This window comes from Lutzomyia longipalpis, chromosome 1, assembly GCF_024334085.1.
Source record: "Lutzomyia longipalpis isolate SR_M1_2022 chromosome 1, ASM2433408v1".
Classification (NCBI taxonomy): Eukaryota; Metazoa; Arthropoda; class Insecta; order Diptera; family Psychodidae; genus Lutzomyia; species Lutzomyia longipalpis.
Window position 1 is genome coordinate 1500836 of NC_074707.1, and position 72089 is coordinate 1572924.

General features: G+C 35.3%; 5 protein-coding genes across 5 annotated transcripts in view; 2 read left to right on the top strand and 3 right to left on the bottom strand.

Annotated features, from left to right (window-relative positions):
- Positions 1 to 316: 316 nt before the first annotated feature.
- LOC129786501 (somatomedin-B and thrombospondin type-1 domain-containing protein) lies at positions 317 to 24647 on the bottom strand. Its single transcript, XM_055821584.1, has 5 exons — positions 24347 to 24647; positions 18297 to 18846; positions 4318 to 4512; positions 4099 to 4219; positions 317 to 1111 (listed from the first exon to the last, which is right to left on the bottom strand). The coding sequence occupies exons 2-5, from the start codon at positions 18538 to 18540 to the stop codon at positions 781 to 783; spliced, it is 891 nt and encodes a 296-aa protein (XP_055677559.1). The 5' UTR covers positions 18541 to 18846; positions 24347 to 24647; the 3' UTR covers positions 317 to 780.
- Positions 10715 to 12373, top strand: LOC129786495 (vitellogenin-1-like). The gene is made up of 2 exons (XM_055821576.1): positions 10715 to 11404; positions 11565 to 12373. Exons 1-2 carry the CDS (start codon positions 10865 to 10867, stop codon positions 12246 to 12248), a joined length of 1224 nt encoding a protein of 407 aa, XP_055677551.1. The 5' UTR covers positions 10715 to 10864; the 3' UTR covers positions 12249 to 12373.
- Positions 13233 to 15463, top strand: LOC129786481 (phospholipase A1-like). The gene is made up of 2 exons (XM_055821556.1): positions 13233 to 14563; positions 14629 to 15463. Exons 1-2 carry the CDS (start codon positions 14036 to 14038, stop codon positions 15274 to 15276), a joined length of 1176 nt encoding a protein of 391 aa, XP_055677531.1. The 5' UTR covers positions 13233 to 14035; the 3' UTR covers positions 15277 to 15463.
- A 40725-nt stretch (positions 24648 to 65372) lies between the features above and the next one.
- LOC129786482 (galactokinase-like) lies at positions 65373 to 70930 on the bottom strand. The gene is made up of 4 exons (XM_055821558.1): positions 70641 to 70930; positions 67577 to 68013; positions 67305 to 67489; positions 65373 to 67184 (listed from the first exon to the last, which is right to left on the bottom strand). The coding sequence occupies exons 1-4, from the start codon at positions 70800 to 70802 to the stop codon at positions 66799 to 66801; spliced, it is 1170 nt and encodes a 389-aa protein (XP_055677533.1). The 5' UTR covers positions 70803 to 70930; the 3' UTR covers positions 65373 to 66798.
- Positions 70931 to 71050: 120 nt separating this feature from the next.
- LOC129786504 (exosome complex component RRP4) overlaps positions 71051 to 72089 on the bottom strand; it is a 3754-nt gene continuing 2715 nt past the window's right edge. The window contains exons 3-4 of the mRNA XM_055821586.1: positions 71878 to 72089; positions 71051 to 71717 (exon numbers count right to left, since the gene is read on the bottom strand). The exon at positions 71878 to 72089 is cut by the window's right edge and continues 18 nt beyond it. Coding sequence (XP_055677561.1) covers positions 71185 to 71717; positions 71878 to 72089 — 745 coding nt within the window. The 3' untranslated portion in view covers positions 71051 to 71184. The remainder of the gene's footprint in view (positions 71718 to 71877) is intronic.

Genomic DNA, 72089 nt, shown 5'->3' on the forward strand with positions numbered 1-72089 from the left:
GAATATTGACTTGAAGGCAGATCAATCAAAATGAAAGTCAATTTGAACGCTATTGGAGTAACAGCAGAACAAAGGGCACTGAACACAGAAGAGAGAACCGGAAAAGGAAGAAAATGCTCATTAAATTCCTATTTTTCCCTCAAGCTTAAAACATATTTATATTGAATTTCATAAAATGGGAAATGTCGGCAGTTGTCACATATTTTTTTGTTTCCTTTGAAAAGTACAAAGTGGCGTTAAAATTAAATATAAAATAGAGTCATATAAGAATGTATGGTGTTTGACACTTTTTTCTCTTCTTTTCGGATTTCCCTTCTTCATGCTTTTTTATGTACAAATTTTGCGTGAAATATCATTTTGTTGGGTGATAAAAAATTCACCCGATTCGCTTTTGGGATTGAGTATTACATCTTACTTGCTCTCTCTCTCTTTTTACCTAAAATAACTTAAATTATCAGTTATGACACGTATATATTCTTCTACATATATACCTCTAGCTCCTCATGTAAAAATAGGGACATGGATTTTATTGCCATCAACAGGTTCTCTCTCTCTTTTCTTTTAGGGGACAGGGGGCTATATCTTTGCGATTATTCTAAGACTATCTGTATAAGTTTTATTCTATTTAATATTATGTGATTTTTTTAGCAGACAAAAAATCATTATTAGAAGTAAAATGAGTTTGAAAGGAAAACTAATGTAAAGTAGCATGAGAAAAAAAGTTTTTTGCACATTAAAAGAAAATTATATAGAATGGCTGGTACCTAACATTAGGGTCAATTATACGAAAATAAATTGGGATTCTGTGCACTTCTTCGGTTGGTCCAGGGTCAATCGGAGCCATTTGCCGTGGCACGAGGGTGCCGCCAGGGCACTCCATCGTGAATTACGACCCGGAAGACCTTCACCTCGACATCGGAATTTACCCTGCGGCGGTAACTGCTGATCCTCATCTAGCACCGAATTGCTGGACTCTGTCACCGTGGTATCCCTCTGAAGTGCCTCCAGATCACATCGCACCACAATTCGATCCCCCTCGAGGAGTTTATCATACGGTGGTAGCTTGTGACAGGCCTTTGAAGCTTTCAGCACTTCGAATTCAACGCAATACCTAGAGCGGAGGGAGAGGGGGAGAAAGGATGGAAATTCACGGGTGTTTTATTAATTATTGAGATCATTTATCCCAGCCACCCTTCCACAGTGCCCTAATTACACACCACTCCTGCACACGCTAATTGAATTCAATCCCCATCGCTCCTTTACCTCCTCTGGCACCTTAATGGGTCGCCAAAATTAACATTCATATTTTTCACGGAAAGTTTAGCTATATATGAATTTGTTCCAAGCGCCCAGTAAATCGATTTTATTGTTTCATTGATTGAAAATTTAGATGGCAACTGTAAAACTCAGGTGCAAGCTCAGGTGTTTTGGACACCTCAATTAAAATTTATTAGAAATTTCCTTCCGTGAAAAAAATCCTACATATTTCCATAAAAGCTAATTTTGTTCACTTTTTAAATTTATTTTAAAGGTTTTCAAAAACTCTGCCACATATGAAGTTGGAAATACTTAGCACAGATTTTATAAAAGAAAAAAATATAAGCTTTTAACTTCTTCATCCAACGATTTTCCCGGAAGAAGCTTTTAAGGCTCCCAAAGAAAAGTCTCATTGAATTAGAAAAATTCATGAAAATAAATTAAAGTCAATTTTCATAATTAAAAAAGAAATTAAAGGAAATGTCTAAAAGAAAGTAAATTGTATCATTTCCTCTGAAAATTTTCCAATGTAATAATTTAATTCCCTTTGAATGGAGCTTAAATTTTCCGTAAATGATGTGGGTCGATGGAATTGTGTCGTAATTACTTAATTTTTCCCAATTCAATTTCAGCACAAGTTCAATTCAATTATAAAATTTTCACGTTCCCCGACAATTTTCCCACTTCCTCAAAAGGACGAACAAAGTAATATACCCGCAGTTTTATACTTCTTCAAAACCATGGGAGATAAAAATTAATTTTGCTGCTCATTCGTTTTGCTCTCACTGTGAAAGTGATACTTCCCACACTTTTGCAATAAAATTTGATACAACGAACGTGTGGGGGTGTCTTCCCTCGCGCAGTGTCTTCACGGAAAAAAATAAATAGCCAAGGTAGACACAAAAAATATTTCTCCCAGCTATTTGGCGTTAGAATATAATAATGTCCAGGGTAGAAATGAATTATGTCTCTCCCAGGCATTTGAAATTTCTAGCTCAGAAATTTTAGAGAAAAATCAAAACATTCAAAAATTAGGTTATGGGATGGTGTTGTTGACTTTCACTAAAGAAGTGCAATTTTCCTGTGGGCTCATTTACAGTACCATCTCATGATTTTTCGGAAAATCTCAGTTTTCCCAGTGATTTATTAAAATGACCATGTTTATGTGTGTATTGTGCATGTTCTGTTCATTGGTGACTCCTTCTGTGGATTCATTCCCATTGTTTCTCAGATTCGCGACGATCTCAATGACCTTCCCGCGGAATTTCCTAACATTTTCCTGGACATTTTCATCCCGGTTGGTCTTCTAGGAGTCACTGGAGGTTTTCCTGAGTGCTAAATTTAGTGAAATTGTGCATAATGAGAGCTTCTCGGACAGAGAATTTAATCATCAGAGAACTGAACTTTATTCCCTGATTTTTCAAGATTCTAGCTCCTACCATTCCCAAGGATCTGTCTAGGTAGTCTTACAGCTATTCCCTATAATCACATCAACCGATTCAATTCTCTATGGGAAGAAAAATGATAAAATTTGGCAGGTAGTTAAAATTATTTTCTTCCTGACTGGCTGGCTCTAGTAAAAAATTATGCGTGGTAGAGACATATAAGAATTTCTGGCTTGGATATTTGTCAATTTCTGTACCGTACAACTTTTTTTTTTCCGTGTTCACGGGGCAGTCATCCATAGAAAATGGATGGGTATTGAAAGTACAAGACAAGAGGAAATTAAGGGGGCTCCATTACACAATTTTTGGCATTTAAGATGTGAATCTTACAACGTATTGATTTTAGTGGTTCATGGGTGAATTTTTATGGGAGTAAAGGAGGGCTCCAATGTACGGCAATGAATGGATGACAATAAAAATGCGAAATGTGCTGTTTTTCCTCCACAAGACAAAATGCCGCACACGTCCATTAACATCTCACCAAATCATGTACATTCGCTTTTAGTGGTATTTATTTGAGTAGAAGGCATTATAGGAATGTGCTGGGCTGAGGGGTGGGGGGAGGGTTGAGTAAAAGTGATTCTTTGGGGTGTGAGGAGCTTGTGTGTTTGCCCATTATCCCTCTGAGTATACACAAGTTCGCAAAACTTTTCATCCCTTGATACTAAGCTCTTGGGGAAAGTTGAATGGATGAGCTTAACGTCATGGAGGGAGCACATTAATTCAAGTATCCTCAATACACATTTGAAGTACTTTTCAATACAGCTGCTTCAAATAAACTAAATTAATGTAAATTTACATATTTTAACAAAAATATAATATTTAAATGGGTCGCACAAGAATTTCCAAAAAAAAGCTCCTAAAATTCTCATATTTCGGCGAGTTAAATGGAAAAATGGCTCAAAAGGATGTTGTAGATGTAGAATGGGAAATATTTATTTAAAAGTTCCATTCAGAATCATATTTCATGGGAAAATAAATTATTTTATAGAAATTGGAACACTCTACAAACCCCACGCGAACTATAAAAGCTCCCTCCATGATTTAATTCATCTCCAAATGGAGAGACAGAAGAGAGACATTCACTGGGCGCGCCTATGAGACACCACGACGCTTGTGTATTGTACAATAATAAATCAAAACCGGCATCTCATGAAAAATGGCTCAATTAATTAAATTGACAAAATTGCTGTTTGCTTTCATTCCGCCGTTCTCCCCAGAGGGGTGGAAGAAAAAGTTTCTCATCTAAAAGCAACATCCGGAATGGTGAGGGGGGTGGGGTGGTTCTGGATGAAAGAACATCAAGATGAGAAGAAGAGAACTTGGCGCAGAGGATGGAATTCTGTGTGGTGTTAATTAATGGTGTAGATGGTGAAAACACGTGAAATATACTCACTCATTTCCGCGGTTGTGCTTGAACGAGTCCCGATAGCGAAGTCTCAAGTTCCGCCGAATGTCGCTGGTGTCATTCTCATGGCGGCTCTTGGACAGAGATGCCGGCAGGAGGAGGGCCATTTCTGTAATTCACAAGACAACACACATATACCCAAAGGCATCCCCAAGATGAATAATTTGCTCAATTAGTGCGAGACGTGGGAGAATCATGGCAAATCACCTCGCATTACTCTTCGGTCCTGATGGTGTTGACACTTGAATCCCTGGCATCCACGCTTCTGCACCAACGACGGGCAGTGTTTGCCACCATTCTGTGCCGGCCGTACCACAGTTCGGTTGCGAGACATCATCCCCGTGCCACACGTGGCATCGCACTCACTCCAGGGACCCCATTCGCTGACCAAGCAATCCAGAACTAGAAGAAAATTCAGACCAAGAAATTAATCGACAAATATTTCACTCTCCATCTCAAGGGGAATTTTCGCAAATATTTTATGGTCTTGTGTTTGCACGGTGGAACTCTTCGGGGATCTCTTTTCATCAACATGCGGAATCCACCAGTGCTGCTGGGTGTGGGTTTTTCCCAAGAAAATGATGAAAATTTTTCACATCTGCCTCTGGTCTTTTAACTTATTAAAGGTATCCTTTTAATCCTGGGATGTATTTTGTATGGGGCAATTGCAAAAGGAAAAAAAATCAACTTGGGATTAAGATAAAAGACGAAAAGTCCATGACTGTGCAAAATGCATGACCTCGGTAAAATGTCTTCCAAGATAAAATGTGCATCAATTACAAAGAAGAATGTTTAAGAATTAATCATTTTGATTGTACATTCTCTCGTGAGAATTATAGCCTTTAGCTCCGGCAAATATGTAGCAATGTCAAATGCAAATGTTGGAGAAATTATATCTAAAATTCCATATATAGGTGGCCAAAATGTGGGTGGCTTAATTTATGTATACTTATTTATAAATTTTAACCAAATTTACTGTAATTGTTAGAAAATTAGTAACATGGTAATACTAAATTGTTCAAAAATAGGTGATAAATATTTTTTTAAAGTTTTTTTTTAAATCATAACAAAAACATAAATTTTTCATAAAAAATGATTTTTTCTACAAGAAAATAAAATAAATGAATGCATTTCAATGCTTCATCAAAAATGCTAAAAGTTTGAGTGAAGGCGGGAAACTTATGCATCTTTCATTGTATATTTAGCATAAACTTGCATGGTAAAATGCATATACAGTGGCGAGAAAAATAATTCCTCCTTGAATCCCAACTATCCTCTCCATTGAAGCTCATAAATATTAGAATTGAGGGTAAAACGGGAGAAAAATTTTTAAATGAACACTGAAATATTTTTCTTTCAATTTATTTAAACAATTTCCCTCCCATGTGGATTTTCAATTATTTGGATATAGTTTGTATATACACGTTTGGAATTTCTATTCACCTTACTGCAATCAATCTGTGTCATCTCGTAGAGAATGACAAGGCATGTTAAATCAACATTTTCCATCAACCAACATACATACAACAAGTCGATGGGAAACACAAAGAATGCAGTTTTATGTTAAATTTTCTCGTGCCAAAATGCACAGAATATAATTTAAAGCGGGTTACACTAAATTGAACAATATATTTTGGATGGTGATTGAAAGAGTAATTTGTAAAACATATATAAAGTCCTCCCATTGGCGATACCCAGGCTTGTGTGAAAATATCCCTTTTCCCATGTGGACACTGTGTCTGAAACCATTAAATCACGCAGATGCTACAATTAATTACACATCAGCACCATCAACCATAAACGACATGTAATTTATCAGCACAGAAAATGTTCCAACTAACAGGGAGAATTTATGCATATGAAAATCACCTTTAATCCCAGAGATACGATTTGAATTACAAATTTATCCGTTGTTTCCCTTTTTCTTCATACCCTCCCATCCTCCGTCGCGTACGCCTCATCCGCCACCCACAATCTCACTCCGCGTGAGCCACAAGCTCTAAAAACCACCACCCACAATTTTTCCACACCCTTTCCTCATCATTTACCACATGACTCTATTAATTGAATTATTTTTGCGGAGGGTTTGCTGAGCTAGGATGTTTTTTGTCACCCTGTCAGCAAAGGTTACAATAAGATCCACCACCCCAAAGAACCCCCCGAAATGTTTCTTTCTGTATTCTTTAAGAATAAATTTACGGAAGTGATGTCTGGGTAGTGTGCCAAAGTCTCCTCTATACCTAGAGCAATTCATTGCTTATTTATAAATGCAAATTTATTCCCCAGGATGAGGTTGAATACGGCCTCAGCTAATACATCGTCGAGCCCTAGTAATAATAATTTATTTCACCCTTTTACAGACTAGTGTTTTTCGAGCCCTTATATATGCGATCAACTGTATCTAAAATGTATTTTATGAATTAAAGGAATAAATGGGATTGTCTATGGGAATTGATTAAACAATTCCTATTTGATATTTAGAGCATTTTGCTGTGGGTATGAGTAGTATTTCCTCGTATTTCCTGCCATAAATTGTATACCAACATGAGACCTCATTATGGTGGTAAGTGTAGTTGGGAAAAGAGATGAAAATCGACTTTTACAACACACAAAGCTGTGACCATAAAGTTCAACCATCAGGTATTTTAATTAATAATGTTCAGGATATGATTTTTCATATTTGTGCACAGATTTATGCATAAACATGTGGAATTTTATATTTTATATTTATATTTTAATGTTAATTCCGGGAAAAAAAACTAATTAAAAGCCAATGAGGTTGTAAATGCGATATTTCAAAAATTAAACAAAAAAATGCATATTAATCCTCATAAAAAGGCAATATTGATACGTGAGCAAAAAATTAGCAAAGCATGGCTTTTAGTTGACTTCATTCAGAGGATATTTAGTTGGTATTTCATCAATTTTTACTATACGATTTAACCAAGATATGCCCTGAATTTTTTAAAATTTTCACAATATCTAATTTAAAAGATAAGTTAATTTTCAACTAAAATTCTTGATTTTTTTGCACAAGAATTTCTAAAGCTTCTTCTTCTTAACTAAATACATTCGATTTTTGAAGGAAAAAAATCTCAATGTACATACTAAAAATAGTTCAATTTGAAAACAATTTTCTCCTTCTAAATTGAATTTATAAGGAATCTTTTGATAATAAAACTCCACAGTTGGATAAATAATTAAAATAAGTTTGAACACAAGACTTTTTCATTTTCTCATTCTTTTTCTTCTCAAAAGGAATAGGAATTACATTACACGTGTCAATTCAAATTATGTATATCTAACCTACTTTTAAGGCTTCCGCTTTGAAGTTAAATGTGAAAATTCGTTTTTGGTTGAAAATTGTATGTATTTTTTATTTAGGTATTTAGTGTTGGTTAAAAGTCTTCATGTGACGTTAATATGAACTGTGGTTGAGCTTTGATGTAAGATGTTTGGAGGTATCAATATGCATAAATTTTCCAAGCTAAAGCTTCTTTTCAACATCAATATTTCCCCTGTAAATATATTCTTTCTATCGCTATACAATTTTGCATGTCAACGCTCTTTAAGCTATAATCTGGTGAGTCTGTTGATGTGCTATTTGGTTTGCTTTTCAAGGAAGATTTGAGACGGAGTGAGGGAGAAAAGAGTTTCATGGATTAAGCTTTAGTGAGAGACAAAGATTGTAGTTGATGGGCTATAACGTCATATTAATTTAGATGGGGAGTGATGCAGAATATAAGTGATCTGCCCAAAGGATCTCATTAAATCATCTCTCTATATGGCACCAGAGGATGTGGCGTGATTAATTTAATACATGAACCATGTACAATTTGACTTGACATTTTCCACCCGAAAAGGTGTCTCTAAAAGCGTGTATAATTTAGATGAATGCTGACATTAATTGAAATCCTTATTATGTATGCTACACACAAAATCTCCCCCCAAGAATATCTTCATAGCGCACACAAAAGCCACATCAGCACTCTCTGTCCGCTGGCAAGATGAAGAGGAATTGTATATACACAAAGAGACTCAACGAGATTTTGTCCACCACTGGCAGAATAATAATTTGCAATCCAACGAAACAGGAAAGAAGCATCAAACCTCTTTTTTCTCTCATATCCTCAAGGCATGAAAAAAAAACTCAATATTCCTACGTGTTTTCCTAAAAGATCAAAAAACATCTTGGAACCGTGATTTGGGCATTATGTGTTGCCTTCTGTCGGTGTATCTCTAATTTGTAATTTCACGTTGCTTCTGCGAGGACGGAAGACAAATGACTTGGGGATTCTCTGACTCTGGGTGTGCTAAATTAATCCAACGAAAATCTCTGCCAATTCACCTAAATTACAAACACCTCGATTTCTCACATTATTGTGGTGAGACTTGCCCAGAAAATTGGATTTTAACGAGGATCAAATGGAAAAATAATTCGTTTGAGGTCCTTTTCTTCCTACATGGCATTACATACAATGTTTGTTTGCACCAAATAAACATACATGCTGAACAAAAATTGAGAATTTAATCAATTTATTAATTTGCAGAGACAAGAAGATCCAAAGTAATTAAATTAAACAAAGAAGTTTAAGAAAGATTAAAATTTCCTAGGAGCAACATTGAAAAGAATCAAGAGAATCATTGCAGAAATATCCATCATAGTGTTAAAATATAGCCAACAGTAGTACAGCAGAATATTTTTAAGATAAATTCTCAACTGATATTGCTTCTTGAAATTGTCTGACAGTGAAACGTGATGATGAGATAGTGTTCGGAATTATTTATAGATAACTCTCCCTCTTTTATAAAATAGCATACGGATCATCTGACAAAGCTTTGCAATATTTATAAGATATATATCTCAAGAAGATTCTGCACTAATTTATATTCATCCTCAGTAAAGACGCGAGTAAACTCACTGAGAAATTCTTTTCTTTGCCTTTTTTTTCAAGGGATAAAACATAACATTCTCTTTCGCCTCATAAATTCCTCGGTGAAACGATCGACAAGACACAGGTATCGCATTACATCGTTAGTGTTTCTTCGACTCTCCTGCTGTACTATATATATAAATTCTACCTGGATATGGACAAGGTAGTTGGCTAAATATTTGTTTGTTATAAATATTTCACTAAACTCGATCCCGTGCATCGTCTTTCTCCGGCGGAGTGAGCTTCTTGAAATGGAAGAAATGCCGACAATCCTCCTATTGTTGGTAAATTAATTCCCCGAAGACATTCCACAAGAGCATCCACTAAAGCAAGGAGAACTCTCGGCATATTTTTCCTTGATGGACAGTGAAATGAGGAGATTCAGACAAATAACAAAAGCCCCATCCAATGGAATGATTATATCATTTTATGTACATTCTATATTTTGTCAGAAAAGTGATATGAGGTCTTCAGAGGATGAACCACTTACAGGATTTAAAGAGAAAAAAATGAAGTAAATGAAAAAGGAAAGAAACGTGAAAGGATGAAAAGTGTCAAGAGCTGTCTCTTGAATTTTTTATAATAATTCGTGGCGAAGAAGAAAAGAAAAGAAAAAAAACCGGGTTGCACTTTAAAGAACTGACTCTTCATCTATTTCAAGATTTTATGTGAATATAATACACCTGTAATGAAGACAAGGAGAGAAAGGATATACGAATGAATTTATTTAAAGACAACCATAACAATGATCTTTGTTTCACAGTGCTGTAGTTCATTTTATTGAAATTCTGTCATAAATTACTCGAGAAGAGACGAAGAAATTTATTTTGGTTTTAATGGTCGTAAAATAATTTTCACAGACTGCACATCTATTTGGGAGTGTTTTAAGGAAAAAGGAAAAGCAAAGGACAATGCTATTGTGACAAGGAATGCAATCTCTGGTGAATGAAAATTCCCCTTCTCACAAATTCTATGCAGGAAAACAGAAAATCAACATCCTTCGGGCAACGACACAGCTGAATTGTTAATTGTGAAGTTCCCAATATTGCTCATCAAGTGAAACTTTTCCCACCGCATTTCGGTATAAGAGCAATGAGACCACAGGGCGTAAGTCTTGTCCAGTTATGCAAAGAAAAACATCAATATGTCTCCATGCTGGAAAATCAATATTGAGATGAAATTTATTTGCTCTTCTCCATTGCAATGGTGGAGTCTGTTTCCTCTGTCGTTACTTCACTTGCTCTCTGCACAAATCGAGCCCCCAAAAAGTCGGATGTTAACACATGTCGTATCTCTCTGATGGAGTTACTGTGTTTTAAATATTTACACACGCCACAACCATTTTCTACACTTACAGCACGTTTTATTTGTTAAATAGCTCGCGATCTATTCTAAATGGGAGTGATCACTGAGCGAGTTTCTTTGCCACAGAATCCCAAGATCAAGTTCACATTGCGAGAAGTGATCGACAAAATGCGATCATGTGGTATGATCGATGATCAGCACTTTGAAAATTGATAGCAAAAGTGATTTGTTTTGCTACAAATTAATTCACTAAAGCGATCAACACGTGAAGGTGTTGTTGAACTCTGTGCGATAAGAGATCAATGATGTTGCTTCACCATTAAACTTCTACATATTTTCATCCCACAACATGTAGAGATTAGTTTTTCAGCATATATCGGATCTAGCTGACGATTCTACAAATATTTTTTTTATTTTTGAGATTCTGACCCTTAACGTATATAAGTGGCAATCAAATAATATATTATGAGTTAGTTGTGGAGAGTAAGTGTTAGAGAATAGATGTTCAATTGTCTATGTCTTCGGGGACGTTTTACAAAATGGTGATGAATTACGTCTTTCTCTTCGTTATCCTTGCTTTATGTCAGCATAGCGTTCTGTGTGAAGCTAATGCAGGGCTAGCGGACAAGATACATTTAAGAGGTGCAAATCATATCAATAACAATCAACTTACCAATACGTCTGAGGACACCTTAAACGACATCCCAAGACACAAAGATACTTTTCAAGAAAACAAAAAAACCTTCCCTCATACCATCATGAAAAGTGTTGACCCGTTCTGCTATGTTGCAACGAATCAGGAAGTAATTGAACAGATTAATGAAGAGCACATGTTCAATATAATTTTGAAATTAAGTTTTGTTTTCTACGACAATGGCCAAGCCGTACCATTCAATTTTACTGAAATACGTAGACTAGTGGAGTATCCAGGATTTAATAAGCAGAATAAGCTTGTTCTTTTTATAACTGGTGGGTTCTGCACGGAAAACGAGGAAAATGTTGCTGCCAGGAAACTTGCAAATGCTTATGCCTGCCGTGGAAATCATAATTTCATTGTAAGTCATGACATTAATTTAATTCCATAAAATATATAGCTAAAATGGTTAAATTCCAACGAACTCAACTTTTTGAGTTGAGAGTTTTCCATCGCAGATGAATAAATAAATAATCTAAATCTAATCTAATCTAACTTAATTATATCTTCATTGTTTGTAGCATCTAGATTTGGAAAGTTTCCTCGGTTTCCTTTATATGTTGTCCGACCTTAACATCAAAGAAGTTGGACAAATAATTGCTCCCTACGTGGCTCAGTTGTTGGATTATATTGACATCAACCAAATGCATATTATTGGTCACGGTATTGGTGCTCACGTTGCTGGATCCATTGGACAATACTTTATAAGAGAGACGAAGATGCTTCTGCCTCGCATTACTGGTCTTGACCCAGCTCGTCCATGTCTCAACAGATGTGAAGTTCCGTTTAAAATTCAACGAGGTGATGCTAAATTTATTGACATCATCCACACTAATCCCGGTGGTTATGGGATGGCGGATCCAATCGGAGATGCTGATTTCTACGTCAATGAGATGTCTGCCACTATGCCAGGATGTTCAGACTATGTTTGTTCTCACCAGAGAGCCTACAAGTATTATGCTGAAACTGTCTATCCTCAAAACGAAAAAAGCTTATTGGCAGTCCATTGCAAGTATTTTAAAATTGAAACTGAAATATGTGATTTCGATGAAATCCCTACTCCTATGGGATATGCTTGCCCAATGAATGCAAAAGGTAACTTTTACCTACCAGTGAATGAGAATGAACCCTATGGTCACTATGCAAAAAACCTTAATATATGTATCCCAATGCAACACATGGATCGAGTTTCTAAATTAAACTGAATTTGTTAACTTGATCGTCCAGTTATTAATTTAAAGAAAATTTGTAAATAAAAAAAATAAAGAAAATTCAACCATAAACTTGGTAAGAATACCAGAAAATAAATAAAAGAGTAATTGAAAAAGAATGAAGCAATTTCCTTACACAACCACATAAACTTTTGACTTTTCAGTCATCAATTCTTAATATCTGCATCTATTCTGTTCTACGTCCTCAAAGAAATAAACTCAGTTACTTAGCAGACCGCTTATGTATTGCAGTGCTGGGAGAGCCTGACCCAAGAGAGAAGACGAGAGACCCACATTCCTGTATTTTTTTTTCCCAGAAATAGAAGAATGTCGGCACAGTAGGGTAAAGTTGATGATTAAACTTTTGTATATTTTAGGGGAGACCGGGGCTAATAAAGTCACTTAAGGGTTTGGAAAAAGTCTAAAATATCATATTTCCTAGCTAGATAGAACAAAATGATCTGAGAAAGAGTTATAGAGCAGTAAATTTCCTATAGAAATGAGCTACACATTTCGCTTTATCTATTTGGGAAATATGATATTTTGAGTTTTTTCTAAACCCTTAAATAACTTTTTTAATCCCGGTCTCCCCTAATTATTAGTGATTTAGTATTTGTAGTCGTTCGTAAAAAGATTTTCACAAAAAAAGTTTTTTTCTATACAGTATATAAGTTTCATCTGGATATTTAAAGAATTAAACTGGTGCAAGCTGATTGTGTTTGTTTCAATGTAGGAAGGTACATATTTTGTAAAGGTAAACTAGACCAGAAAAAAATTAAATATGGACAAAACTGATAAAATTGAAAAAAGCGATAATCTATGAAATGTTTAAAAATTAAACATATATTAAAATCACCTACACAACGTATCAAAATATAAGGAAAAAATCGATCTCGAAATTTTCGATTTTTTTTTATTTTAGAGCCTCTTGTTTTATACATTAGTAGGATTTTAATGACGGAACTTATTTGCCCTTTTTTTTATTATTTTATTTGATTATTTTTATTCGAATTTATTAACTCTTCCCCGTCTTAATGATGGAGTCTGTTTTTTCTGTCATTCACTTGCTGCCATAACTATTTTCTACACTTACAGCTCGATCTATTCTAACTCGGAATGATCACCGAGCGAATTTCTATGCCACAGAATCCCAAATGCGATCATGTGGTATGATCGATGATCAGCACTTTGAAAATTGATAGCAAAAGTGATTTGTTTTGCTACAAATTAATTCACTAAAGCGATCAACAGGCGAAGGTGTTGTTGAACTCTATGCGATAAGAGATCAATGATGTTGCTTCACCATAAAACTCCTACCTCAGGCTCATATTCACAGTGCTGTTTTCATATTTTACTGGCTATTCTTTTCTTTATAAAATTAAGGGGCTAATCGTTTGAAGAATTTTTCTTTCAAGTTTAAAATTCAAATTCGTTTAATTAAATTTTGAAAAGATTTTTTTTTCTTACTGACATAGAATTCTAGAATCTAGAATTCTAGCATATTTAAAACTTAAAAATTATATTTACTTTTAAAGACATTGAAAAAAAGGAATTAAATCTAATCTAAAAGATTTCAAAAATTACGACTTATCTCTGAATAGATCACCAAGTCATTCAAATCTTGCTGACGATTCGTGAGATTAGTCTTGAGACAGTGACCTTTGCGTATATAAGCGGGGATCAAGTGATGCCATTTGGGTTAGTTGTGAAGTGCAAGTGATAGAGAATAGGTGCCAATAAGTGATTAATCGTAAAGTACCATCGGACACGTGTTAAAAAAAATGGTGATGAAGTACTTCCTTCTCGCCGCTGTCCTTGCTGTGTACCAGCAAGGCTGCATGTGCGAAAGTAATCCTGCCATTTGGGATGCAGCTCAGATGGGAATGAACGCAATTAACGTTGGTACCCACACAATGACCAATATGGCTGGAGATGCCTTCAACTATATCCCAAGCCCCAAGGATATTGCTCGCATGAGCAAGGAGACTTTCCTTGGAATGCCACCTCGTTTCATCATGGAAGGTGTCAACATGTTCTGCTCCATGGCCATGCAGTTCGATGTGAATCTCGGACGCAATGAGAGATACATGCCCAACATCCAGAACATGAGCTTTGTCTTCTACGACAATGGTCGTCGTATTCCTTTCCACTTTACTGAATTGGATAAGCTGACCCAGTATCCTGGATTCAATAAGGATAACAAGCTTGTTCTCTTCATCACTGGTTGGCTCACCAAGGAAAATACTGAGAATGCCGCTGCTAGGGAACTTGCCAAGGCTTATGCTTGCCGTGGAAATCATACTTTCATTGTAAGTTACATAGTTTTTATGCTTTAGATTCAGAAGCACTGACTTGTTTTTATTCTTCTTTGTAGCATCTGGATACAGAAGATTACCTCGATAACCTTTACACCTGGTCTGCCCTTAACACCGAAGAAATTGGACAACTTGTTGCTCCCTATGTGGCTAAGTTGGTGGATTATGTTAACTTCAACGAAACACATATTATTGGTCACAGTCTTGGTGCTCACGTTGCTGGATCCATCGGTCGTCACTTCATCAATGAGAAGAAGAAGCTCCTGCCCCGCATTACTGGTCTTGACCCAGCTCGTCCATGCTTCAACGAAGGTGAAGTCATGACTAACCTTCAGCGCGGTGATGCTGAATTTGTCGACATCATCCACACCAATAATGGTGGTTTGGGCAAGAGGGAACCAATTGGAGATGCTGACTTCTACCCCAATGGCATGTCTGTCCTTATGCCAGGATGTCTTGGAATTATCTGCTCCCACTTGAGGGCCTACGAGTACTACACTGAAACTGTCTACCCAGAAAATAGAAATGGTTTCCAAGCTGTCCGTTGCAACTCCCTCCGTGGTGTCACCACAAGGAAATGCAAGGGTGACCCCATCCCAATGGGATATGCCTGCCCACTTAATGCAAAGGGTAACTTCTTCCTCGAAGTCAATGCCCACGGACTCTATGGACAGTATTCCAAGAGTAACACAAAGTGCAACAAATAAACATGCCAGCAAAAAACGGGGTTGAAATTTTAAATTGGACTGAAATTGTTAATTAGAACAGCCAGCTCCTAATTAGGGGAAACTTTGTAAATGAAAAAAAAATCCATTCAGAAAATTTATTCATCAACTTGGCAAAGAATACCGCAAAATAGTTTGAAAAATAAATAAAGAGTAATTGAAAAAAAAATCAAGCAATTTCCTACACACAACTCCATGAAAAAAATAAAACTTTCCTCTATAAAGCGATGTGAAAATGAAAATCATTACACTTCCACTCTCGTTATATGATATGTATAGAACGGAGGCAACACAATAGAATGACACCTATGTACATAAACGCATAGTGTGGAGCAGACGTCAGAGAAAGGATATGGCTTTTCCACATTCCTCGTCAAATTGAAAGGACATCAATTAATATCTGGCGGGTACAATAGTCAAGAGTGAAATGTTTGTGTATATAAAAGTCACAGTGATGGGGAGATTTTTCGTGTGGTGTAACATTTTCTCTTCACTCTGGTGAATTACTTTTCGGCTGATGTTTGTGTCACCACCCACTCAAGAGACGTGCTCCCCCCTTTGTGATTCGAGTACTATAATATGGTAGGAAAATGGAAATTGTCGTAGAATACGAGATAGAAAATTCTCTCTGCGTCATTTAAATTAAGGAATAACATTCAGGACAAGAAAATGTGTATTCTCTACAAAATTACACCAAATTCTCTCACGTACAACGATTGAGAACTTTGCTTTCATTATCCTTTGTCAACTATCTCTTGTTCATGGCTTTGCTTAGACGTACATACATATATAAAATTCACTCAACTAACTTTGAAAGAAACGAAATGAATTTCTTACGTGCTTTCTCTATGCTTGCATATCAACTAATGAAACTAAATTCCTGCATGTTGGTTCGTGTATAAATATTCTTCCCATTTCTTTAGGAAATATTCTCGCACAGAAAAAAAATAATTAAAAAGAAAGCACTTTTATGGAGCATTTCCGAATGAATGTGTAAAGTACATGAGCTTCATGAGACAATGTAATCATTGGAGCATAACATTTATGTTTCTCATAGAATGCATTGTCGCACAAAAATATCATGGGTGCGATTCACAAGACAGACAAACACACAAAAAATCTCTATTGAAAACCACCCACAAAACGACGCAGCTGCATTGATTCAACCAGAGAATTTCCACTCTTGGATTTTCTTCTTTCTGGGACAAATCCAACATACAAACTTCTCTCTGAATTTTATGTCCACACAACGGGATAATGTATACGATTTAATGGAGAGGGTTGTATGAAGAAATCTCAGATTAAGGAATTATCCTTTTATGTGACCCACCCATAATGTTCACAAAACCCCTTTGCAATGCCATTGTCCAGGACATTTTAAATGGCGCCATAGTCAATTTATTGCATAAACTCCTTAAAGGAGCCGACAAGAAAACTTTCGGGCCTCCAAACAAATTTGCAAAAATCTTTTGCATGCAGAGGCGTATTGTAGAGGAAGCCAAGGAGAAAAAAAAGTATCCCATTTCTCAAACCCTTTGCGCCTCCATCCAGCACGCTGGCAAACACAAAACGTGCCAATAATACTGAAGAAATTGCCATTTATCGAAATTCATTGCGAGTACAACTTTTCTAATTCTCTTTTTCCGTCTCAACGCCACAACCGTTTCCAATCCAATAATTTCACCCTTCCCGTACAACCCCCGCGGGGAAGGGCATTTGTTTGCTATGTACAATACGAACCGGAGAGGCCAGACCGGAAGTGACTTGGGGGAAAGTGCTTGCCCTCCAATTTTGTACGCATAAATTTCCCGATTTTCGCTTCCACCAAAAAGTCTTTTCAACCACGCAAAAATTTCTTTTCCAACGGCAATGAGAACACAAATTATTTACGTTGGACAATATACATAACTCGACTTACTTTTACTCAAGTTCGAATAAGGTATACTATATAGTTTTGCTTTTGGCAACTTGGAGAAGCCAAAATGATTCATGAAGTAAAGTTTTGAAACTTTCAAGGAAGAATTTTAAAATGTAATTCCTTTTTGATTTAAATAAAATTAGAAAACTTTATGCACAATTTTTCCCCCATACTTGAAAATATATTATGTAAAAAGTTGCAATGGGGGTTTCTTCTTCTTTTTTAAATTACATTATCATTTCATATTCAATATCGAATTGATATTTGGAAATTCTATATGTTTTCTTTAAAGTTGAAAATCACTCAAGTTCAAAAGTACTTTGAACTTGTATGGTACTTACGCGGCTACCGCCAAAATGAGCATTTTGAGCTTCCATTGCGGATCAACGGCAAAGTTTCAATTGAAGCTAAACAATTTCACTCAATCTAACAGCAAGTTCCCTAATCCACAAGACAATATTGCTATCTCACAAGTGGAACTTTCAATATATACCTAGCATATATAGCACACAGCTAAGAGTTTCAATAAAGTGCATGATTTCGTGAAGTTAGTCAGCATTTTCTTGTAAACAGAGAGTGGCGTTTATTGCCCAATTTGTTGACTTTTTTTCTTGAAACATTTTTATTGTGTGGCGGAGTCTTTCGCATCGTCACGAAAATCTTCAAGGGATTTTTCGACAACATCTCGTGAAAATTTACCGTTTAAGATAGCAATTGCGCTCCATTCGAGAGCAGAGCAATAATGGTGGAATAGTGAAGGAAAAGCACAATGTTGCATTTGGATGGGTTATTTCGTGTAGTATGTGTATAGTTTTCGGGAGCAAAGATACGTGATGTGGAAGCATTGGAGGCAACCGATAATCTCGCGGATGTTGAAGGAGCGAGGGGCGGACAATTTATTATGTAATACGACGGGTGTATCTGCATTGCAGTCCAGGGCGTATATGGATGGACGGAAAAAGGGGGCAGAGTATTACGTATCCCATCGATATAGGTCGATAGAAGAGTGTCTCCAAAGAGTTCCACATTTTGGTGGAGGGTCAGATTAGGGGGGGGGGGTGAGGGAGTTTTTGCTTATAAATACCTCCACAGTATTGTTTGAAGTCCTCACAGCAATCACCCAGTCGCAAGCAAGCATGGTCACAATAGCATGGCTTATCGCTCAGATCCTCGATGATGGCATTTATGGGTGCTTTCTGCACAACACACGACGAATCGCGGCCGTTGCAACAAAGCGAGGACTCCCGACATGAGCCCGCCAATACACTCGATGCCTCCAGGCAACACACAATAAGCACAATGGCCACAAAGGTCTTTTCAAATAACATTTTCAGATCTGCCTCTATACTCTTATCCTCTCTAAACACTTTTCGAGAAAAAAAAATATGACGAAAAAAAATGTCTAGAGTTCCTCACAAATATTTAACGTTCCTGGAACTAATAGAGAGGCTCCCAAAAGAAAAAAAATGCTTTAATACCACAGCACAGGTATGAAGCGCAACACCTTCTACAAATGCAGTGTTAAATAGAGCAATTTCTAATATGAGCTCCTCTTTTAAAATTCAGCGCCTGTATGCAGCAAGTGTGGAGTTTATATTGCACCTGATGCGTTTTACTCTCCTTCTCTCGATGTTCTGCAATGAGAAAACAAAATGGGTGTGAGATGAACACAAGTTAAGGGATATGTTGGGGTTGTTATGTAAAATATACATATACAGTAGTAGCATCCTCCTCAGAGGGTAAACCCATTAAATTATCATGAGGTATCCGTGATTTCTCACATGGAAATATCCTTCGAGACATTTTCATGTGAACCCGAAACTCTCTTCTATATATAAACCACAATTCCTGCCACATCAACACACATGAAGGCTCGACACACTCTTACATATGGGAATGGTTATAATTATTTTAGCAAACAAATCATCATTCCCCTCTCACAGTACATAATCCCATTTTCTTGAGATTCTTACTCGTGCTGAAATATCATACCTCAAGGGGGGATTTTGGGTGTTTTTTCTTCGATCGGAATTTGGATATATAATTTTAGATTTCGCGTATAATCGCATCCCGCGAATTTTCGCACACAAAATTCGCATACAGAGAGTGTCAGAAAGGCGATAAAAAAAATTCCAGACACATCAAATTATCCTAAAATCTCTTTGTGTTTCAAATCATCGTCAATTTCTTTTTGCAAGACTTTATTTTTTAGAATTCTCACGTCTTATTCTCATTCAATGCTAACCCGAGATTTTTCCATTGTACTATATGTTTAGTCAAGAGATGTTTATCTGAATGAAAATATTCGGATTTTTTGTCAAAGAAATCAAAATTTTCAGCAGACGATTATTTCTCTTTTTTTAGTCCCAAAAAAAAACAGTACTAAAGTCTAGCCAAAGAAGTAAACTTAAATTTAGTACTTAATAGGTCTTAATTTAGTACTTTTTCCACTGTGTTCAGTGTTGTTTTTTAGCTACAATTTACTATTTTTGGCTAGAGTTTAGTATGCTTTCTGCTAGAATTTAGTACTTTTTTCTGTCGAATTTAGGACTTTTTCGGCTTGAATTTATTACTTCGGCTAGATTTTAGTATTCTAGTGGAAAACGTACTAAATTCTAACCAAACAATATATGTAGTAAGCTCTAACTGAAAAAGTTCTGAATTCGATTGGAAAAAAAACTAAATTTAAACCTAAATTTAAGGCGAATAAGTACTAAACTTAATCCTAAAAAGTACTAAATTCAAACCTGAAAAATACAGTAAATTGAAATCAAAAGTTGTAAGTTCAAGCCGAATAAGTACTAAATTTTAGCTGAAAATCAGAATATTCAGATCTTTGGAAATATTGTGAATATTCCCCAAAATAGTCAAAATATTCAGAAAATTATAACATCTCTTGTATTTAGTACATTGAGAGATTTTCTTTGCTGAATTTGTGTGCATAAATATAGCATAAAAAAATATTTTCATAAAAACCATTAGGATTCAATTTCAAACATTTAAAAAAAATCGGTTTTATCAAGATTTCAACGAATGATCATATCTGAGTTAAAGGTTAACTACAGGTTAGTTAAAAATAGAATAATTTATTAAATTAAGGGTATTTAAAAACCATTTAAAAAAATTAATTAATAAAAATTATTTCTTCTAAAATTTCATATCAATTTATCATAAAATTGAGGTTTCCCAAATGGCTGAAATTGATGGAATTATTTAAATCATAGACAGATAATTAAAATTTAATGAAAGTGCAAAATAAAATTTCAATTAATTATTTTATTCCGAGACATTAATTAAATAGTAATATGGCATATGAAGTTTCGATTTAAATTGATGATAAATTATAACTTTGCATTTAATATAAACTTCCCATCGTGTCCTCTATTTGAGGTAAATTGAAATTTATTTTATGCCAAAATTGGAGTGATGCTCTTCCCATACTTTGTACACGATTCATTTTGTATCGAATTTCTTGATAAAGATACCAAAATGAGGCACTATTTTCTCCCCCTTAAATACACGGATTTACTATATTGGGATTTAGTTATAGGATTTCCCAAACAAAATCTATTGAAAAGTCTTTCAAACAACCAAAGTCTCCTCCCTCTATTTGCCCCGTGACGCACACGAGAGAAAACAAACCCCGCAGAAAGTGCGGCAATAATCTACTGAATCACTGACTTAACTATGTTGTATGTAAATTAAATTGGATCCCAATATGCAAATTGGCCAGGGGCGGCAATTGTGTGTTCCCACACCCCCGTACGTACGAGCACGCAAAACAGCACACCCGCTCTATTCCATAATCGGAGAGATTGTATACCAAAGTGGGACGCCGAAAAAAAGGGGAGCACACGGAAAAAAAGTAAATCCATATAAGAATTCGGTGTGTGAAATTATTTATGATGTACTTTTGTGTTTTAGCGCATAAATGGAGAATTTATGGGGTTTTTCGGTATATGTGTGTATTTTTGTTATGATCGATGAATGGTGAGATGATAAATCAAATTGTGCGTACACCAGGAGGTTTTATAGTACCCACCCGGGTTTTTTTTTTATTCATATACATATATCTCTCCGCATGTTGATCTCTGCCGCATGCAAATCCTGCTGTTGCAATTTATACTGCTTTCATGGTGATATCTCAGGGTAAAAATATAATATAAATCTCAACCGAACCTCTTTATAACATACACTCTGTTGTGTTTTTGTTGATTTTATACCATCTCAAAATATCACACTTATGCTACACGTCGCGTGAAAAGGGGAAATTCATACAGAAATTGATGAGTTTTGTGTGATGAAATATACTTTATTTTTTTTTCGTATATATTTTGAAACATTAATGCGAATTGACTCATAAATATGCCTGCGTTCTTATTCTTCATTGCACAGGGCAATGGTGAAGGAATATATTTTACTTCTTCTTACAGATCAACCCACACAGGCTCTTCATCTGTAAAATTGCCATGTGGAAACTTCATTATGCACATGATTGGATATTTATGAGTTCTTGTGCTTCAGACTTCACATGCTATATTGTTTGCATGAGGACGAACCAAAGTGATATTTCTCCATTTATATACATATGTGGGACTGTTCAAAAAGTAACACATTACATGCACTTATGACTTTACTATGTGTTATGTATATTGCACATAAATCTAACTGTGATTTTCTTAAGTAAAAAAAAACGCAAATATTTCTATTATTTTAGTATTAAACTTTGGGGTTTATTCAAAAGAAATAAAGAACTTATGACAACAATAAAATGCATCTTACGAAATGATCATAAATGAATACCTCACCCACTTACATACATCTTTTATGAATATGTATTAAATTTATATTAGAAAATATGAATCTTGAGAAATTTATTGAATGAACCTCAATGGCAAATGGAAAATATTCCGCGAAAATTTTATTATGCATTTTGTGGGCATATCATCATGCGCTTCTCTGCCAAAGTTTGGGTGGTAAATTGTGCGCCTCCATGTAAACTATCAATGGAACCTCCAATGCTATTAATTCATCACTCATATGAAAATGTATTGCCGCGCTTTGACACATTGCGAAATATTGCAAACGCCGAGCACCACAATAGAATTTTTCTTGGCGTCATCTTCTATGCCATTTCTGCGGAATATTTATGGATAACTCTGTGTGTGAGGAATGTGGTAAAAGTTGACAAGGAGGCGCAAAAAAGAACCAAAACGAAATACCACCACGAGAAATTTTCGCAAAGGAATAATGTCGCTCATTGAATTCAACAATGGCACACATAACGTAATATTTTGAGATTTAATTTTATCTTTCTGGGTACTACCATTAAACTACAACAAAAAGGAAAAAACTCTAAAATAACGACCAATGAAGAGATGTGAAGAGATGATCGTGAAAATAAAACATAAACGAGATGCTTTTCATAACGAGAAATATTACTCCAAATTTATGCTTCTATTCGGAAATATTTAACGAGCATACGGAAGAGAAAATTCTTATTCAAATAAAATAACATTTGTGTTGGAGTTAGAACATAAGAAAACCTGACAAATCTGACAGAGAATCTTCTATTTATTGCTGCAAAGAATTTTTTAAAGCTCCTGAATTTTTACACTTTCATAAAAATTTTTGAGTATCTACACTGTCATTTAAATTAAATTTCTGATTGGCATTGCTAAAACTTTAGTTTAAGTAGAAAAAATTATTGTAGTAATTTCTACTAAAATTCTAGTTGACAGAACTAAAGACTTTAGTAGTTATGTATTTACTGGAAACTTTAGTAAATAATTTGACTAAATTGACTACTAAAGCTTAGTTTTAAGGGTGTAAAACTAAAAATTTTAATTACCAGCACTAAGAAAAAATGCACTTTAGTGAAGAGAACTAAAGAGTTTAGTGAATCGAGGCAAAATGACGAAAATTTCCAGTTCTAATTATTAAAATTTTTAGTTAAAATTTAATTACTAAAGACTTTAGTAGCACTTTACTAAAATTTGAATGACAGTGTAAGTATACAATTGTACATATTTTTGAATATAGAAGATCTATTAAATATTGGGTCGTCGCATATTGTTCCTGATTTAAACAAACTATAAAAAATTGAATCAATCCAGATCATTTTCAGGAGAACCCTATAAGAATCATGATATTTTAGAAGAAATTCTTCGTTTTTTTATTTTAAAAATAAATTTAAATTTAATGTGTAAAGCATGCGCTAATGTTGCAGCAAATGAGCGACCAGTGCAATGTGCCTTTTGAGATGTGTGTGCATATATTTTTATGCCCATGCGGCCAAATGCAAGAAACGAAAGAAGTAAATCAAGTGTGGCAAATTTTCTCAACATTCAGACTGCGTGACAAAAAGTGCACACAGGAAATTCCACAGATAGACATCCCCTCCTTTGGATTTCAAGTACATTTTGCACCAGCAGAAGCTGCGGGATTGCCGCAAACACACAAATATTCTTGTGGGTTCTTTTCAGTACAGAAAAGCGATTGAATGGAGATTGGGGAGAAAATTCTCGCATGAAGAATGTATATGATGTTGGCAAAAGTTTCACTAGAAGTTTGGTCTCCTTTTCGGAACTCAATTCACTTTGCCGCATATTCAATGTTGAAGTCTGTTCGAGGACTCTGTCTGAATAAACTGAGAGAGAGGAAAACGACAAATTCTCACATCTTATGGATCCTTTTTCATATAATTATCCCCCAAAAGTTCTCATTTAAAACTCATGATAAAGTTATATACCCAGGGTTATATCCAAAAGGCCAAAAGTTCCATCGTATCGCATTTTAAGTAAATAAAACTCCACTGCAAACCAATTTATTTAATGTAACCTCCTCTAAAATGTTAAAATGTTCTATATTCATCTTACACGATGGGAATGGGAGGTGGATTTCTTTTTGTTACCCCCCTCCTTCTACCCATTTGTACCATTTGGTGTGGAATGTTAAGTAAAAGTTGATATGGGAAAAGTTGCGAAAATCCCTCTGAAAAGTGTCCTTGTGGTCCTTTTTCCGTTGGCACACAAAAAAGTCAACCTCAAAAGACACAACACTCTCAGGGGAAATATATACCTAAGTATAAGAATTTACAGGGAATGTTCCTTTGTAATAATAATATATACACACCTCTGAATAATGAATTTATCCTTTTGCAAAGTAAAATATTTACGAAAATATTATTTTACTTTTTGCACCCCTTTCTCTCATTCGCGCCAACAGTATATCCTCAAACTTTTTACCAAAGATAAACTTTCCAACAAGTTTCACTTGCAACTTATCACCGCACCCTGTGCTGGGAGACTCTATTGGGAAAATGTAACAAGTTGGGAACACTGCAAACAAACAAACGATGAAATCTCACACGAGTAGCTCCCACTTGGTAGAAATACTTCCGACTCGTACGGCGCCCGTACGAAGAATGACTACCTCCAATGTTGGTGGAGGCTTTGCGAGCCGATGGATGGTAAACTCTCAGAGAAAGAGCGACGCTCAAAGAGAAACAAAATTATGTAGAGAGAATGAGAGAGAGATGCAATGTTGGTGCTTACTCGGAGATTCATTCAAGCTACGGTTTCGTTAACCCTTCAGTTGCAATATGTTGTAACTCTCCTTTATGTATGCTATGTATGTATATAATTCAATGCAATTTTTTTTTTTCATTTTTAAAGCTTTGTTCGTCAATTTAAATTTAGCACAGAATTTAAAAATTATTAAATTTGCAACGTCTTAGTCATACATTTTAATAAAATATGGGGAGCCCGCTGTATGTGACTAACTACTATTGTAGCTGTGCATGAGGAGCCTAATGAAAATGGCAATAAATATGCCAAAACGTCACTCAAGAAAGCATAAATGGGGTGCCTTCCTTATTTCTTCGTCTCCTATCCAGACAGAAGGCCCAACACAAAACTAATAATAAGATAATTTAGGAACATCTCCTCACCATAAGTTCCTCGCGTGGTATATTCTTTTACGACTTAAGTCTTCAAAATTAGACAATTTATTAAGGAAGCTAACAAAGTGAATTTTCCATTTGGAAAAATTTCTCTTTTCACAAAATTCCACGCAATTCCGTTTTATAAAAGGCGCTCATACAAAATGTTTTCTATCTCAGTGAATTGTAAATAACAAGACACCACGTATAGCGTGCAAATAAATGAGCAAAAATTAAAATAATACCAATAGAAGTGGAAAGAAAAAAAAGGAAGCCTCATGGCTCTCAAAGATCAAATAACTTTTTTCATTAGTGTAGAAGGAATTGAAAAATCGAGAATTTTCACTCATTTCCATTTGGGTGGAAAACTTTCCCGCTAGCAACAGCGGAAAACAATTTCTTTCGTGACTTAATTTAGAAAAAGAACTCATAAACATTTTTTTTGCTTCCTCCTTTTTCTTTCTTTTCTGAGAAATATTATTAAAATGTAAATAACACTATTGTGCTCCCGCTTTGTTTGACTTCATGCTGTCCCCACGAATTTTCGAGAGACACTTCTTTTGTGCAATTTTTCGCGAAGGAGAGACTGTGAGAAAATTGGGGAGAAAATGCTTATAGAATGTCTTGAAAATATAAGACTTTACTCTGCAATTTTCATTTAAAACTCTCAAAACTTTGTGCATTAATTTTCTACCATTGCGGTCATTGCTGTATTATCCTTTCATTTGATATGTATAGACTTTTCTATGATTTTTAATAGTTTTTTTTTATGGAAAATTAGAAATTAATTTTATTCTCATTAATTTGTTAAACATTTATGTATGTAATAAAAATCTGATTAAATCATAAATTTTATGTTCAAATGTGTGTAAAAGGTGTTAAAGCTTAATTTTATTAACTCACAAATTCATCAAAATTATGCAAAATTTAGCTTTACAGCATTATGTTCCATCTTATGGGAATTTGATAAGAATATATCAGCGGGGGAATTTTTAATGCATCGCCTTATATTCTTAACTCATTCATCTCAATTATGTAAATTTCCCATAAGACAGCGCTGTATCTGCAAATTTTATAATAACATCCCAAAATATAAAATCATATTGAAATGGAGAAAATTGCTCTGCATTGGCATCACTTTTCTTCTACTACATCCTCTCTCTACCCCATTCCATTTCAGCGACAGAGTCATTTTCCGGGTAATTTTCTGCAAGAATGCATTTGCATAATAGAATCATATCATTGTTTTCTTTTGGGAAAATAGAAAAATAGCAAAAAAAAAACAATGGAACTGGTTTGCGATACCATCCATGATGCCAAAACGCGAAAGTGGATGAGAAGCTGGGGGTTGGGAAATGGGTGGGATTTTTTTTCGATGCAGCCGTTGAAGAGCATGAAGTGAAAATGCCAGAAAATACAGAGAGGAAGTGTAGCAAACGGACCAATTTAGGCACACAACTCCACAGCATATTTTTCCAAATGCATTTGCAGTTTGGGAGAAATTTTGCCAAATATCAAATGAGACATTTTCCACCAAATGACCCCAATAGGGGTTTTATGATATTTCCCCATTCAATTTTTGTTTTTATGCCATCGGCCACTCACGCGAAATTGCAATACATGGTTGCGGGAATAAATTTAGAATGGGGGTTGTTTTCCATGATGAGAAAATCTCCCATCGTGGAAAAAGGCTTTATGCATAAGGGATGTCTAAAAATCGATAGGTGTCAATATGAAAAGGTAAAATTTATTAGTTGGCAGAGTGAAATTTATTGTGGAGGGTCGGTAAGGAAAAAATTGGCATATATGTATACTAAACAAGAGAAAAGCATAGATTGGAAAATTCCCCTAGGATGGAAATTCGTTATTTATTGCCACGGAATTTAATTGGAAATTAATTGGAAATTGATTACTTGAGCTTTTCGTTCGATTTCGCTTCATTGTATGTCATTCCAATGCGAATTGATTGCAATATCAGGCCACTTATTTGTACATCAATTTGAAAAGCTCCGCCAACTAAAGCACCAGTCTTACGAATTGAGCCACCCAGCTGTGCCAATGGCAAACGTTTCAAAATATTTAAATCCATCGAAAAGCTTTTTTTTTTTGCTTTTTGATGAGTTTGTAAAACACGAATTTGCTCAGAGAAAAAAAAACTGCCCTACAATCCGTCTGATTTTTTTATGTTTAAAACATTAATGAGCTAATGATTTTGGTAAAAAAAAAAAATGTACAACAATTTTGGCAAGTTAGGTATGTAATTTAATTTAATTTATCTATAACATATAATCCTAAATACAAAACTTCAATCACAAATGTTGAGAGAATTTTCCGGATATGCGCGCAAGAAAATAGAAAATCATGTTAACAAGATAAGAACAAACTTTAATCGGATGGATTCCATGCCACGTCATCGGTATGTAGCCAGAGCGTATAGCCAGCATTGTAGTCGGTTTTACGCCATCATTGGCATCGAAAGCTCTTCTTTTGTGCGACGCATCATCAAATTCCAATAAAGCTTATGGAGTTGAATATATAGAGATAGCTGTTGCTGTGTATATAGGAAAGCAGAGTGGCCCAATTTAGCACCCTTCTTAGCATATATTTTTCCTCTTTTTTTATCTGCATACATACACTCCTCGCCCCGACTGTGGTGGGGAAACCCTCAGAAACAGGCGAGAACAATCTCGCCCTATCCTTGAGTCAGCCACATAGAAACAATATTGGGAATTTATTGCCGGCAGCGTGTGAATCACGCGGAGACCGTACACGGTGGATTTGGGGGGATGGAACCACACCTCCCGTGTATAGTTGGAAAAATATTTTCCCAGAGAGTGCCTTACAAGTGGGGAAAAATGTCACTTAAAGAAATAAATATGTCACAGGGAGTAAATAAAAGGAATTGGATGAATGTTAGGGTGATGATGTGGGATGTATTTGGTATTTATGTATGCGACGAATGGGTGGACTTGTCGGGCAAAAGAAAAGGCGCACGAGCCAAAATACTAAAGAGACGTTGGAGCCAAGAGGAGAGGATAAAAAAATACCAGAAGATTGGGTGGAAAAGATTCACCAGCAGCACTTGCTTTGGGGGATAGCACACAAGTCTCAAAGCCGGAAAAGCTAAACTATTCGCACTTCTTTCGTTTTCGTGCCCCACTTCCGATGTTCCCGGAAAAGTGGGTTGAGCGGTTGAGACGTTTGCGATAAGATAAGGGGGAAAAACGAAAATAAATTCAAGGGGTGTGTAAGTATTACATGATAGTGTTTGCACACAATATAAAAATTTCCTAAAAGAATTTCTTTGCAGAAACATCATTTTATTATTGATTTTCCTCTCTTAGAATTTATTATTTTACTAGTTGATGACAAAATTAATAAATTATCCTTTTGTGTAAGCTTTTCCAATGATAATGACACACCCTTTTATCTAAACTCTCGTATATGTTGAGTAGTTACACAAGAGTTATTTTACATGTGCAGCTCATAAATCGTGTTTTCACTTCCAAAACCACGCACAAAGGCAAACACAACAGCTGAATCCTCTATCTTCATCGAAAATTTTTCAGGAGAGCTCCTTTTTTGGCTCAACTCAATCTTTTTGAATCACTTTCCACCTCTTTCCCCAAACCCGTCAGCTACACCCCACATGGCGTCCCTGAACGACGGGTGGTCGTCAATCTCAAGAAAATCTGGAGTAAAAGAAGGTAGCTATATACTATTTTGTGCGGAAATGGAAAAAGGCACAGTGAAATGATATTGTTCCATGAATATTTTAGTCTTTCTTACACACACAACTCTTATTATCAACTGACACAGCTATATGGGGAAAATTTATCCTCATGATGCAATAGAGAATTTGAAAAATGAATGACTATCACAGGACTATGTGATAGCTATTTAAGTACATTGCCTCAATTCATCATCCAACGTGTGGTGATTTATTTGAGCAATGAATAAAATTTCACACACTTTGCATAAGTTTTAAGTTTTCAAAATTCCCAGCGTCCACATCCTGAAAAGCAGAAGGCTCAGCGTGCTTAATTGAATTTTCCTTGCTAAATGGATTTATATTGCGCAGCTTTTTCGAGGAAAAACGTATTCTATTTTACACTCCAAACAATTTAAAAGCTTTGCCAAATCATTTTACGGATTTTCTTTAAATTATTGTCTTATTCAAGCCAGAGTTAAATTCTTAATAGGGTTGAAGGGAAAATGCTGATGTAGCAATGTTGTACATGGAAAATGGGTGAGATGAAAGGCGGAAACTATCGATTGCACTTGGATGTGCAGAAAATTGCTTAGGGAAATGAAACTGGAGGGATGGATTTATCAAGTTCCGCCACTAACATGACACCCTTAAGCTTCCCTTTCAATCCACTGAACTCTAAGTGCTTCATCGCTCTATTTTAATCACCGGGCTTTTTCATACTGTGTCCAGGTAGATTCTCAGGTGCGGATAACACTTTGAACTTTCTATAATGGAAAGTACGTATATACCACCCACGCGGTAATAATAAATCCCCAACTGTAGCGGATAGTTTTATAGTGCTATTTTCCATTACATTAAAAGTATATATATAGTGAGTTTAGGAGCATTAAAAGAGTTTAAGAGCATTATAATCCAACAAAGGGGATATATCCTCACCGGGGGTTATTAGTTTATTTTATATAGGTGAAGGACTATTATGTGATTTGAAAATAAAAGCCATTTGTCAATTTTCGAAATAAAATTGATTTGTAGTGAAGAGGTTGTGAGGAATACTAAATAAGCCCCCAACCCCTCTGTGTGTGTGTCTTCTTTGTTGATTTTACCCGCCCACAGAGAGAGACACACACTGAATTATAAATTTATTTTCCAATGGAGTTGAGATGGGAAAAGTTAACATTTGGGAAAGCATCTCTATGGGAAAATCCATGACCCCATCGAATGATGAGAATGAAAGTTCTGTGAACATGAGAGAAAATTCACCGTCTCATGTTTCCAAAGAATTGTGGTTTCTTATCTATCTACAACGTCCCACCATCAACTCCCACATTTGATTTTGTTTTCACACATTTCCACCGAAGAGCATAATTTTCCAAGGAATTATATTGTGTACACCTGAGAAAGCTTTCAATCTCCTCCTTCACCAACAAATCTTTCACCCATTGGCTATATCATAAAACTGTAATTTAAAGAAAAATCAGTATCAATTGATTTTTTATGTTTTCCACACCATAACTCTGAGAAAATAACATGTTGCATAGCAACTTAAAGATTTTAAAGAGAACTCGCTGAAGGCTGTGAAGGAAAATCCTTTTAGAAAAAAAACCCTCCAGTATAGCATTCTTTTAATCCAATCTACTTAAAAAGTTTATCTTCTTTTAATCAGATCTCCTTAAAATATTCAAATAACACTTAACTGTGTTAAACTGTGGAATAAATTTTGCCTAAAGTGTTATTCCTGGGATAACCCGTGTGCAAATAATTGAGGGGTATATCAGAGACACAAGAGCTAACCAGAAGCCATCATGTCTCTGTGTAGAACTTCCCCATATATCCTGAATGAGACACATATTCTTCCACTTGAACGATAAATTGGCTCCAAGGCAAAAATTCTGCATACTGATGAAAATTTGAGAGCCACCCCGACGAATCTCAATGGTACTCCATTGAGCGGCATGATTGGAGGCTGCCGTAAGCCTCCCATCAAAGCTTCCGACAATCTTGACGAGGTAATAAAATATTGAATAGACTGCAGTCTTGCTACTCAGTCATGATGGAAAGCTCCTACATGAATTTCAATGTAGCGCAAGTGAAGCTCTAAAATTTCAGCGGAAAAGAGAAATGAAAAAATATATACAGTCGTGCTCTCGTGGTAGGACCGTCGTCAAAATGACTTCTCCGCGGTAAAACGGTTTCAGAATGAAGTATTTTGCCTTCGCAGTGGGACAATTAGTACTATTGGAAAGGTAGGATACTAATTGTCCCACTGCGAAGGCAAAATTCCTCATTCTGAAGCCGTTTTACCGCGGAGAAGTCATTTTGACGACGGTCCTACCACGAGAGCACGACTGTATATCAAAAGGAAGCGGATGCTTACGAGGCACAACCAACAAATAGTATGTAGTAAATTTGTATTGCTTCAAGTTGAAATGCACAAAAATCTCCTCGGGAATCTTTCTCCTTTTTCGTTGCGACTTTTCTGGGTCAAACGCATGAGTGAACTGGATAATTGTGTGAAAATATACCCTTAATGGAAGTGATACTCTATAAAAACACTCCACTTCACTCCCAAATTATCTCAATTATGCGGGCGGGGGACTAAACGTACCCATTATTAGCTTTCACACTCGCAATTCCACACACACTCCCTCGAAATTCTTATAACAATTTTGTATGATTTTTATGAATAAAAAAATATTTCATGCATAATTAACTTCTGATTGAACTTTTATTGCAGACTTGGTCTGTTTTCGTCTTCATAATATATAAATTTTTCCTCGTAAACACCAAATTGCCCTGTCTGATGGATTTCCGTTTTCCTCCCCATTCTCTCTCAGGCTCGCCCTCTCACAAATTAGGCCAAATAAAGCTTTTTTTTGTACATTGCTGGCTGATGTAATTTAAAATATTTCTGTGAGCATATTTTTCATAATTTTTCCGGAATTTTAAATGATTTTTTTAAGTGAATTAAGCGTTAGTTAAAATTCAAACTGTTGCATAAATTTTCCTGGTAAAACTATCCAATGATAGCAGAGTATCAGAGAGAATTTTACGAATTGGACACTACTTAAAATCGCATGAAAATGTGAGTTCAGTGTTCATGCAAATTGTTATGTCTCTCAAATGGAATTTTTAATTTAACAGTCAATATGATAACACGGAAATTCCAAAGCATTTTTAGGTGTCGATATATTTTTATTCAATAATTCACTGCATAAATATTTCGACGTGTCAGAGATGCAATTATAAACTTTCAAAGAGGAAAAAAAATATCCCATTTTATGGAAAAGAAAGTTTTCAATGGAAAACTTTTATACGGAGAATTGTCATAAATTTCTCTGATATGCATTTTAATATTAACTCACCCAGGAATTGGAACTTTTGCTCATTGCATTTGAAACGGGCAATCCTTATTCGTGACACCCAAATTGGCTGGGTTTTGCTGGGCGTTTCCGATGATTTAATATTTGAGAGAACTTTCCTATTCAGAATCAATATATATTTCCTTCCTGTGAGCCGGGGGGGGGGGGATGTGACGACAATTTATGGGGTGGCATGGTCGTTAAAAGTTTCCACTGATAATCAATTTAAACGAGTCGATATATTGAATTGCGGAAATTGAAATCGGACAAATAAACACGGATATTTGCACTGGATTGCTGACGAAGAGCTCTTCGGGGAAGGGAGATAGTTGAGAGAGAGAGAGAGCCGGAAGGTGTTGGCCAGGAAGCCGGATGAGAAGTTAATTGGAGTGCGTATCGAATTCTACGTGACATGTGATTGAGGATTTAGCCTTTGCACTGCAAATCCAATTAAGTGGTCATTGCTCTTTCGGAAATTACCCAAAGAGAAAAACATAACACTTTCATTCCCTCCACTCAGCTTTTCTAACACTAACCCACACAGTCTTCATCTAAATAGTGATCCATCTTCTAGCTTATGAATTTTTCTTGTTTGGTGAATTTTTCTTCAAGGAGCATTAGCACGGAAAAAGGAAAAGCTTGTAACGGGAAAAAGTCACCCTCATACATAAAACTAGATATTTGAAAAGCTTAAGCCAGGATTATTTTATGAAAAGCTCTGTTTATAGTTCTCTCTGAAATATCTTTAAGGGCTGTCTTTTCAATGCCCTTAAAAAAATATATATAGCATTTCATCGCCCAATCAATGAAATTAGGTTTGATTGCTCAATGGCACTGTCCCCACAGTTGGGACTGCGACATCACCTTTCGCCTTATTATCCCTAAAACGAAATCCATTCTGTCGCATAAAAATTTTTACAGCATCAAAGCATTTTATGTGTGCCCTTATCATTAATATGGATTTAAGTCGTTTAACTTTATGTGTGCAATTATATTTTATCTCCGAACAAGATGGACTTGTTTGCCTTTGGGGACCCACTTTAGCTGTGGGGGCAACAGATTTCAATCCATTTCCGCACATTTATTTATTCACTCTCCTCGTCACAAGTGGTCTTCCACCCACATAACATACCAGCATAAAGGTGCACTGAACGACAATCGAGATATATACAAAAGCTTCAACACATGATAGTAAACTTTCATACTTCCATTCTCTCAAATGTTTGTTTGCTCCCCAGAAGCCACTACATACCTCCCCTCAGAAATGTGGTGGGTTTGGCTTTCCCGTGGATTATACTGTCCAACCCCTTTTGGTGATTGAAAGCTTGTCACTTCCAGGGAAAATCCACTGAGTGGTGCTGTGCGATAAATACAAATACGATACATTTTCCTCCTGGTGCCGAGATATATTCTATCGCGGACTTTTGTGCCATTTATCTGGGTGACCCAACTATATATGTAATCCATTTGGAATGGCAAATTCCATCGGATTGACTTAATATTTTGGGGGTGGAAGAGAGGCAGGGGTTGAGGGAGAAATTGAGCTTTTTAGGAGAGAATTAGGCTTACCAGGAGATTTTCCTAATCTGCTTTCCTTTTGGGCCACAACGGTAAATCACGGTGGGGAATTTTGTGAATGAAAAGGCACTTTAACACTAAAACGATTTAACAAAAGCCCAAATCACGGATAAACATTTGGAAGAGGTTTCTCAGTTTGTAAATAAAATGACAAAATTCAAAGTTTTATTTATTTAAAATTATTTAAACGTTCTATTGCATGAGATTTTATGTTTAAAAGTACTTGAAAGCCTTCCTAAAGGCTTTATCTAATCTTGAGGAGACAGGTGAGTCAGGAATGAGAAGTAAATATTTAAAAGTAATAAATGACATGCAATTAATCATTCAATTTAAGATGAAAATTATTCCAAAATCCAAATTGAAAATATGTGTTTACATACAAGCAAAATATATAACTAAAAGTCTGCTTTCTATGGACTGAGTGAGGAGATAAATATGGAAATCATGGGTGTTGCTTCAACGTCATCCGTAAAAGGAAGTTGGGAGTCTCTCTTGAAACATCATTAGAGTTTTGTGTTTCCTCTTTTAGGTGGTACACATAGTACTTTTATATATTTTAAATTATCTCCATTGAGGACGGGAGAATGAAGGTGATTTTTTTTGCTATATATTTTTGCCATTAATTTATTTTGCATGTCGTCACCGCGATACCCCGGAAAGGGCATAAGACAAATCGGTGTGGTGTCTCTTGCTGAGAGCGGATCAGGCTTTAATGTTTTAATTTATGCCACACTGATGAACACACTAATGACATTTTAATTATACACAACAAGTTGTGAGTGTTGTCTTTCACAATATGGAATGAAATTTCCTTCCATCGCGCATTTTACGTGCATCTCGCCCTGAGTGACTTTTAATATTACACTTGGATGATTTGGGGGTATGAGGTTGTGGTGTCTGAGTGAGAGAAAGACTTGAAGAAAAAATATGACACACGCTTGAGGATCCTTCCCAAAGTAAGTCCTTCGTATTTCTTGGCAGTTTTACATATTACTTCGGTATTATATACGTTTGTAAGCTTGTATAAACGCATTCAAAATGGAATAATATTGAAAAACTACTAAAGCAAGAATGTGAGAAAATTTTCTCCTTTTTTTTTTTTGATTTGCATAAGACGCTCATCGTCATATCTGGCACAAAAAGCTGCCACGAGAGTATGGTGGTGTAGCAATGTAGTCAAATAGAGTGTACAGAAAGCCCGACACCATGGCAAAAGAACTTCTAATGCTGAATATATACAAAGATGCGGTGGGAAGGGATTGCCGGGATATCCTTTCAAAGTGAAACCGTTGCTGCTGCAGAGATTCCCACCCACAAGTCGTGAGTATTAAAGTAAATATGTTTGCTCTAACTGAGTATTACAAATCGCAGAGCAATCGTAAACTTTTCACATGCAGACACTCACTAACAATTTCACACACTCTGAGACTATATAATCTCCAAAGAAAACACCAAACAAGACGCTTTTTTTGCCATTCCCAAATAACTTACATAAATACTCTTTCTCAAGTATATTTGAATTTCAGACACCACACTCAGCAGCAGACACATATTATTTTCATTGCTCCCCATTGAATGGAAAACCAAGAAAAAAAGAAAAGAGGAAATCTCCAAAAAAAAGACAGTGTTTCTGTACCTTTTTCGCCCTTTCTCCCATAATATCAAATAAAATCCACCCGTAGTCACGTTTTTCCTCCAACATCCAGCCTACAAGTTCCCGTCCTTTGCTATGTGTACCGGAAAATCCATTTAATCCTCAGAGAGAAAAATATAATACACCCCATCTGAAGGATTATAAAGCAATATGTGTAATGTGTATCAAAGCTACGGAAGGATTCTTTTAGAAATTGTCCAAAACAAAAATCCTCCTTCATTATGGAGAAATATTTATTCGATTTATTTAGAGGAAAAAGCTGCTCTATTTTGGGTTGAAGTATTCCTGGGGCTGTATTCTATAGGAGTGAAAATTTCCCATGATAAACTCCCGAAGGCTTTTGTCAGGGAAATTAAGGAAAACTTCAAGGGTGCTCAATTCTCTAAGAAAAAAAGAATGCACCCGTGATAAACTCCCACAAGATTTTCCCGGATTTCACGTTTCTTTTAACCCTTTCAGGTCAATCAATCTAGCGAGGTGATTGAGCTAAAAATAATTTTTATGGGTTCCTTTGGGCTCAAATAAGACATTTTTAACAAAAAATCCCAGTTCAAAAAATTTCAGGTTTTCGTCCGTCCTGATCCTGTGAATCCCTGCGAATGTCCTTTTGTGGTCATAAAATGACCAGGGATTGTAAGAACATAGTTTTGTACTAATTTGGACTCAATATTCATAAAATATCTATACAAAATGAAACATTTTCAAAATCGAGTTTTTGGGTCAGCGTATGACCCAAAAAGGGTTTCCCATTCTTAAAGGGTTAAAGAACAAAAGCCTTCGGGAGTTTATCACGGGAGTTTTTCACTCATAGAAAATTCATGCCCTGGAAGAAATGTTAGGTAAATTATGAATTTACGATGGTTCAATTTAACTTGAAAACCTTTTGATAGGTAATTAAAAAAGAAAACATATCGAAAGAAAATTTATATTTTTTTATTTTTTGAAAGTACCTGATGAAGAGGGTAAAAATCCACGAAATTTTATGGAAAATAAAATAGGAAAATTGGCTCCAATAATCTTTATTTAATCATTTTTTATAACTCATTAAAAATCTTTTTCTTTTAATAATCCTAATCATTGTCGTTGATCGTATCGACGAAGGAAAATTTTTTATAACGCAATGTATGTACATATTTCAATTTTTTTTTTATAATTCATAAATTTTAAGATGTTAACCTAGGTCAGATGATGAAACTTTAAGAAGCCTGGATATATAAAGTGGCGTGTTTCATGGCCCCAGCTCATTCATTACCCCAAAAGCCAAATGACCGATAAATTAATCTTAAGCACCGTATAAGGGACTTTCTCAATTTACAGCGGAACGAGGTGAAGTTTTAATTAGTCATAAAAGGATACTTTGGCATTGTTACTGATTGTCATATTTCTATGCGGTAGTAAAATTAAATTGTTCAAGTATGACAATAAACATTTGCACTTTGCACAGCAAAGGTCATATTTCAGGGCGTTGAACAGTTAAGTAGGGGAGGACGGGGTAATTTGGCCACTTTGGCGGTTTTAGGGATATATCAAGCAAGTTTGGTAGTATGAAGAAAACCAAATAGCCCTATTTTGTAGGAAATTTTCCGGCCTACAACTTCCCCATATAACACTTTTCTCTATCTCGATGAGAAATGGGTGAATTTTCCATTCTCCTGGACCCTTAGCTTAGTGTCCAAATTACCCCGAGCACGGGTAATTTGGACACTTTGGCGCACAAATTATTAAACATGAAAATTTTTGAACAATAAAAAAATTTTATTTTTTCGATTATTTTTTTGGAAGATAGGATATTTATCTAAGATTCATTTCCAGTAATTTGCCAGATAAAAATATTTAACAGAGCCTCAAACTTTAACATTTTCTGAACCATAAACGGGCAAAGTCTAAAAAAGGCCATTTTTCAAATTATCCTAAATTTCTTTTTTTAGATAAAATTTTTTATCCTACTTTGCTTATAATATGTAAGAAAACATTAAAATGCACAACCACAATAAATATCTTAAATGTGCGTCGGAAAATATGCCGGAAAAACTCAAGTGGCCAAATTACCCCACTCCAATTTTCCGGATAAAACCATTTCCACAGGAAAATCTGTTTGAGATATCGGAAAATGGATGTCACTATCGTGTTTATGATGGATCAATGACCCTTAATGGCTTAAAAGTTAATTTTTAAGTGTTAAAAATTTTTCGAAAATGACGTACATTCAAAATGCCAAAAGCACTTGAAAAAGTGAAAAAATGATTTTTATCAAATAAAAGAAAATCTAATGATCGGATTTTCCTCAAACTTGGTACGATTGATTATCTCAATGGGGAGTATAAACTGTGGAGAAATGGATTTTCTAGCATTTACCATACTTGAGATATTCCCATTAATGACTTTGCCAAAGTGGCCAAATTACCCCGTCTTCCCCTACCATTTCATATACGAGTATATTTCCCGAGCGCTTTCCACACTTTTCCCGGGTGCGCATTTCACAGGGCTGTTTGATATAACGCCAAAGCTGGAGGACGTAAATGCGATTTTGATAGAGCGACACCCAGGATTTTATATTGTGTGAGTATGAGGACGATACTGTCGCAGTATAAAAGTAGGATTTATCAAATTGCCTGTAACAGAAACCATATCAACTGTCACTGGGTATATATACTGCTACTGCTATATACGTAACATCCTATGCTATGGTATGCTATCTTCTCATTCATGCCAGTGTGAATTCCCAGAGATTCATACCCATTATCACGTTGTTCGATTGCCATGTAAGTCTGTGGGGGGATGTGAAGTGTATCCCCATAGTGTGTGTGTGTAATGTGGTATGTCTGCTCACTCTCATCTCATATCTCACGCTCATACCCATCTTCCCCTTATATAGCATATACCCCGAATGGGACCTCTCGGGGTCTGGTGATGATTGTAAAATGAAAGTATAGCGTTGGGGGTGAATCACGTTGAATTAATTTGAGTGAAAAAGGTGCACATGCGGTGCTAAAGGGAAAGTTTTTCACCTTGGGCCTGCTCTCCTCCGTCCTCAAATGGAATTTTAACAATGGAGGGGGATGCATACAAGAGCTGCTCCACGTAGAGTCATTTGGTTCCATGCTGCGGGTGAATGTTTTAAATTTAAACAAAGTATTTTATGCTCGACATTTAATTTCAAACTAAGAGCAAGGTGAAATGAATGAAATAACCATTTTGTGATAACAACCATCTATTTTTCCTCGCGGGTTTCACTTGCAAAATGGCTCTTCTTTGCATACAATCACCCACCTTGAGGGCATACACAAAGGCACACACTCTCTGTGTCTTTGGCTCCTCTGCAGACATCCCCGTGTGGAAGGTGAAATTAGAACTTCGTGATACGTTTATAAATTTTATGGAAAAATCCACGTGATGTGAGCAGAAGAAAATTGTCTGTATGATCAGGTTTAATGTTGTGTACTTGTGACAAAATGATGAAACTCAATGAGTTCCACGCGCACATCCTCTTCAAATAATAAAGGACGAGTTAAGGATATTGTTAAATGTTGAGTTAAAAATATTGGTATTTTAATTAATTTCATTCCAACATGGGGAAAATCTTCCAATGAAACTTAAGAAAATAATAAAATGTAATAAAAAGAAAAGCTTCAAGTTCAGCCTCGAAAGTTCAATGTACATAGCAATACATATAAAATACCTTCTTCACCACATAATACGGTAAAGTGTTTCCCCTATAAATGACACACTTTTCGCATCCTCCCTTAACGAGACACGGTGGAAAACCAAAGCATGAAAATCACTTTATGTTCCCACATATGCTTGAAGCATTGCATACATGTGTACGGTAAACTGTTTAGGGATGAGAATTTCCTTCCCTTGTGTCACATATAATTTCGACTATTTGCCATCATCTTCAATTGAATACACTTTTATGGCTTTTCCAGGGGCACGCCTGTATAGCCCTAACGCCCTAACATATAGCCGAGGTATTCCATCGAGGAAACGATACGCATCTCCTTTGGGACACAGAGGCAAGATTGGGGGGTATGTTGCATCCATATACATGACTTAATTAGACAATACGTGACTCCATTGGCAGAATTGTGAATTTTAAGTGGCTCTGTGGAAGCAGATATACATGAACTTTATTGCACAATACACACCATTTAACCCCATGATCTTATCAAGTGCTCACGTAAGCGCCAATTTGTGCATCACCAGGGCAAAACTTCCTCCGTGCAATTTTACACCGACATAAAACACCAAATTTGTTGCAATTTGAGAGGAACGCCGCAGGAGAACGAGAGTCAGATGATTAAGTGATTTTGCACCACACATATTCCACCCATATGAGTTTTATTCATCTCTCTCCATTCTCCACCAATTTAAGCACTATCCCCAATGTAATTTCCCCAGCAAAATGCCACGGGACTGGGAAAATAAATAGGAGTACGCAGAACTTCAACGTTCTCCAACTGTTGAAGCGGATTTAGGCAAAGTGATTAGATTCAAGAGGCATCTCACATCAATGTGTTGCAGCCGGAGTAAAGCGTGACTTTTGCCGTGGAACTTGGCAATGAATTGTTATTAGAGGTGCTATGCAGCAAGAGAGATGTTGTTTGACTTAAACCCCAAGAGAATTAATCGCCATTCCCTTTAAGATACTTTATTTTCCTGTGACTTTAATACCTATGCGGAAATTGAATTTGTTTGATGAAGAATTGCTATATGGAATATTATTTAACATCATGTACATATGTACACTACCCTAAAAAAGTTTCCGGGCAAGGAAAAATGGGGTATTTTTGAAGGCAAATTTCAAGTGGCTATATCTCCGGCTGTGGTCAACCGATTTTCAAAAATTTATTAGTTTTGGAAAGGTACATTTCTCACCTTTCCAAAACTGGCAAATTTTTGAAAATCGGTTAACCCGTTATTTATTGGCAGCCATTTTGGTAAAGCTAGGAAAAAGCTTATTTTTCACGATTTCACAAATTTTGACTTTGACCTCTTGCATCTCGGCCGCTAGTGCACCGATTTTGATGAATAGATAGTCGTTGGAAAGGTAATTTAATTCCCTTTCCAGATCTGCTAAATTTTTGAAAATCGGTCAAGCGGTTCGGTTGTAACAGTCATTCTATTGAACTATAGTGAAAAAATACACTTTTGACTATATCTCAGCTTAGGGTTGACCGATTTGGACAAACTCGGATTCAAATGGTAGCTAATAATGCCCTCTAACTTTTAAAAAAAATTTCATCCCGATCCGTCACGTGGTTCTTTTTTAATGTTTTTTTATGTGACCCCCTTATGTTACAAAAAGTGTACCCTAACTTCATTCACTTCCCAGATTTTTTTATAAGTTACACCTGGCTCAAATTTCATCAGAATTAATAGTAGATATTATCATCTAACTTTTAAAAAAAAATTCACTCAAATCCATCAAGGGGTTCTCCTGTAATGTCAATTTTTGTGAAGCTATGCGCGATTTTTGTCTTTTACCTGTTATACCCCCCCTCCCCCCACTAAATCATGACTCAAATTGTATTTAAAATATTTGTACAAACATCCTTGACCTTCTTTTATATTGTTATGCCAATGGGATTTGATTCTAAATAAAAATAATAAATTCCTAACTTGAAATCTGCTAATACTCATATTGTGGCTCTTGAGGTTGGTTATATTAAGATTTTGGGCGAAAAATCGCAAATTTTTTTTTTCATTAAATGGGGATAACAAATCAAAATAAGGCCCAGGACATCTTTACTAACATTTTTAAGATGATTTAACAAGGATTTGAGTCAAATCACGCTCAAGAGCTGAAGGATTGCTCAAGTCAAATTGACAACTTTTAACGCAAAAATGGGTCATGGCTTCACAAAAATTGACATTACAGGAGAACCCCTTGATGGATTTGAGTGAAATTTTTTTTAAAAGTTAGATGATAATATCTACTATTAATTCTGATGAAATCTGAGCCAGGTGTAACTTATAAAAAAATCTGGGAAGCGAATGAAGTTAGGGTACACTTTTTGTAACATAAGGGGGTCACATAAAAAAACATTAAAAAAGAACCACGTGACGGATCGGGATGAAATTTTTTTTAAAAGTTAGAGGGCATTATTAGCTACCATTTGAATCCGAGTTTGTCCAAATCGGTCAACCCTAAGCTGAGATATAGTCAAAAGTGTATTTTTTCACTATAGTTCACTAGAATGACTGTTACAACCGAACCGCTTGACCGATTTTCAAAAATTTAGCAGATCTGGAAAGGGAATTAAATTACCTTTCCAACGACTATCTATTCATCAAAATCGGTGCACTAGCGGCCGAGATGCAAGAGGTCAAAGTCAAAATTTGTGAAATCGTGAAAAATAAGCTTTTTCCTAGCTTTACCAAAATGGCTGCCAATAAATAACGGGTTAACCAATTTTCAAAAATTTGCCAGTTTTGGAAAGGTGAGAAATGTACCTTTCCAAAACTAATAAATTTTTGAAAATCGGTTGACCATAGCCGGAGATATAGCCACGTGAAATTTGCCTTCAAAAATACCCCATTTTTCCTTGCCCGGAAACTTTTTTAGGGTAGTGTATGTATGTACGTATTAAATAAATAGAATCTTTCTTAGATGCAAGAGATAAGTTAATTAAATTTTCGCATTTTACAATATTGCAAAAGGGAAACAATAAGATAAAATATTTACTCACCAAGTTCTTTGATAAAATAGCAATTAAAATAACTATGTATGTGTTTATTTTTCTACATAGTCAAACAAGGTGCTTCAGGAAGCACAATTTTATATGTATTTTATGAATTTAAAAAGGAAAAACGTGCTTCCTGCAGACACTCTGCAAATCTTGCTATGTATACACGTAAAGCATAAAGCATGAAGAGTGTGTGGAAATGTGGAACAAGCATCATCATTCGTCTCCACGGATACGCGACGATGCTCACATATTCGCGTTTGGATGCACAAATTATCCTCATCAACTTCAATTAGGGTATGTGCTAGATGATGGGATTTTGCCTTATGCCACAGATATCCACCTGTCACCGATATAATTAGCAATTTGTCAGGCAAACGCGGCCGTATGGAGAGAGGCATAAAATCACCACGAAATTGAATGATGAGATTATCCCCATGACGGGATGCCATCTGCATTCACGTGGTTCCACCTATATGGGGTGTTTTATAGTTTCACATACAAGAGGATGGCTTTTTTGGTACTTTATCATAGTATGGTGTGTGTGAAAGGATAATGAAAATATGAGACTGTGGAGTATATGGTATTATGGCAATGCTCGTTTCTCTCTCTTTTCTCTCCGAAAATCCCAAAAACAAAAAAATGTATATTCTGTATGCATAGCATAACTACCATCATACACCTGACATAATTAAAAGTTGTCGTCATTACCATTATTTCTCTATATATCTGTATGGAAGGAATGTCTTGGGTTATTCAGTTTGTTAGGCAAAACTTTTGTTGGTATACACATATAAATTGAATAAAATTATGAATGGAGTGCACAACAAGACAACAGTTGAGGAATAAAATTGTTCTTTGGAACTTCGCCCATGATGTGTGCGCGCCAAAACACAAGGCCAAAGATAAGAAATTGCATTAGTCTCAACGATAACTTTTTTTCTTCTTCATGCTACATCCATATTTCTTCCACAGAACTTGGCAATTAGGTGACAAGATATGAACATTTTGCCCATTGTCCTCCTTGTGACATACTTTTATTGAATTTCCCAGAAGTTTCCCACATGTACTGATTTGCTTTTGTCCAGATTCCCCACAGATTCTGCGCTAGAATACAATATTTTCCCATATTATCTCATAATTCCCAATAAAAGGAAACTCACAGGATAGAACTTAATACAAATTCCGGAACAATTCTTTCGTTTATATAGAATACATCACCCAAGAGAGGCATGACAGGAATTTTATATATTATAGGTCAGGGATAGAAGAACCAATGGCTATTTATTTCATACGAGGTAAATTGTCGCTTCGCTCCAATTTTCCTCGCCCCGCTTCGCGGGGGGTTTTGCGCTTCGCGCAAATTTTAGAGAGAAAAAATTGTGATGATTTATAAGTATGATTGGGCACACTCATCAATCTCAAAAGAAAAATTTGCAAAGCGAAGAAATCATTTTCATACAACATTTCCGGCGCCAAATTCAAAAATTCGCAAAAAAAGCATGAGAGTTATATGGGGGCTACCTGAAGGGGGGCTTCGGGGGGAAAATGGATACGGCTACTCGAAACCGCCTGTTATAAGGAGCCTCTGTACCAAATTTCATCGCGATCGGTCAAACGGTGTAGATTTGTATAGCCGAACACGACGGAAGATTACCAACAAACAGACCTTTCTTTATTATATAGATTAAATGTTGACAAACAAAAAAAAATCAAGCAAACAATTTCTAGATAAATTCAACTTTCTCCTACAAAAACTATAAAATGTGATCAAGAATTTATGTTCAATCAAAAAGAAAAGCACTTAATTCTCTCAAAGAAATCTCGTTATATCTGTTTTTTCAAATAGGGGAGAGCGGGGTTAAAAAAGTCACTAAAGGGTTTAGAAAAAGCTCAAAATATAATATTTCCCAAACAGATAAAGCGAAATGAATAGCTCAATTCTTTAGGACGTTTCTTGCCCTACAACTCTTTCTCAGATCATTTTGTTCTATCTAGCTAGGAAATATGATATTTTCGTCTTTTTCCAAACCCTTAAGTGACTTTATTAGCCCCGCCCTCCCCTAATATATGTATATTAAAGTTCTTATTTTCCAGAAACATCACATGTTTTCTTTATGTCATTTGTCTTCTTAACATATGCGCGCGTTGGAACAGCAAAATCCGTGTAAATGGCACTTAACGTATACGTAAATTAATCCTTCCTGAATTCCATGCACAATCTAATTCTTCACAATGCATATATCACGTGCCAGGAGGAGTCAAGTATATGTACATGTGCGGGGAAGTTCCAAGGGCGACTCGGCGTGAAGAACACACAAGGGAAAATTTATATGCATTTCACATGTTGAATTTCTGCACATGCATTTGGTGACTAAATGCAAAATAAATTGCGTTAACTTGTCCATAAACTTTAACCCCATTTACATAGTTTTATATCATATAGATTGCAAAAGCTCGCCTGGGAAAAATATAATTCAGGAAAAGTCAGAGTTTTTACACACTGTGGAATGGGATATTGGGTGCAAAAACCTGTGAGAAATTTTCAGAATAATTTATCAGTCTTGATATGGAGTAGTGCAGTTGGAAAGCTCATGGGGCTAGTAAATAGCAGAAACGAGGTTAATTAATTTTTGAATCTACTTTTTTAGCTATTTAATATTTTATTCAAAATTCATTCAGTCTCGCCTTGTGCAATGAAAATTCAATTTAGGATTTTACATTTATAATGCGAAAAAATTCTCCAGCCAGAATATACTATGGGACACAATTAATTAAAAGTACTCATCAACCTTTTCTGTTATTTTTGTGTTATTACCATTTGCTTCAAAAAAAATGTGTCTGAATGAAAAAAGTAGCATGAGAAAGCAAAAACGCAAATATGTATGTATGTACGAATATGACTGTGAGTTTAAGCTCTAATTAACTTTGCATTTAACGAACTAAAAAGGAAGGACGATTCATATACTTTTTTTTTTTTTCACAAAAAAAAATACTTTTAGCGAGATTTTTTTCCTGCATCATCATAAAAAGGATGTTTTTGATGTTTTTCAGTGTTCAGTTCAATTTGTCCGATTTTTTGTGTGCCACACAATTTAACTTCTTCCTTTCTAAATGGTGTTATTCAAATAAAAAAGAATAATTTTAAGTTTCTGTGCTCATTTTTATTTCCCACGTTAGTCGCGGCAGGGAAGAATGAAAAAGAACAAAAGAAATGTTTTTTTTCTTTAACAAATTAAAGTACAAAATTAATTTCCTTTTTGTCTGTTTGTTAAAACGATTACGAAAAGAACATTTGATAGAAAAGCTCATCGGAATATAATGGTTAAGATATATATTACGCATACCCTACGGGAGACTTTCAATAGAATATAAAATATATTTTCAATTTATCCTTCTCGGCATATTCAATTTCCTCCATGTGGTTTTTTCTCGTCAACAGTGAATTTGGCACACCAACAAACCAAAATGCAATTCAATTCCGTGTCGAAAACATGAACTTTTGCATGATTATTTTATTCAAAGTTTTAACCCTCAACTTTTCAACTTTCCATGGAAATTGCCATGATTTTGCATTCTATCTCATGAACTTTTTAATAAACGTTTTTAAGGATCGTTGAATAATTAATTTATTATGCTTCTTTTCCGTTTAATAAAAAAAAAAAAGTTTTATGTATAGAATGCAAAGTTTATGTTGAAAGATTGTTAAAAAAATAATTTTCAACGACAACTTTTAAAGAAGCTTAGTTTAACTATTTTATCTTTTATTTTTTTTCTGAAAACTTTATTTGAATAAAATATTTGATGAACGGTGAGAGATTTATGCAAAATAATATTTTTTATATGAAACAAATAAGCTTCACACAGGATGGTAATAAATTGGCTTTAATTTCCCACATCCTGTAATTTATGCGCTGAAAGTTTACCCCGCAGGAAAATTGCAATAAAGCTGGAGAATACATGCAATTCATAAAGAAACTTTTTTCATCTTTAATAAATGCTTCAGCGTGGGAAGTTTAAAACCACGAGACATAAAATCAGTATCGTTATTAAGAAAAAAATAACGAATTTTCCGTACAACTGTATCGAGTTTCCTCATCGGAAAAACGAACTTGTGTCTCTTCTATCTTGAATTTTGTCATCCAGGAAGAAAAATCATCTGTCTATAATCCTCTGCCATATTCAGCTCCACACTGTGCAAGCAGGAAAATAAAATACAAAACAGTGCAGACATGATGGAGCACACAGGGAAGCTTCAGTAGAGCAGGCAAAAGTTTGCAAAGAAGACCTTCTGTGCGAGGAGGTGCCCCGAGGACATGGGGTACACAAGGACAGAAAATTCCAAACTGGAACTTTTATTAGATTTTCTATCGGCGAGAAAATTACCTGGAAGTGCGCAGAGAAGGAAAATACCTCAGTTCTGTGTGCATTGCATCCATATTTTTCAGAATTCCTTCAGTTTATTAAAGGTATTTTATACAAATAATAAAAAAGCACAACTATGCTACCTATGAAATTAATACATATACATACTTGTGGTGAATTTTATTAAAATTTTTGAAATAAGAGAAATTATTATTGTTGAATTTTTGCTGTGAATGGTTTTCATCTGGCTTCCCAAATAGGATGAAAATCATCCAATAATTGCCGAAAATAATCACCAATTTTGTATTTTATTAATTTTCAATCACTTTTACTACACAAATTAATATAAATTATTCGCAATACACAAATTCATTTGATTTTAAACACACCGCAACAATGTTAATTAGTGGGAAATTTCATACATTTCTACCCTCTTAATTCCATAATTCAATTACATATTTGTAATTAATATCATTTGGAAATTAAAAGTAAATTAACAAATTTTAAATAAGGTTAACGATCAAATTATTCATTAGGATTACTCTGTATAAACTACAGACAATATATTTTCCAAAATATTTTCTTTTATTATTTGTTTGATTGTGAAATGTCTGGAAAATCCTTTAGGAGATGGACAGAGGGCACAATAAAAGGGTAAATGTATATTGATGAATGAAAGCTGTTGCGTTCACATGAAAATTTCCTTTGAGCATAGCAGAAACCTCAAAATACATTTGCATTAGAAACCTTGTTAGGAACCATCTTGTTAATTCTCATCACTTCATTGTTTAGTGTTAAGAGACGCATACTGATGTCCAAACATTCGTCTGTTCTATGCAATTTAATTTAATGAACAATATTTGTTTTAATTGAGTTCAGTTCTATTAGTTTTATTGTTTTCATATAACTAAAAGCTTCACAAAATATAAAGATTTCAATTTAAAGGATTTAAAGCTCAAAATATGTAGGTTACCTAACTTAAATTGAAAATCCTCGGAGAAATCTTTTCTTTACACTTTTCCATGCCAAAACTTCCCCAAAGGATATTTTCATTATAAGAAAATAAGATAAGAGAGTAAGGATTTTTTTTTTATTTTTATCCCAACAAGTTCAGCATAGAGAAATTTATATGGTCTTCTGCACGATTGTTTTCCTCTGAGTCTCCATCATGAGTGTATAAGATGATGTTGTGGTGTGTGAGGTAGGGAGAACGTGTCGCATTTATTCCAACAACATCACTCACATTGCTCGTCTTATCACACCCTCAGTGAGATGTTTCAGAAATAATGATGCACATTTCTAAAAAAAAAAAAGAAAAACTTAAAACGCGATTATGTGGGGAAGGAAGCATGTGAAAATACATATAGAGATTATATGTGAAGTTGTCTTATTTATAGAACTTCCATGAAACAGGAGCTCTGGGCAAATCCCAACGTGTCGTCTCAAACTATTCATCCAGTATGATGCGTGAATGGCAGACAATCACAGCAGTGAGATCCACAAATTGTCACACTACTGGATTATAACTCCCTCTTGCTACATACTCAATGAAACAGAGGCGTATAAAATCTCTAAAGTGCACCACGATTTTTGGCATGACTAACTAGAAACATAAAGAGTATTAAGACACATGGAGGATGTTCCTTGGTGAATTCATTTAATCCACCGTTGAGTATGTGGTTTCCGCAGTTGATTCCTCAAGGCATATGTCCCCCCAACCATTTTGGGATCAGATGAATGTCTACGCCCCAGGGTAAAAAAAAATAATTGAAGCCATCAATATACATAGACGAGCAACATAGTCCTTCACATGAGGCCAATGGAATATTCATACAACTTTTACTGTCGACATGGGGCCCTTTGTGAATGCTCGTGTGAATGCGTACTCGTCACAATTTCACGTTCTACCCTCGAAAAAAATTCCACCGGGACGAAAATTTTAATATTCACTTCCTTTCGAGAGTGCTGCAACGCGGGGGGTGGGGGAGACCGACATAATTTTTCAGATTGCCTGTTTTGGGGCAATAAAAACTTTACATACAGCTACCGGAACTCTCATCCACACAGTGAAATTTCCACCAATTTCCATCCAACTCACGTGTCCTGAGTGAAAATTATTTTGTTGAGAGATTGACGAAGCGACCCTCAGCTAATTTACTTTTAGCTCAGCGTGAAAAGGTCTCATTTTGCACACAAACTCAACGTTTCACACTGAAAAGTATATATACCTTAAAAGGCCAGGATGGCCAACAACAACAACAACAAAAATGCTCCTTTATGCCACGTATTGCTCCATATATTTCACCGCTAATTTATCGGTAGGTATATATGGGGCTTTTTTGAGTATTTCTCACTCAATTTGCTCTGCTAGTAAGTCTCCATTGAATAACTTTGTATTATATCAAAGAATACCCCCTCTTCAGTTTCTTCGTCTTTTTAGGGCTTTCATGACGATCAATCTTGAAATTATTAAAAGAAAGTTTTTTTTTAATCTCAAAAAGTGTTTTAAAAAATCATTTCTTCGTGAAAAGTTCTTTGCGCCAATTTGTAAAGAAATTAACTTGATTGTAATGAAGGAGAAATTCATATAAAAGCACCATAATTTTGCAATTATGTACATTTTCCCGTTCGTGAATTTCCCTGTGGGGGACTTTATTGCGGTTAAATTATTTCTTTATTTGCAATCAAAGAAAAATGAAAGAGAAAAAAATAGAAATAAAAATCCATTCAAAGAATTTTCTTTAAATTTTTGTGAATCAAGAACAGGTGGTCTAACGGAATTTCCTTTCAAAGAAAAAATAAATTTATTTCAGTTATAAAAAGCATTTAGTGGTAATTGACAGTAATCCTTAAGAATCGTTTTGCAAAATGAAAGTTAAAGAGAGAAAACTATAAGACAAATTACACTAATTCCCTCATTCTTCCTCATTTTGTTCTTTTTAGCATTCTTCAATGAGCTTTATTTTACAAAGCAAAAAGAAAAGCACCCAATTTTCTTAAAAGTCATACGAAAGACGACATAGTCTTGCATTTTTTAAAAGTTCATAGCGTTGAGGAAAATTTCCATTTCCTGAATAACCAGAAGGATATTTTCCGCGGTATAAAAGTTCTTAGAAAACATTTTCCACAACAGGTTATTACCACAAAAAAGGTGAATGAAAGTTTTCTCAGGCTTTCACTTCCTTTAATTAAAGTCACCCTCCATATAAAGTTATGTACATAGAATGTATGTGTACGTACATATATTTCATAAAGAGGAAAATTAATCAATGTAAAAGTTGGAGTTTATCTTGATCGTGGCCTGAATTCTGTAAACATACCACATGGTAAATGAATATCATGGAAGGGATTTAGAGTTAATTAAGTTGTACTGTAGTACACACATCATCAGGCTTCGAATTTCTTCTTCAAACTTTCGACCACTTCCGTGTTTTCCGATAACTAATACACTTTCCTTTTATGCCAGAGTTTATTTTCTTATGGATTCATAAAATCAACCACAAAATACATAAATTCACCAACATATTGAAAATTCTTCTCATTTATGTTGCAAAATCATCTGGTTTTAAAATATTTTAATTAAATATTTAAATTTCTATGAGTTTTCTATCTATTTTTTTAACACATGTTTAGTGGAATACAATAAATATATCGCATAAATTTTGAACATTTTGCGCCATGTATTGTACAATGTTAAATTTTATCGGATTTAACCATAAACATGCTGCCTATCTGAAATATTTATTGAGGTAAAAAAGGATATACAGAGAAAATTTAAACAAAATTCCTATAACAAAAAAATTATAATTTTAAATTGAGATAAAATAAATTAATTTCTGAATAATAAATAAATTGATGGGTTGAATAATTTCATATTTGTTAAGATAAACAATTTTTTTATGTTTCAAATCAGTTTTAAAAAATATTTTGATAGAAATTTTATGCTTTATTTATTTTTTTTTTATGGAAAACTTCTCTCTACATAACTTTGAAAAGAAATGTAGATTTTTCACGTTTATAGGCCCCTTAGTGTGTGGAAAAAATTCACCTCTGAAACCCAAAAAAGATATAGGGGTAACTGGGGTAAAATGGTGAATTTGAAAAAAAAAATAAATAAAAATTAATAACTCAAGAAGCAGTGAGAGCTAATCTGTCTAATTTTGTCAGTAGTTGCACTTTATACTCCTGCCTAAGCCTAGAAAGTTTCATATAATAATTGATTCAATATTTTGGCTTTTATTTGAAAAACAAATTTTTCGAACCTCAAAGTTACTCTGAGCACTCAACTAAAAATTCAGTTTTGGCGAAATTCTCTGCAATATTTTTGATCCAAATGCATTTTGAGACATTGCTAAACACGAATCTAATCTGAATTTTCCGAAAAACTTTTCCGAGTTTTCCTGTAGAATACTGATAGAAAAAAGTACCCTTTGGGGCAAAATGGTGAATATGGTGTTTTTTTTTAAATAACTTTTTAAATTTTTGAAAAAATAATTTCCCTTAATTAGTATAACTATTATATACAATTTGGGATGTTTAATCACTTACTATTACCAATTTTTATAAACTAACTAACTTTTTTATAATTAACCGTTTTACCCCAGGATTTTTGGAACAGGCAAATTTGGAAGGGTTTGGAAAATGGCCTGAAAAAGCATTTTCCCGTTGAGATAGAGAAAAATCGTCTGAGACAAAGTTGTAGCCCGGAAAATTTCCTTTAAGATAGCTCTCATGGGAAATCTCAAATGTTTCCATGGAACTCAGAAAAAATTATCTCCCAAAAATTCACCGAATTATCCCAGTTTCCCCTACCTAATAAAAAATTTAATTTATGTCACAAAACATTAAAATGCTGTGCTATTTTATATGTGAAAAAAATCACAGCTAAACAATTTATGAACACACTCGTGTTACATAAATTTTTTTAGATATAGGAACATTATGCTGAAATTTATCGCCTAATGTTGGGCACATTTTTCACGTCATTGATTGATTTTTGGGAACTTTTACGCGATGAGGAGCAATGAGATGCAAATCGAACGGGAATTTTGGGAGGTGTTGAAGTGTACTCGAGGGGAAGTGATATAAAATGGAAAATTCAAACATATAAAACATTCATGCGATGGTAGGATGATATGGGGGAGTGATACAAATGTGAATATTTTATCAAATTCCCATTATCTCTCACTCATTGTTGAGCACCAACATGTAGGTACACCATATCCGTACTCTGGGGAGGTGCTGTAATGGAAAATCACCCATCTACCCAAATGCTCATATGGGTCAAATTGATTCAATCCAAAACACACACACACATGTCAGGGTCAAGATGTGGTTTGTTTCACAACCAAGATTTTCACAGTGGTTCACCGCAGAGTTTCCATTTGCAGGATCACTTTCCCATATCATTTTCACAAGTTTCTCCCAAGTGGTGAACGGCTGATATGGATGGCATATATACAATGATAAATCTTCTATGTCAACGCCTTCAACGCACAGGAAATACATACATATAGAGTTGAAGAAAAAAAATCATAAAGAAAGCTAAACTTAATTTACAAAGTTCAAAAGAGAAGAGCTTTCATTGAAAATTTTTATCCTTTCATTGTTAAAAATATTTCAGCTCTTTTAACTGAATATTTCGGTCTCGATTTACTTTGGTCAAAAATTTGGTTATTTTATTCAGCGATTCAGCGAGAGTATTTTGACTAATTTATTTGGTCAAAGATATTTTTTTTCATCGATTTTGACCTATTCAAACGGTTGAAACACTCCCGTTAGGTGATTTAACTGAATTATTTAGTCAATTTCATTGAAGTATTTCGATCATTTCGACCAATTTAAATTCGAATTATAATGTCAAAGCGGTCTTGTAATGTCATTTAACTGAATTATTCAGTCAATTTTACTATAGCATTTCAGTCGTTTAGACGAAATTAAATGATTTAAGCACTCACGCAATAACTGAATTATTTTGTCAATTTTACTGAAATTCATCAATCGTTTTGACCAAATCAAATGGTTGAAACACTCCGGTTAGGTGATTTAACTGAATTATTTAGTCAATTTCACAAAAGTATTTCGGTCATTTCGACCAATTCAAAAGGTTGAAGCGATCTTGTAGTGTTATTTAATTGAATTATTTAGTCAATTTTACTAAAGCATTTCAGTCGTTAAGGCGAAATTAAATGGTGAAAACATTTTCCGGAATGAAATTCAACTAATTCATTGTGTCAATTCAATAAATATTTTTGTCTTTTTGGCCAATTCATATGGTGGAAGATCGGAACTGAAACATTTGGTCTTTTGTCCTTTGACGAATTAATATAGTGGAAGATCGGGACTGAATTATTTGGTCTCAATCTTCCTCTAAGGTACTTCAGTCTTTTTGACCATTTATATCGTCGTTTTCATTCTTTCGATGATTAACTTCAGTCGTTGAAATTATACGGTGCGTTATTGTGTAAAAAGTACCTAAATAAAATAAATCTAATAACTTCAGTCAATTTATCTTAATCAATTAGTTATAAATACTGAAATAATTTGGCTAAAATGCAATATTGCAGATTGCTTTGGTCATTTAGACCATTTTTTTTCTAAGAGTGTACACAGAGCTGACGAATAATTATATCCTTTAAAAAAACATATTAAATTCAACGATGAAAAGCACACATCTCTGGGGAAAATCCAATATATATTTTTCATTTCGTTGAAAAATGTAATCCATTTTCCGAGAAGTCCCTTCATACTACAGCATAACATACATATCTCATTGGGAAAACTTTATAAGAGAGAAAAAGTTAATATTCGTACATGAGTTTTATGCGCGCACGAAAACTTAAAACAATTAATTACTGTCGCAAAATTATTGGAGAAAATTCATTCTCTTTACAGAACACTCATAAATAATTTCCCAACATTTGCATGCATGTTGCAAAAGGGAAAACATTACGTATTTGCTTGAGGAAAACTACGAAAATGTATTAGAATTTATTATTTCATGGTATCGTGCTAAAAATTCTCCTCAAGTTTTTTGGTGCAATACATTCAATTGGAACTTTTGTGCAAAATGTATTCTCTCACAGATTTTCTTATTTTTTTATTACAAAAAAAAAAATTCACAAAATTTCGTGACTTCACTGCGAAATGTTTGCTTCCTCAATAGCAATTTCTTTTCAATGGACGCTTTCACCTTTCCAATCAAAATTGCTCTACACATTGCACCGAGAATATCTCTCAATGCACGAAAACTCCTAAACGTAAATTGGATGCTCACCCCTATTTGGGACGTAGGAATTTACCAGCCAGTGCAGAGTGGTGTAAAGACATAAAAGAACTATATAGTACGATGATCATTCCAGGAAGAAATCGGTGTAGCAAATATGGGAGCTTTCGTAATATCGCTCAATGAGGTAGAAGATTTTCCATTTGCAGTCTCATCGCAAAAGGAGCGGAAGCACACACATACCCAGCACTAAGAGGAGAGAATGATAAGGGAATAAGTGAAAATTTCCTCATTTGCTGAATCATTCCCATGCGGTATTTGTGGGTACCACGGTGAAGGATACTCCATGTGAGTTAAGTCTCTTGTGGGTTCTGCTTAGAATATTTCATTGAGAGATGATATTTTTGGAAGAGGCGCGCGCGAGCATTCTCTGCAGATCGTGATTTATGGTTGTGTTCTGTGTGTCTTAATTGATTTCAAGCCCCCACGTTTTTGCCTTTTCTGCGGCCTAAACTTGGGTCGACCAGAGACATTCATTGCCAAGCAGGAGAAGAGTGGAGAAAAAAACGAGGAGTATAATTTTCCCGGCAAAGCGCGTTGGAAATACAACTCCAACGTGCACCACTGCCATTAATTTCAATCAGGTTAATCTGAAATGAACACAAAATGTGGAGACTTTTCCAGCATCTCCACACTCATTTTTCTTTCAACTTTTCCACCTCGTCCCCCTTCATTACTCCGCCATTCCTCTGCGTCTTGGAAAATTATCGTCATCCACAGAGCAAATTGTGAACAACTTCCGTGTTATTCACCATCATCCTGTCCCTCCGACACGGCATCATCTCCCCAAATCGACATACAGATACATCTTGTAATTTAATTAAAATTGAACAGTGTTTATCTTACCAAGAAGATTTATGGGCATTTATGAGATACATCGTGAGTATAGCTTATTGGGTTTGTCATCCTTCATGAAAGATCAAAACACACCAAGGTTTTGCATCTTAATCCATCCATGCGAGATGTGCTATGAGTATTGGAAGTGAATGAGTTGATTAAAAAAAAATTCAAAGATTTAGCGCCGTTTGTATGTAGCAATTTATCAAATAAGTAGCAGCATAAATATAGAAATGCAACACGAGAGTCAGTTCAGATAGTTTTATAGCTCAAACTCACAGAAACGTGACAAGGAAATACGAAAGGAAAAGGTAAGAAAATGTATTTTATGTAAGAAAATACGTTTTTCTCAGAATGGAAAATAAATTTAAATCCTTCTTCGTGATTGTGTCTTCTTTCATTTGCTTCTTACTCTATATTAAAACTCATTCAGTTAGTTGAGAAAATTACACGACGATGGTCAATTTTCAAAGGATGTTAATTAGGGAATTTTCACCTTTCCTTCAGTTTTGGAAAATAAAGAAAATATTTCATTTATTGCATTTATTTGATTTTTCAACTCAAGAGAAATGAAACTTTTCCTCTGACCTCATTTTCAGCAAATCTATTATGTAAATATGTTTCGAATTTAGCATAGGAAAAATATTAATCATTCAGTATGAACTTCACGTAGTCAGAAATCCATGACAAATGCACTCTTGCAGTTCGTTGTGTAAGATATTTGACTACACAGCATCATTCAGAGCAAGGGGTGTTTATCTGAATGAAAATATTCGGATTATTCGCCAAAGAAATCAAAATATTCAGCAGACGAACATTTCTTTTTTTTAGTCAGAGACTGAGGAGTAAAAGCCGAAAGAGTACTAAATTCTAGACTAGCCATAGAACCGAAATTCAATTTAGTACATTATAGGCTTGGATTTAGTACTTTTTTTCCATTGTATTCAGTATACTTTTTCAGTTAGAATTTCTGCTTAAATTTAGTACTTTTTCCGATTGATATCAGAACATTTTCAGTTAAAATTTAGTATGTTTTCTGCTAGGATTTAGTATTTAGTAGTTTTTCGGCTTCAATTTATTACTTTGGCTAGATTTTTAGTATTTTTTGAAAATTCAATCTTAAGAAGTTAATTCAAAAATTAAAAGTACTAAACATACTAAATTGTAGCTAAAAGTTTAGTGAAATCTAACTGAAAAAGCTCTGAATTCAATCGGAAGAAGTACTAAATTTAAGCAGAACAAGTACTAAATTCAAGGCGAATAAGTACTAAATTCGATCCTAAAAAGTACTTTAAAAACAGTAAATTCAAACCGAGAAAGTGGTAAATTCATGCCGAAGGAGTACTAAATTTTAGCTGAAAATGAGAATAAGCAGATCTTTGGAAATATTGTCATTATTCGTTAACCCTTTAAGGTCCATTGGGTGTCATACGCTGACGCAAAGGCTAGATTTTAAAAATGTAACATTTTGTATAGTTATTTTATGAATATTTAGTCCAAATTAGTACAAGACTATGCCTTTAAAATCCTTGATTAATTATGACTACAAAGGGACATTCCCAAAAACTCATAGGATCAGGAAGGACGAAAAAGCGTAAACTGTGTTCGGATTTTTTGCCAAAAATGTCTTATTTGAGCTCAAAGGAACCCTCAAAAATTATTTTTAATTTCATCAGCTCGCTAGATTGATCGCGAACCTGAAAAGGTTAATCTTCGGATTATTCACCAAAACAGTTAAAATATACCGCAGATAAACACCCCTTGAGTTAGAGTAAAATGGAACATTTTTTACTCTATTTTATTTAAGAAGAAAAAAAAGCTAAAACAACGCACAACAATTTTGTGAATTGAGTTAGAAAATATTCAAAATATGTAAAAGTTCATGTTAGTGGTACTTTTTTTTTAACATTTGTCGCTTTTTTTTTGAGAATGCATTTTATAGCTGCCATGGGGTATTTTTGGGCACAACCAACCAACGAATTCCCCAACACACATAGTGTGACGAACAGATCACTCATGCAGACGGAAGGTCTCCTCCCCTTTCTACTCCCTTCTGACACTGCGCTGGGGAATGCTATAGACGCGCGAATGGGAGCGAGATTGAGCACTCTGGAGAACCCATGAGGAGGAACAATGACAACACAGCAGATTGTGTTAAACAAAATTTATCGCATCTCTTGTATGCCCTCTTTGGTGTCCCCCCACGTTGGCACATGGGACGCTCCAAATGTGGATATTTTTGGTCTCACATCAGACACATACATTCACCATAAGCCAGGGGGCTGAGTTATGGAAATGAACCCATTATAAATTCATAATCTAGTTTGGTTATTAAATTTTCCACCACCCCTACAGAAACATCAATGTTGATGCACAATACTCCGCGGAAAATACATTATTTATTGCCTAGCAATATATAGGAAAATTTTCTTTGGTCTCTCAGCCACTTTTCACAGCAACCTCCCTAAGCTGTTAGACTCCAACCATTTATTACTTCATCACTTTTTATAAGAGTTGATCCAAAAAAATAATTTAGTTTTTCCTCTTCTTGGTTCTTTTGCATATATTTTGCTATATATAAACACAATTAAGATGCTGGAGGAAAGAGGATAGCTGGCTATTAAAAAAAATCAATTTAAAAGAAACGAATCCTGATTAAACAATTAATTCAGAGGAATAATAAAAAAAAAGGATCTTATCTAGAAACTGACAGAGATTCCACCCTCTGTGTCTTAGGAAGGACATCATTTTTTTAATTTGTCCTTCGTCGGAGAGGGCAAAAATTTAAATATCGTCCTACCACAGCGCTTCTGACATTGCTGTAATTTATCACTTTCATTTCCCGCCTTTTTAGCCAATATTCCACAGCAGTAAATTTTTGCCCTTGTCCCTCTTATAAAGAAAGTTCAATGAAAAGGAATTGAGAGAGAGTAAAATTTTCTTCTTCATCTCTTTATCAAACTTATGGTTAACAACCGCGAATACCCTTTTGCATTATTTTCCATGAAAAAAAGTGGCAACAAAGTACATATAAAGTCTCCAGAGCAGTCGTAAATAAAGATGCGTAATTTGATGTATGGCTGGCGCGTTTGCAAACGAACGAGGGGGTGTGTAAAAACACGCAAATTGCGCCATTTTTAGCACAATTGAAATTAATTATGATGTAGATTACAAATTAAGTATCCCTTCAGTGTGGAGATAGAATGCATTGCGGTGTGGGGCGGGCAACAATTACAATATGATATGCCCCATTAATGGTCAGTGGCATTTAGCATGTATTATGTACTATGGTTAAATGTAATTCCAAGTTGGGGACTTGTCTCGTGAATTTCAATTTGTTGCAACTCTCACGCACTAATTGCGGGTATTTCAGATGATTATTAACCACATCCAGATAATTATGCAAAGCTGTAAATCATCCTAAAATGCGCCATATATTGAATAAATGATCAATGCATACAATGTAAACTAAAATGCAAATTTATCCTACGGTTGTACCTACATAAAATTATTTATTTAAATGTTGCCCATAATACGTACTCAGAGATCGTATTTGATCCTGCTGTACAAGTACTTAACAGAGACATTACTATGCATAATTCACATGAAAATGTTCACCCAGGTAAAATTATTACCTATTTATTACACTATAGGTAATTAGGAAGTGATAAAATTGATTATTTCTCAAAGCACGATAGATCAAGGAAGGCAGGAAAAATTATCCTTTATTAATTTATTAATTTTCAAATATTTTCTGACCCTTAAAAGTTTTTTTTTGTGTTTACAAAAAATGATAAATTCCATTAAATAAAAATCCAATTCAAACCAAAATATTTGAGTTTCCTCTCAAAGAATCTAATATTTTTTTCCATCTCTTCAAATCAACAAAATTCATTCAACTGAATAAAAATCGCCCCCATCATCAAAGTTTAATATTTTCAGAGAGATTTTCAAACAAATATTCTGCGCTTTATTGCACTTTGTACAATATTTGATTTTCTCTCAATAAATATTTCTTGACTTTTAACTGCAATTTTTTTGCTTTTGCTCTCAAATATTTATTGAGGAAACTTTACGATATTATATATTTTTTGTTACTTCCAATTAAATTGAATATGTTATTGTTAAGTCATTTGTATTCGTTAAATTCTTTTGATTTTTTCTCTCTCTTCAATTTTAAATTGAATTTTATAGGAGATTCTAAGTGTTTCGTTCATTTGATAATTTTCTTTTATTACATCAGAACTTTTATTGGGAGGTATACACGACTGCAATATAAAACAGGGTTGTTCAATAAATTGCATTCCCCTGATGTACGCTACATTTCATCATATAAAATGCAACACACCGCAACTCATTCACCTAATGTATCGCATTAAACTTGTCATTAACCCAAATGGTTGCCAATAAAGTTTCACGAGGGAGTCGAAATTCAAGATTTTCAATTTCATTCCGAATGGTGTGAAATTGAATGATGATACGCTATTGGGAAATTCGTGAGTGGAAGGGGAAGGGGAGGGGATTTTAAAAGAATAGGATTCCTTCAAATCGATAAGCAATTTAGCAATAAACGAATTCGGGTCAATAGCTCACAAGAAACGTGTGGAAAAGTCGATTAATCATTATTGGGTAGGTATAGTATAAAGGGAAAATCAAGAGGAAATCTCACTTGTTCATTTTCACAAATGTGAGAAATCCTTCCGAGAGATTCGCGAAAGGAGGATCAAGTGGCATTTCTTCAGCTTATGGCTTTCTCACATACCCCGCATCCAGTTTTCTTTTTTTTTTTTTGCCATCAGGAGGACCCACTCATTCTCTCTATTACATCCACCAAATTCCCCCTTTCTGATACTCCTTACCATGTATGTGTGACTCCTATAAATGCCGGGAGCTGGAGGTAAAGTTACAAAAGAAAAATGATGCGAATCGACATCCAATCCGGAAGCAATCGCGCAAGGGACACGCGTAGGCGCCAAAGTAATTGATGGAGGCTCCCTGCAAGGGCCCCGAAGGATGTTTCGAGAGAGAGAAAAAAAATGTATACGCCATTGTCGATGGTCAGGGAAGCCTTTGAATATCATCCAACCTCATTAATCATTATTCCTCACTGCTCGCGTGTAAATATCGTGACCATCATCTGAAAGAGCGTCAGGCAGAATTAATGTGGGGTGAACCACCCCATCCCATATTTAGCCCGCCGCTACGAAACGCGGGGGTGGTTACACGAGAACAGTACACACAAATGGATGGTGGGAGCGTAAAGCTAGAAAAGCGGATTTCCGCCTAATTAAAGAGAAATCCGACAGTATAAATCTGAATGATCGAATAGTCGGAAATTCCAATTTACTTCTTGATTAATTTCAAGTGTATTTATTTTTCTCGTTCAATTAAAAATAAAATTTACAAAGAACATTGCTTGGGGAGGAGGGATCAAAGGGCAATCAAGAAGCAATTTGAAATGAATGGAAATAAAATCAAGTTACTGCAAGTTAAAAATTTACGTAAAGTAAAATGTAACGACATTTTCCTTAAATTGAATTTAAAAAAAAGTTCAAGTAAAAGCTCCCATCGCTCCCATCTGACTCTTGAGAATTTTCTCGGGTATTTGAGTGATATTTTCCGGCTAAAATTTCAACCCATCAATCCCTTCTCACTTCTGTGACACTGAAAAGTGTTGCGAAATTTTTACCGGGGGGAACGGCGTGGGGGCAAGAGGAAAGTTTCCGGTACATTTGTGATTGTATTTCCCTGCCATCCCTTGAGATGGATATTTTCCTTTCACCTCTCCCTTGAAAAAAGGGAAAGAAAGGGATACATTTCTTTGCAATTCTTTGAGTGTTTTTTTCGTGCATGAAAAATCATGTCCCATATTCAGGGGTAATGCGAGGAAAATTGATTAATCTCCTCAATTATCGCTTTGGAGATTAAGTTTGTTAATTGAAAATGAGGATTTAAAATTATCTCAAATCTCCGGAATTGATTTCAATCACGTCCACTTTAAGTGCGGTAATCCACGGGATTTATAATGAGATATTACTTCCTGGATTTAAGGATATGATAGACCATTAATTCAGGCTGAGTTGTGGGAATTTATAATTTCTTAATTAAATTGAATTGAAACTGATACAATAAAAGTTAAATTTTCTATACAAATAGGTACGGTTAAGTTTCAACTAAATTAAAGAGGTTTAATCGCTTTACAAATTGAATATGAATTTTTAATAAAAGTTCTTTTCTAATTTAAAGAAAAGACGTTAATCATGCATAAATAAATTCACAGTGATGATCATAAAAGAGTCCGTTGAATTTTCCAAAAAATTTATTAATAAACTTTAATGTCTTTAATTGTTTTAAATTATATTCAGTTACTATAACTACTTCATGCTTTAATTAGCTCCTTTTGGCCGTCATAGATACCTGGTGGCTTGAGTGTCTTAGCACGGTACGCCGGTACGCCTCAAAGAGGGTTTTGTATGAAAGCTTCCCTATAGAAGGATGAGGAATTGTGAAGTGGCTGATACGTCACGCAAAGGAGAGAGCTCTTTAATTATTGGAGTAGGTGTCGTACGTGTTTCCCATGCATCACACACAATACCATTGGGACGGGGGCTTTTGAGGGTGAGCCACAGAATGCGATGGGGCAGGGGGTGGGTGGATTGTATGGGCAAAAGGAGCACTTTGTGTGTCGCACACATTGTCACGTTTCCTCGTGCAAAGTCCTCCGTCTCGCTGAGAGCAAAAATCCTATAAAGAGGCGATGGAAAAAGCTTCCACAGTGTGGGGAGCTTTTTTTTTTTCATTTATGTACACACCCCCTATGGGCCCTATCTTTTCGTCATCGTGTGCTGACTCGCATTGTCAAATGGGCAAAGGTAAAAAAAAAGTATCGCACAACCACTTTCCATCGCTGAAGCTACCACCTTTCGCAAAAAAAAATCATGTTAGGGTTTTACTGTCACTCTTTTTCAGGAATTTCATTTTTTTTTTAATTCCATTCTGTCACTTTGGGATTATTGGAAAATTCACGGTACTCCATTTGGAGAAATCATTCGGAGCTTTCTACATAATTGGTATGCCAATCAATAGGTATAAAATAAATCATTCTTTTAATATTTTCTCTGTTGGTGTTCTCAGAGATTTTTCTTTCGCAAAAAACAAGTAAAGAAAACTCACCTCTTAACCTTTCTACGCTTAAAGTCAGCGAACTTTAGTAGAACACCTGTTGAAGAACTATTAATTCTGCTTTATTATGCTAAAAATATGCAAAAAGAATTCACTATAAAGTTCTACAAACTACAACGGCAGCTCATAAATTTTGCAATCTTTATCATTTTCCGTCTAGGGAGCATAAAATGAAAGAGGTTGCCTTAAGTGGTGAGCAATCTAAATTGATTGAGAAGAGAAGCAGGGAAAAGAGAAAATTAGCATTTTACTATATACAAACATATACAATAAATGTGAGTTTGTATCAACTAATTTGAATAATATAAACTTCTAGTTCGCAAATAACTTTTGGGTGTGCTAAGAAGTTTACCATTTGCATGTTTAGCTTAAGGAATTTATTTTCGCTGTTGAAAGAAATTCCAAATGATACAAAAGTCTAATGGGAATGTTGGGAAATTTTCTGGAAAAACCACTCTTGTTGCTAAATTTTCCTGGTAAATTTTCTAAGCGGCAAATTATGGTCAATTAGTCAATTAAAATTCTTCAATATTTCTTTAAATTTTAACTACTCAAAGAATCAATGTAGAGCCGAAAACTTATTAACGGCACAATCTCAAAATGGTACACGTCTTGAGCAAGTGAAATGTCGTTGCGCCTTCATTTGCAAATTTCCTAGAATTCTTCATTATTTATTCGAGTTTGTTGCAAGTACAACCCTCCAGGGAGCCTTAAGTTGCAATTTGCTGAAGAAAATGTGAGTGTACAACGCAGGATATTTTTTCCACTATGAGACGGCTTTTGCAATTGGCAAAATGAGAGACTTTTGTAATTAAATATAAAACTCTTATTTAATGCAATCAACTTTTAATAAGTTTCTTTGGCAGAAACCATAAAGAGTTTTTCAAAGATTTCTTCTCAAGAGTTTCTTCTTGAGGAATTATTTGTTGTTGGAGAAAGGGCGAGGAAATAGATGAAACATGGAGAATCAATATAGAAAAGATTTTAGGGGAAGAAATGGGCATGCAGAAATTGAGGAAAAGAAAAAAACGAACATCCAGTTTCCAGGAAAAAATATAAAACAGAAAATTTTCTCCAAAAAATTAATGAATTTTTAAAAATTTTCCTTTCAGAAATAATAAATTATTTCTTGCAAAAATAACTAACACCCCTATGCTCACCTACATAATAAAATTTTTAGAATTATTTAAGGAAACCCCGTGCGAAGGAAATTCACGAAATTTAAACACAAAACCCCATAAATGAATTTTTAAAATTTACAACTTTCAGTCTTTCATGGAGCTTTGGGGTGTTTGTTTAAGAACGTGGCAGGGGTTGATTAAATCTCCGAACCGCGAAGAATAAATCATGGTTGTTTTTCTTTCAAACCACCCCCCTAGAATTATCTTCTGTCTCACGCGGTGTGTGTGACAATCTAACAATAAAATTACCATAATTCATTAGACTAACAATACGAACAACCCTTAGATCCATCGACCTCACATTTTATCTTTTTTTTGTCCAAGAAGCGGATGGGGGTTTTTTCTTCTTTCCAATCACCCCCTAAAAAGTTTTACATTTTTTTGCAGAATATAATATTTTGTACACACCCAGGATATCCAAAGATCGACCTCAATTTGGGTAGCAGACGAAGCATTCCTCACCCACTACCACCCTGTTTAAACCCCTTTTCAGCATGCTCCTTCCGCCCTTTATGAATATCCCAAAGATTTACAAAAATTTTTCATTTTATTGCACTATATAGATTTATATATAACGCCATTCCATCATCTGTTCACCAAAAACTTCCTCCAGAGTCTCTGTTTCTGACGAGATCAACGACAAGAAGGATATTGTACAACAAAAAAAGGAGCCACAATAGGGAAGTGAAAGGAGACAGCAAAAATGAAGAAATTCAATGAAGGAGAGAAGCCGTTTTTGTCCATCCCCCACCCCTCATAGTGTTATCATAAAATCTAAAATTTATCCCCATTACTGTCCAAAGGAAGGGAAGAAAATATCCCTTTTTCCCATCAAATTTCCACATCGTTAAAATTGCGATATAAATATGGGGAATTTTCGTGAAGAACCCCCAAGAATTCCAAACAAAACCATCCCCAACTTTTTTCTGTTTTCCTCCTTTTCACGCACAAAATTGCACGACAATCAAAATCGATCACACACTATTTGAGCCATTGTCTGTCCCCTCAATTTCTCTCCTCTTCACCCAGATCAAGAGATTCACCCCCATTTTATTTTATTTCCCTGTAAGATGTGTATTTGCCCCATGGCGGCACCACCATTTGGAATTAGAGAAGTAGAGACATTTTCTACCATAAAATAAAAATGTTTTCCCACGAGGGAAATCATTTAGAAGTAATTTGGAGAATCGAGATTGGAACTCATACCATGTAAAAAATTATTCGAGCATAAAAAGATAGAATAGAAAATTAATTTAATCTCCTATCGTCCTGTGCGCATTCATTTTTGAATTTATTTATTCAACATAAAAGGGTTATGCATCAGGGGATGGGGTGTAACTCCTTTGAAGGGGTTTTTTTTTATAAGAAAGGAAATGAGTTTTTTCCTGTACAATCTATTGTAAGTATCTGATTTGAAATAGGAGCTTATTCTCATAGGGAAAACTTCTAGAAGATCGGAAATAATTTAAAAAAAACTTCCAAACAGACTTACCATTTTCTACTACTTGTATTAACTGAACTACATCAACAGAAACTTGTCAAAAAAAGCAATCAATGATGTCACTATTGTGCTTATTTATTGTATCTTCAAACGCACGAAACATGTACGCCAAAGTTGCGTCGATGAATTTTAACTTAAACTTTGTAGTTTTGAAACATTTTTGAAAAAATATTTCTTTTGAAAATTGGAAAATTTTCGATCACAAGCACAATGGATAGTTTTCCATCCGGAAATGATTTTCTTATGAATCTACATCCAAATTATGTGTAGGAAAAACCTTTTATTTTAAGATCCTGTTAAAACTCACCGCTGAAACATTAGCGTGCATGTTTCACACGTTTAACACTCAAAACACACGAATTTCTAACCTCAAACTTTAACCTTTTTTTATTTTTTTTTATTTTAAAGCTTTACGGCCCCAGCCTTTTCAAGCCACAAGGCCAACTTTAACCTTAAAATTCAATCATAAAGAAAACTTTTTTTTTCTGATTTTCTAGAATAGATGTAAAGGCGGTTGAAAAAAATTAAATTGGCAGCAAGTACCAATTTTGTCCTCCAAATGTTAAAGAGACAAAAATACGGCTGTGACGTAATTGTTTGTATTTTAGAGTAAATCTGATCCGGTTTTTTTAGCTTTCTAGTTGGAAATGGTTAGTCTGTTTGGCTCTTACAGAATATTTTTTAAACCTCATGAAAAATACATTTATCCCGTATTTTTCAAAAACAGAAATTAATTTGTTCCTCGCCAATTCCAATATTTTTGGCATTGATCTGTATTTATAAAGTTTTTTTCTTTGCTAATAAATTTAATGGTCAAATGGAGATTTTAAAAATAGAATCGAATGGAAAATAAAATGATTCCTTGAAAATTGAGAAATGTATTAATTTAATTTATTATGATTTGCCCTTTACAGAAATATACTTCCAGGAAGAGAAATTATCGGAAATTGCATCTCCTTCATTCCATGATGGTGCAATTCAGCGTTAACAATCAGGGAAATGCGGACCACGAGTGAAAATTGAAGAGATAAAAATTTTTCAAAAGACTAACTTTATGATTTCGTCACATTAGCAATTCTGCAAGACTGTGCACTCAACATTTCCCATGGGGACAGATGAGTTGCAAAAGTATCAGCAGCGAAGAAATAATCTTCCCTGTGGAGTTTTAGTTGGAAAATTCTTCTTTTTTCTTACTTTTTCTTCTTCTGGCAAATCAAGGAATTTCCTTCTCTGTGTGCATTCGCCTCCAAGAGAAGCGCGAGTCTCATTGAATTTCATTGCCTTCACGCTTGTTTCCGTTGCTCATAAATAGTTATAAGACTTCCTCCTTATATATGAAAGTTTTTCTCCTTCTCCGGTGGTGTTTGCGCGTGCAATGAGGAGAGTAAAAGGGTTGGAGGAAATTGAATACGATTCGATTAATCTTACTCCCATTCACTCTGTGCAGACAAGCCGGTGCACTTGAATCAATTTCTCAAATTACATCCAAACGACTGACACGCACCAAAAATTTAAATTCCAACTGAATTTAATGTGAAATTGATTTACGATTCTTTACACTTTTCTTTTTTATTTTTCTCTCCTTTACGTTTAAGGGGGGTCTCTTGGGAAAACTGTTAGAATTTACACATTTTTAATGCTTTTTTTTCTTGGGGTTTTTCTTAAACTTGGTTTTCCGATGTTGGTTACATTTGCAGCCTAATTACTGAAATGTAAGAAAATCACTTTCAGCCATCTTAGGTGCGACGCCATCTTGAGATTTTTCTCAAAACACAAAGGTTTTTCTCAGGATCTACTGGATGGATTTTGATGGGGTAAAAAGCAAATGAAAGAGGAAGCATCAACAAATAATGTACCAGAACAGATTTTGGAATTTCGACTTTTTAGCTGAGAAAAGTAGAAAAATATTCTTATGCACTTTTCATAGCTTCTGAATGGAAATTCAAAAAATCGTTCCGGTACATTGTTCGGTGATACTTCCTCTTTCATTTGCTTTTTACCCCATCAAAATCCATCCAGTAGATCCTGAGAAAAATCTACATTTTGAGGAAAATCACAAGATGGCGTCGCACCTAAGATGGCGGAAAGTAATTTCTTACTATTTAATTAATAAATCTTTAAATGTAACTAACAATTGAAAACCAAGCTTAAGAAAAACCGGAAAAACCCCAAGAAAAATAAAAATATGTAATTTCACCAGCAGCTCTCAAAAGAGACCTCCCTTAAGCTCCTCCGCATGCTCCCACACCCTTCCTCCGCCAGGAAATGGAATGTAATTCAATCGGAGAAATGGATTTTTTGGAATCACGGTGAAATGAGACGGGCGCCAGCACTTGGGGTGGCAAGGTAGAAGGTTGGTGTACCACCCAATGTGCAATACGCCACAGCAATGCGATCAATCACTTCCTGTACGTGGGATTTTTTCACGAGAGTTACGGTGCACCCACCAAATCCACCGCCTGTCATACGAGACCCCAAAACCCCCTCACATGCCACAGCCGTGTCCACGAGCAGATCCAATTCACGACACGACACCTCAAAATCCCAACGAAGGGATTGATGGGATTCCACCATGAGGCGTCCCATTGTGACAAAATCCCGTCTCGAGAGAGCTTCTGACGCCTCCTGTGTCCTCTTAATCTCCGTAATCACATGCCGAGCCCTCTTCAGCTGAACAGGATCCTTAACAGCTGCAAAGAAATCACCACAGCAACAATTCAACACTTCACAACAGCAGAGAATCAAGAGAATTTTCTTTTTAATCCAGTTTGTGAATGAAAATGAAGGGACGACACTCAAGGGGTACTCACCAGTGAGACAGTCTGTCGTTTTAGCATCACGATAGCTGGTGAATCCCATAGCGGATAGTGCATCAGTGCATTGCTTCCTCCGAGTGGGGTACTCACTCGAGGACAATTCGTGCTTCACATTGGAATTACAAATGAGTAGAACAAGCTCATCGCTCATCAGGGGAATCTGCTGGGCGGTGACACTCCTGCAAATAAGCGATGGGAATTGCAATTCAATCCGTAACACCACCACACCATACCAACTTCTCCCCAACCCCAAGCTTCACACTTACTGGCAATCAATGAGGAGGGCATGATTCTCTTGACCCATTACGGAAATCAATTGGTCCATGATACCGCATGGCATTGCAGCAAATGTATGTTCAGCTTTCTGGCAAATGAGCGCCTTGGCTGCATCAGAGGGGATTTTGTGACCCGTAAGACCTTGCAAGAAGGTGACTGTAGCCACCTCCAGGGCAGCACTGCTGGATAAACCACCGCCCACGGGAACATTGGAAACAATCACGGCACTAAAGCCAGGAATGGGATGTGGGAAATGATGGCAGACTCCTTTGACGTAGTTGGCCCACTGAGGGGCTCCCTTGGTCACATTGTGGCTATCAAATGTGCACCGACGTGGCTCATCCACGCCCTCGCACAGCGTCACAAGATTAACCTGGGAAGCACTTCCATTCCGGGAACCCACAATTAGGGTAACCATCGGAAGGGCCTACAAATTGTTGTAGAATAAATATGAGATATTTTAGTTTTTTCTTAAAATTATTTCTTTAATTTTCTTGACAATTTTATTTATTTTTTAGCGCATGAAAAAGATTTTTCTTTTTAAATTAATTTTCAAAGCTTTGTTTTATGATTTTGCGGGTTTTCAATAAGAAAATATTTTAGGTAAACTAAAAGACATTTAATTCTTAATTTAGTTCCATCAATTTTTTTTTAAGTTTTAGGTATTTCATTTAGAATCGAAATAAAAGTTTTTTTTTAATTCTCAATGATTAAAAAAAACTCTTTGTATTTTAAAGGTTATGCAAATAAAATAAAATAATTAAATTATAAAAACGAGAAGATCGATGAGAATCTTTTCAAGCATAAAAAATATAATACTTAAAGCTTCGTGGCAGAAAAAAAACCGAAAGAGCTTATTTTTAGGGGAGCACAACCTAAATCCGACCGTAAACTTTTTTGTTTTAACCAAAGCTAAGCCAAAAGTAAAGGAAGTTGTTTTAATCACTTAATAAGACAATTTTAACCTCTGAGATGCGGAGGCCTTGGCACACCCTTAGAATGCGAAGGTGGGGTCGTTGAACGACCCCAAAAAGAAGGCCAATTTTCTCCCAAACTATACAACCTGGAGTTGTCGGGTTAGTGCCTATAGATTCCTTATATAGTCCTCTTACCCCTTGCATCACAAATTCGCCACCCGGAAACACGCAAAAGAAGATATTAGGGAAAAACATTTTTCACTCATTTTTCACACTTTCTTCGTGAGAAATTTGCCACGAAGTTGACCGCAACTGCTATTTTTTTTCACTACTTCCCCACATTCCCCTCACTTCCCGCACCGTGATAAATGGCAATATTTCTCAAATATTCTTTATTGTTTTGCACATTTATATGCTTCTAATTATGTTTTATGTTGTTTATGTTACTTATTCGCGATAATTCTGACACTGAGATGGTAAAGTGAGAAAGTAAACACAACCCTTCAACCCCCTTCAACCATATGATTTATGATGTGACTAACTTCATTCTAAAAAATTTTCCGCAGCATGGCCGTTACACCAATTTTTGAATTCCCTTCTTCTACATTTTCCTCAATAACTTTTCTTGTGGTGGTCGGATTGAGCTGAAATTTTTACACAACCTCCTCAGATAACCAAAGAACTTATTTCCAAAAGATGGGAATGGTATCTTTTATATTTATGGAGATATAAAACGAAATATAGCGCTGGGGTCGTTCAACGACCCCGCTCCGCATCTCAGAGGTTAACAAACAAAAAATCCAAGATTGTTTCTCTCATATTCTTATCATTTTTGACGGGATCTCTAAAGAAAAAAAAAGCTTGAGAATGTACTTGAGAGACTTGAGATTACAAGTTATAATTACGATGTGGTTGAGATCTTACGGGCCAAGTGATAAGATTAAATTAATAAAAAAGAGAAAAGAATTTTTTCTTAATCTCTATTTCATAATCAATACAAACCAATTTAAAGCGATTTTCTTTGATTAATGTGTCTAGGAAAAATATTTTTAGATGCTGATAATGCCAGGAACTGAATATTTCCTATTTTTTAGCATAAAATATACCGATTAATTAAAAAAAATCATAGAAAAAAGTATGAGAGATTGATTTTTAAATAATTCTCTGATTGGCGCCATTGGAAGGGTAAGATTGCCATTAGGGGTCGTTGGAGTATTTTTTTAGGTTCTGCTGGGTTGAAAAAAGTCCTTAGCCTTAAAGGTTTTGATTTTATGGACTTTTCTTAAATCCTGATTAAATCCTAAATAACAATAATTTATTCTAATTTGAATAAATAGGAAATATGTTTAGAAGTTTCCATCAATGCCCTATTTCGCCAAATTGGTTGAGAAATATAAAAAATAAAAAAATATTTTGGCGCTACGTCCCATATAGGAACAGGGCCGGCCACCCTATATGATGTTGTTGTTCTCCTTGCGGAGAAGTAGTGGGCGGCCTTGCTAGATACTACCACGTGTGGGCCATTTTACGGATAGGAGTGTATCAATCTCCTGATCCAACCGGTCAACGTGATCTAATTGCACGTTGGCGGATGGGGCGCGTTGCCGGGTTCTGTATTCGAACCGGCGACCTTTGGATGCGCAATCAAGCGCTCTATCCACTGCACCCCAGGCCCACCTGGTTGAGAAATAAATCCTCAAAAAAAAGATTTTAAAATCCTTGACCTTGAAAAATCCTTAAAAAAAAAATTATTTTAGCTTCACGGCGTATACTAACTAAATATTTTTATAAAGAATCTTCAAAATATAAACTAAAATGAGGATCATTTAAAAGCGATCTTGAATTATCCCAAATAATTGTAATTTTAGAAGAAAATTGGAGAATTTTCAGGGTAATTTCAAGGTCAAATGTTTCCTTAAAAATAAACTGAGGGTCAGATTTAGGCATCATGTCTCTATCTCTCTTATCATTTAGCGTTTATCCTGAAGACTCGATCACAGACGGATTACGCACAAAAACGTCATTTTTTGAAGAATAATTTCAGAAACGTGGCGATTTTTTTTATGGATTTTGGAGAGATTTTTTTTATTGTAAATTCCCATCTCTCACAAATCATCGAATGAGCAACAGAACTTACCATGGGAAGAACAAATCCATCATTGTAGTCAATGTGCTCTCCTATCAAATTCACACGTCCTGGGGCACAGGCAACAACGTCAGGAGATCCCTTGAATTGCCTCTTGAAGACATCCCGAGCTGTTTCAAGGAGATTTGCAAAGGAATCCACCACTGTAACCATTTTGCAACAACAAGAGACTTCCTCACTTGACTTAGCACAACAACCAACTAATCCTCAAATATGCACTCGAGTGCACCTTATCAGCTTCTCCTGATTTTTTTTGTTTTATGTGTGTGCCCTCTCTCTCCCTGTCAAAAACAAATCAATATCAACCCAGAGTTGCGTCTTCTCCACACAATTAATCTGACCTCGCTGGCAGTTCTGGAATTATGATGTGGAGAGGGGAAGGCAAAATAAAAAAAAATGTGTCTTAAAGCGGTTGTAAAGGCGTTAAAGAAAGACGATAAGAACAGTTTATTGTGTTTTGTACGTTGCGCTGATGCTTTGTGTGTGTCAGTGCGCACGATTGCCCGGCGATGCGGTGAATTGACCATGAATGGGGTCAGTCTTCGTGGAGTTTGAGGCGATGCTGCGTGAGGAAGGCCACATCGAACATGGCCTCTTGACTCAGGAGTTCGTGCACTTCGTACTTGAGGGAGGCTTCGTAGGCATACTGGATGCTGGTGTCGTACAGCATGAGCTTGCACGCTGCCAGAGCCCCAATTGTATTCCGGAGACGTGCAATGACTTCCCTGTCGCTCCTTGACACGGACTCCTGGAGATTCTGATTGAATCCCCCATCATCTTCGGCCTCTGTCGATGCTGTGGGGGTGATCCAGATGAAGCCATTATTCCCGAGGATGACAGTTGCACCGCACGGGAGATTGTGGAAGTGAGTCTTGCAGCGTTTCACCAGCGATGGGAAGACTTTCACTAAAACTCCCTGAGAGAGTTTCCCGTATTTGAGACTCCGCGTATGCAGCGAGAGGCTGCCATCCTGAAAGATATTCTGTACTTCGGCTGAGATGAGATCCCCCTCCTTGAGATACTTTCTCATCATTTGCTCATCTTCCACTCCACGACGTCTTAGTTCACCTTGAAATTTTATTTATTTTTTTTACTGTTTTCCTGCCTCTTTTTTTATAATTTTTTTCTCCTTAGATTAATCAATAAAGGGTCTTGATCCGGAAGTTATTCTTCCTGATTCTCGACAAGATTAGAAAATTGTGAGAATTCAAAGAGATTAAGAACTTACCTCCTGGGAGATTAACTGATGACAGGAGAAGCACCGAATCCAGCCGGGCATTCGTGTCAACCTTCCATCGTTTCTGCTGCACTTCCGTCACTCTGGCCACAACAACATCCCCAATCTCTCCAACATACCGGCTCTTGAGGGGCTTTATGCAAATCAATTTATTAACCTTCTCCATCACACCTGCCACTGATGCTTTAATGTCATCTCCCTCC

Excerpts from the sequence above, each read along its gene's own strand:
- LOC129786495 (XM_055821576.1), top strand. The coding sequence starts at position 10,865 with ATGTCTTCGGGGACGTTTTACAAAATGGTGATGAATTACGTCTTTCTC. Across the intron at positions 11,405-11,564 it reads GTGGAAATCATAATTTCATT|CATCTAGATTTGGAAAGTTT; the intron begins GTAAGTCATGAC and ends CATTGTTTGTAG.
- LOC129786501 (XM_055821584.1), bottom strand. The coding sequence starts at position 18,540 with ATGTTATTTGAAAAGACCTTTGTGGCCATTGTGCTTATTGTGTGTTGC. Across the intron at positions 4,513-18,296 it reads CTTCAAACAATACTGTGGAG|TTCTGGATTGCTTGGTCAGC; the intron begins GTATTTATAAGC and ends ATTTTCTTCTAG. Across the intron at positions 1,112-4,098 it reads AAGCACAACCGCGGAAATGA|GTATTGCGTTGAATTCGAAG; the intron begins GTGAGTATATTT and ends CCTCCGCTCTAG.
- LOC129786482 (XM_055821558.1), bottom strand. The coding sequence starts at position 70,802 with ATGGTTACAGTGGTGGATTCCTTTGCAAATCTCCTTGAAACAGCTCGG. Across the intron at positions 68,014-70,640 it reads ATGGATTTGTTCTTCCCATG|GCCCTTCCGATGGTTACCCT; the intron begins GTAAGTTCTGTT and ends AACAATTTGTAG. Across the intron at positions 67,185-67,304 it reads AACGACAGACTGTCTCACTG|CTGTTAAGGATCCTGTTCAG; the intron begins GTGAGTACCCCT and ends ATTTCTTTGCAG.
- LOC129786481 (XM_055821556.1), top strand. The coding sequence starts at position 14,036 with ATGGTGATGAAGTACTTCCTTCTCGCCGCTGTCCTTGCTGTGTACCAG. Across the intron at positions 14,564-14,628 it reads GTGGAAATCATACTTTCATT|CATCTGGATACAGAAGATTA; the intron begins GTAAGTTACATA and ends TCTTCTTTGTAG.